This window comes from Xyrauchen texanus, chromosome 2 (genome assembly GCF_025860055.1).
Source record: "Xyrauchen texanus isolate HMW12.3.18 chromosome 2, RBS_HiC_50CHRs, whole genome shotgun sequence".
NCBI classification, from domain to species: domain Eukaryota; kingdom Metazoa; phylum Chordata; class Actinopteri; order Cypriniformes; family Catostomidae; genus Xyrauchen; species Xyrauchen texanus.
The window spans coordinates 64,249,756-64,321,844 of record NC_068277.1 but is presented as its reverse complement, the minus strand read 5'-3'; the positions used below and the strand labels follow the sequence as shown (position 1 = coordinate 64,321,844).

At 41.1% G+C, this 72,089-nt stretch overlaps 1 protein-coding gene across 1 annotated transcript; it reads left to right on the top strand.

The window, feature by feature from the left end:
- The first annotated feature begins 14,358 nt into the window (after window positions 1–14,358).
- On the top strand, window positions 14,359–54,850 carry LOC127661080 (NACHT, LRR and PYD domains-containing protein 3-like). Its single transcript, XM_052151644.1, is given in 9 exon segments — window positions 14,359–14,481; window positions 17,621–19,549; window positions 35,823–35,996; window positions 36,624–36,797; window positions 39,221–39,394; window positions 41,518–41,691; window positions 53,259–53,305; window positions 53,379–53,726; window positions 53,729–54,850. Coding segments are annotated over 9 exon segments (3,324 nt in total). The 5' UTR covers window positions 14,359–14,365; the 3' UTR covers window positions 53,917–54,850.
- Window positions 54,851–72,089: the final 17,239 nt, after the last annotated feature.

The window sequence follows — 72,089 nt, the reverse complement described above, 5'->3', positions numbered from 1 at the left end:
CTGTTCACTGATACAGGCATTGGTGAAAAGTCTAACTTCATCAATTTATTCTGCTAAATTGTTCATACCATGAATTAAATATCTATTTTAAAACCTAATCAGAATCAGAAAGATATTTATTGCCAAGTAAGTTTTACAAAAGGAATTATTTTTGGTTTATTGGTGCATGTCTCAAATGTGCATCAATCAAAGAAATGTAAACAATTTTCACCTAAGTGCATAAAGTAATTCAATATATTTTACATATATTACTGTATAATCGCTTCAGAGTTTCAAAGTAATTTAAATGTCATTTCCTAAACCTTACCTTATCAGTCAGACTCTGTTATAAACCCTAATGGCTTTGGAGCAAAAAATAATAATAGCCAACATGGCTGGGCGATTTTGAGAGTCTAAGCTGTCCTTGTATTTCAAAGCGTCTTGCCACCAGCCGGCCACGGTCGATTAGCCCGAGGCAACTGCCAGAGAAAATGAAGCAGGCGGCCCGCCAGCTTTTCGCGGGCGGCATCTCGCAAGAAATGGGAGTGACGAAATTCGGCGGCAAACGTTTCATCCCCCGCCAGTGGGACACACCTATAGCCGACAGCTTAGGGTCGGCGGCAAAAAGAAGCCGTGCGGACATTTTTTGCTATCTGGGTAGTTAAAAAAATAAAAATGTACCCACATATCTGGACAACGGGACTAAGTTGTGAAATTTTAAATATATAGAAAGTTATATTTTTTAAATCAAATTCTTAATTATGTGTCCAGGAATGTTGGTTATTCATGATTTTGACAGATATTACATAATAAATTATCATAATTAATTCAGATTGAAAGTAATATCCAGCATCATCCAATCACTGTCAACCATGTTAAAATAAAATTATACATTATAAATTGTGAATCTACCAGAGGTGGGTAGAGTAGCCAAAAACTGTACTCAAATAAAAGTACAAAATGTATTAAAAACACTAATTAAACATAATTACTCAAATAGAAGTAAAAGTACTAACATAAAATAATTACTTGAGTAAGAGTAAGAAAGTATCCAATTAAAAGAGTACTCAAGTAGTGAGTAACTCGTTACTTTCATAAATGACATAATAGACGTTTACTCCCCTAAATTCCATTACATGATACACATTGAACATGTATTACAGAATTATTATTATATTATTTTTGGAAATTATGTCATCATTCACCATCTTGTTGTTCCAAACCTGTATGATTTTCTTACTTCCATGCAACACAATGAGGAGATATTAGACAGAATGTTTGCATGAGTCACTATTTAATTTCAGTGAATGTTTAAGTCATAAATAAAAATAAATAAATAAAAGTCATATGGGCCAGGAATCTAACCGCCAACCCTGCAATTAGCGGCTAACCACCTGAGCCAGAGCAGAACACAAATTCTGATTTTTAAAAGAATATTTGAGCTCTGTAGGCCTGTTCTCCAAAAAGCACATAAAGGCAGCATGAAAGTAATCCATAATACTCCAGTGGTTTAATCCATGTCTTTATAAGTGACATGATAGGTGTGTGGGTGAGAAACAGATCAATATTTGTAATTTTTTGCTAGACAGCAGGGTCGATATGCAGAGAAGAATGTGAATCACCAAAAACACAAGAAGAATGTGAAAGTGATCTGTTTCTCATCCACACCTATCACATCACTTCTGAAGATACTGATTTAACCAAGCGAGTCTTGTGGATTATTTTTTATGCTGTTTTATGTTTGTTTAGCTTTAAAATGTTGCCACCCATTCACTTGCATTGTATGGACCTACAGAGATGAGAAATTCTTCTAAAAATCTTCATTTGCGTTCAGCAGATGAAAGATCGTCATAGACATCTGGGGTGGCAAGAGGTTGAGTAAATAATGAGAATTTAAATTTTTGGGTGAACTAACCTTTAAGGGCTCTTGTCAGATCTGGATTCATTTGTCAATAAGAAGAGAGGTTTGGAAACATTTCTAGTAATTATTACAGTGAAAACGTGAAATTGTCCCACTAGGACATTATATATAATGCTGAAATATAATGCCTTCTTTCACTCTTTCATAGCTTTTAAAGTCCTGTGTGGATTCTTATTTCAGTGTAGTTACAGTTTTCAGTGTCGTAAGTATTTAGATCGTTAGTTCTGTACAGCAGTACCACCGCTCTCTAAATGCAGAGAACGCAGCCTACGTAGGGCACTAACTCCTGTCATGGAACACTCACTGTGTCTGAAACTGCCCCCTATCCACTATATAGTGCACTATTTCGAGTTTTCGCTATTTTGTAGGAGTGTCTGAATTCTGAGCCACTCGTTCCCTACTTTTGTTCACTCATTCTTACCCACAATGCACTCTAATTTCAAGTGTACACTCAATGATGGTTACTTTCCCACAATCAATCATGGAGAAGACGTACGAGCTGGGAGTTTACGGTTTCCTTGTTTTATTTCATGCTGAATGTAGTAAATTACTTTTTGACAAATCATTACTGGATTCAAATAACACAACATATAGAGAGACAAAACATACAGATACATTTTTAAATGTACTCTTTATTTGATCAAATGTGTTTCCTCTTTATAGTAACACACAGTATACCATATCAAAATCACAAACAAAATTAAGATTTATTGTATTAATATATATTATTTAATAAGAATAACAAATAAGGCCCAAATATTTTAAAGGGGTCATGACATGGTTTTTTTTATTGTATTATTATGTTCCCTTAGGTGCAATTATAGTATTAATATATTTTTTTTTAAGAAAAACTTTTAAAATCTAGTGATTTATGACCTTTTCCCACCCTGTTTCTCATCCTCTGATTCAAACAGTCTGTTTTGGGGGCGTTTTCCATTTAAGACTTCAGTGTTAACGCTCACTGTTATGATTGGCTAACGCCAGTGCCTATGTATCAATTATTGACGCCCCAGCCAGAACAATATGCAAGTAAACTAAGTAAAAACACTGTGATTATTCATAATGACTGAAATTGCGCTTTTAAAAAGTAGTTTAAAGTTTAAAATAGATTACTTACAGTTTGCGTCGTCGTTGTTCCCAGAATAGTCGGCACGGACTTATCTTTGAGCAACAGTTTTCTGGCAAAGCCAGCATCATATTGAGATTTGTTCTCAAAACAGTCATCCTTAAAATGTACAGAACAAACGCTTAAGTTAACACTGCCGTGACTGGAACGTCCGCAAAAAATAAACTGCATCCATTTTTCCCTGACGCCTGGATCTTTCGGCAGCTTATTCAGAGGTTTTGTTTGACCACAGCCAGGAACAGCACATCTGTGTGGCATCGTAATTTTCCTGTGCACAAGTAGTCTCTGTCAGAGCTCGCTGTCCATCGACTGAACACTTGTGAGGCGACGGCGATACTGAAATGAGCGTAGTTGTCTTGCGCTTAAATCGTAGTTATCTTGTGCTGGAGGCGGTCATATGCAAACGCTGTTACGCCACTTCTAACCGACACGTCACTTCTAACCATGAATCCAGAACGAGCTGTATTTTGAGCTTGATTAAATAAATGATTCGTTTAGAATGGGGAGGACGTCTTAAAATATTAAACTTGCAGGACGTTTTAATGATACAAAGACCTCTTATATACCAAAAGATCAAGGCAAATTTGGTTTCTCATGTCATGACCCCTTTAAAATTTCATATGTGACATTTCTGCATCAGCCCCAGAGCTCTGACACTCACATATGAATTCACTCATTTCAGTCACTTACTGCTGAGATATAGTCAGGGCTTAAAGTATTCCGGCACCGTGCCGGATCTCCGGTGTGCAGCCCTGAGGGAAAAAAAATAAAATAATATTTGGGAACCTGCGCATGTGGTTTAATATTTTCGAGTCAATTTATTTCACCTACCAATCATATGAGAGGAACGCAGCTCTAACTAACGTTACAAGCCTATCAGAAACAGAGAAGGGCGGGTCCTGGCAACACAGTATGATTGACACCCATACGTCAATGTCACGTTAGCGTTGTTGGTGAAAGAATGGAGCGCAAGTTTATGAAGCCTGGGGATGATGTCCTAGCAATAGATAAAGGACTCAAAAATAAATGGTGCTGGGCGTGGATTGAAGAAAGTAGAGATGGCGAGCCTTTTGTCAGTTGGTGCCAGAAACTGAGAGAGCCCGATTTGCTCGAGGAAGCTACTGTATGCCAGCAGCGGTAAGAAAGTGCTTGCTCGTCATGATTTAGACTCCGGTCATAGAGCCGCTGCCCGTGCACTCAAACTTACCACGACGTTGCCGGGAGCAACTGTTACGGCTGACACACCTTTGTCTATGACTGACCGTGTCTGCGATTTAAAAATACGTGTGTGCACATTTATAGCAGAACATGATTTGTCATTAAAAATTTCGCAGAAGACAAAAAAGCGTTAAATAGCCTGTCGGTTTCAAATCAACATGCGAGTTACATGAACACTGCACTGCAGTTCAAAAAAAATTTTGTCTGAGAAGATAAAAAATGCATGTTCTCACTCAATGTTGACGAAGCAACAACCTTGAATATGGATAAAATACTCAATGTGCTTGTTCGCTTTTTTGATCATGAAAGCAACAGAGTAATAACACAACATCTGGCAAGCAGAAAAGTCAACATTGCCAATGCCCCAGCACTTATGCTGGAACTTAAAGATGTCATGCAGACTTATGGTCTTGAGTGGAGACAAGTTACCAGCATCCTCCTTGACAACTGTGCAGTCATGAGAGGAATAAAGTCTGGCCTTGAAACTCAAGCAAGGCAGGTGAACCCATACCTACTTGACGTATCTGGAGACACCGTGCACATGGTTTCCAATGCCGCCAAGGCCCTCATGAGTCCGTTCAGCTCAGAAGTGGAAAATGTCTGCTCCGATGTCTATTATGATATTGAGAAGTCACCAAAACAGAAGGAGATTTTCTCAGAGTTTCAGAGTCTGCTCCATCTTCCTTCCAAGATCTTGATAAGACCAATTAGCAACAGATTTCTTCAGATGCTGGAGTTGTGCACCAGGCTGAATGAACTCATGGATGTACTGGTGGTGCATTACTACTATGTGCTGGATCCAAATGAAGAACACAAATACAGGTAATGCTAATCATTTTGTAGTATAAATTAAGTATTTTTTAATGTGCTGTCTCAGCAGTTAACCATTTTTATTGTATTATATTGCATGTAGAGTGATTTGCTAGTTTAGAGTGTGGTTAGGTTTTATGCAGGAATAAGCAATAAAAATAGCCACAGTGGTGTGTGTGTGTGCAGGTGAATATATGTGTGTGTGTGTGTTTGTGTGATACAGAAGGCTTCTTAACGAAGTGCTGACAAGATATGCACTAACAGTTGAGGAAAAGACCAGAGTAGAAATTCTTCAACAAGAACAAGCCACAGCATCCCGAATGGGAACACAGTCAACCTTAAGCTGAAGGCACAAATCTCTGTGCTCTTTGCAGAGTTTGACCAATTCAAAGTCATGATCGACATGTTCAGAGGTATCTTGTAGTAAATGTAATGAAAGTTAATAACAGTTGTTGTTTTTTACAAAGGGAACAGCCAGGTCTCTACTACAGCAATCATAACCAGCTTTAGAAGTTATACAGAGTTATATAGAAGTGTTCAAATAAATAGCAGTTTATTGTTAAAAAAAGTGAATAAAGTGAAATTATTTTTAATCAGTATGTTATTTCCATATTTCAAATGTAATGGAAAGATTATACATTCAATTCCAAGGCAAAATATTAACATACTTTATTAAGTCTGCATTATTTAACAGGTAATGAAGAAAAGGAATATTTATCTTAAGAAAAAAAAAATAGCAGTGTTGAGAATTTTCTCTTTTCTCTTCAGCCACAAACACTTGACATACACTTAAAACATTTTAAAGATTTAACTCAACTTTAATTCACTGAACTAATATGTAGTTGCATAACCATTGTTTTGAGAACATCTGATTAACATATGACAAAAACAATGATTATGCACCAAAATATTACTTCAGTAATTTAAAGTTAAGTTAAATCTTGAAAAATGTCTTAAGTTTATGTCAAGTGTTTGAGGTTGAAGAGAAAAATCTCAACACTGCGATTTTTTTTTTTTGTATTCTTTCTTTTTTTTTTTGGAACAGATTAATATTCCATTTCCTTTGCTTCCAGTAAAAAAAAAAAATGCAGACCTGGTCAAATTCGTTAATAATTTGATTTGGAGTAATTTTTCCATTACATCTGATATATGGAAATAAAAGCTATTAAAAGTATTTATACTTTATTCACTTTTTTAAAACGCACTGCTATTTATTTGAACTGTATGTAACTGTTGTCTTTAATTCTGTTGTCTTGTTGTGACAAGTTTTTTTTCCGCATGTGAAAATTATGTCAAATCAAAGTAACATTTTGTTTTATGTTTGCAGGGGTACTTTCAACTTTTCAGGGATTTTTGAAAAAAATGCAACATGAAAAACCAATGGCGCACTTGCTGCACGTGGAGATGGTGGCCCTAGTTAGAGAGCTCCTCAGCAAATTTATGAAGCCGGAAGCCATCCCACTGAGTGCAAAGGACATCATCAAGGTTGATGTCCGGAGTAGAGATTTGCAACTATCAGACAAAAGGTTGTCTGTTGGAAGATACTGCTTCTGTGCACTGAACAAGGCCTGTGTGGAGAGGAAGATATGGTTGAGAAACATTTACAACTCTCTCAGAGAAGGATACATGAAGTCATCAGAGTTCCTTCTCAAAAACCTTCCTCTGGACAACAAGATAATCACCAAACTTTCTGCTCTCACTCCCTCTCTGATTCAAGATGACTCCATCTGTGGGGCTTTTATCACATTAGGAGAGGCCTTGCCTAATGTGGTCGCACCAGAAGAGGTTGGTCAACTAGAGGAAGAGATACGGTCGTACCAAATAGAGGTGGACCTGGTAACGTGTGCCCAGAACTACACTGAAGAGGAAGGCCGAGTTGATGTAGACTGGTGGAGCAGAGTTGTATCCATGAAAAATCCAGAGAGGGGTGTGAGATTTCCCATTCTGGGTCAGCTGGTCAAAGCACTACTTAGCATTTTCACAGGCCCCCTGGTTGAGGGATCATTTAATCTCATGGAGGATATTCTTGAAGCAGACAGATGCTCCATGAATGTGGAAACTTATGAGAGCCTTGCAATTGTAAAATCCACGATTAAAGCAAGGGAGTGGACAGCATCGACAATGACAATAGACCAGCCATTAAGGTGGTCTTGCCTGTCATCGTATCAAACATATCAAAAACATCTGCAGAAAAAGAAAGAGGCACAAAAGAACAAAAGGGTGAGTGAGGCAGCAAGGATTCGGCCATCAGAGATGGCAAACAAACTCATACGGCAGGCCAGGAATACCGCTGGATCAGCCTCCTCTAGACGAGCCAAACACTCATCCTCCTCCACTGGACCATCCAGACCCTCTTCAACATCCTCTGTACCATCGAGACCCTCACCAACCTCCTCTGGACCAGCCAGACCCTCACCAACCTCCTCTGGACCAGCCAGACCCTCAGCCTCCTCCTCTGGACCATCCAGACCCTCTTCAACCTCCTCTGGACCAGACAAAGTCACCTCTGGACTAGCCAAACTCTTTCTCCCTCCCTCTGGACCAGCCAAAGCCTCATCTTCAACCTCTGGACCAGCCAAAGCATCATCCTTATCCTCTGGACCAGCCAAAGCCTCATCCTCATCTTCTGGACCAGACAAAACCTCTTCTGGACTAGCCAAACTCTTTCTCCCTCCATCTGGACCAGCCAAAGCCTCATCTTCATCCTCTGGACCAGCCAAAGCATCATCTTCATCCTCTGGACCAGCCAAAGCCTCATCCTTATCTTCTTGACCAGACAAAACCTCTTCTGGACTAGCCAAATTCTTTCTCCCTCCCTCTGGACCAGCCAAAGTCTCATCTTCATCCTCTGGACCAACCAAAGCCTCAACCTCCTCCTCTAGACCAGCCAGACCCTCAGCCTCCTCCACTGGACCAGCTCCATCTTCTGGTCCAAATGTCTGAAAAAGAAAGAGTTTGCAGGACTTTGCTTACAACCCGGAAAAAAAGAAAAAATAAGTGATAATGGCCTTGATTTTCACTTCTAATCTTCAGTTTAGCAGTTCAGTTCTTTAGCACTTTGAGCACTTGTTATTTAAGCACTTTAAGCACTTGTTATTGTTCAGAAGAAAACACTTTATTTGACATAGTACTTTTAAATAAATGGTGCAAAGCATAATCATTGAAGAGAAGTGAATCTGTCCATCTCAGTCTCAGTTTACCAGTTTAAGCACTTTAAGCTCTTGTTACTGTATTTTTGTTATTATCGTCAATATTTGAAGATAAGTCCGTCTGTGCAGTTTCTCTCCAAACACCCCACCAAAAAAAGTTCAGGCTCAGGATTTTTTTTCACTTTAACCACTGGATATAGTGCACTAACTGGCATTCACTATATAGGAAATAGTGAATGAGTGAACGATTGCAGACACAGCCACTCTCGTCGCCACGATCACCTCGCGCCCGCACATCTCACATGCTCACGCCCCGCGCACCTCACTATGCTGGCAAAGAAATGCTGTCTGTTCGAGCTCCAGTTGTCGATCACGCGAATGGCAGTGATTTACACTCTAAATTTGGATGTTTACATGGATTTATACAGTTAATCCGCCTGAAGTAGCTGTGATAGTTTCCAGTAACCCCGCGAGGGCGCAGAGTAAATGCATAAATACTGTTTATGACATGCGGGACAAAGCATACTGATATATTGCTGCACTGATTTAAAAATGTACACTTAAAAACTGATGTCATAAGAGCCCAGTTACAGAATCACCCTGAAAACCATCTCATTACACAGAAAAGCCCACATTAGAATTAGAGCCAAAATTACCTCAGCGTGCTGCCTGAAGTTGGAGCTGTGATTTTAATCTTGAAATAACAGCTTGTCTTGGTGTTTAAATGAAGGCATTGCATGACTAAACTATTATTTTTTCCCTGTGCTGAGCAAAGAAAGTATTTGACTTTGAAGAGTTTGATGCTGCTGCACTGATGACTTGAGTGACAGTCTGTGACAGCGGCTCATCGTGCGCAGCTGTGAACTTCCGCTCTCGTAAAAGTCCCATTCAATAATCTCTCAATAAATTACACATTAATTCAAATTAAACCCAGTAATGTAACGACAGTAATGCCACATATTGTAAATAAGTAAAAAAATCATTAGAAATATACTTGAGTGAGAGTAAAAAGTACCCACGTTTAAACCTACTCTAAAAGAAAATTTTTCCACAAAATGTTACTCAAGTAAATGTAACTGAGTAAATGTAACACGTTACTACCCACCTCTGGAATCTATGTACTAATGATCATTGTCCCATGTGTGTCAAACATGTTGAGTGATCCAAACATCATCTGCAGCCTGAAACTGAACTATTGATCAGATTTTAGGAGTGAAAGCGCTTAACTGCATAGAGAGCTATAGGATGCTCCCTTGCTCCCTATTTAGTGCATGACTTAACCTCCAGTGTGCTGTCTGTCTGCACTGGTCTCAGAACAGTTTGAAATGCAATATATTGACTTGAAACAGGTTTCAATGAAAAAACATAGAGACTTTTTATCAGAGTCACTTTTATTGGCACTGCGGATGGAGTGCTTCAAGGAAATCAACGTCATGTTGTTGTGTAACGTGACTCGGTTTGGCAGAAGTTTAACCTTTAAATGACAGTCTAGATTCTTGTGAACAGTATGCAGTCGGTTTTTATTCATTTAAATAATGTGTTGCGTATAGCAAAATCAAAATACAACATCCATGCATGTGGACGCGGGGTCACACAAGGTTAAAGTAGGTCCTCATAATCCTGTTGAACAGATTTGAGCGCGGGCCCTCCCAGGTATGCGTAGACTGGTGGCGTATGGGCATCGCATCATTTCAGCCCTCATTATATCAGATATTACATTTATTCTGCTGTGTCTCCTGGCAGCATTTAATAAAACTACGTACAATTGCTTCAATCCTGCAAATAAAACTCTACCCGAAGCAAGGAGGTAATTCTGCTGCTCCATTAAGACAAGGCGGCTCCCTTAAAGGTGCAGTATGTAGGATTCAGAAACCCTTTTTATTAATGAGACCTGTGGGCGTTAAGTGAACAGCAGGAGCTACCTGTTGCTCATGCTCATGCACACCCTCCATAGGGACACGAGTGAGCATCAGCCAAAACAATGACATAACGAACAAAGAGACTGAACGTGATTCACCGACATCATGCAGACAGATGAGATAGCATAATTAAAATGACACAGTTATGATTGTTTTACTACAATCTTTGAGACTGTGTGTTATATTTGACTCTCCAGTGCTGGAACAGGGCTAAAACAAAGTGTGGATATAGATATGACTGTACAAGACTGTAGTTTGAAGTAATCACTATTCTTTCCATGAGACATTGACTGCATTTATACGATAGCCTATGTCGGCATTAGCTAGCTAACTTAATTAATAGCTGTTAGCTAAATTTGGTGGATGATGACAGTAGCGGTTTATAAAATAGACTATACATTATAAATATGTTGACACAATTCAGTATTGATGTGATTCCATCACAACTGACATATTGATATATCTATGCGCTTTTGTTTTATAATAATAGATTTGATATATTTTCTGTATAACCAAGTTACGTTACACTAATGAATGGAGCTTTTTGCATTATTTTGAACACTGTCTAGCATTCATTTCATGTGTTATTGTAGTTTAGCTAAAATGTCACAGATCAATCCTTATGGCACTATATTTCACATGCTTTGCAGTCATGTAAGCTTACCTGTCCATGAATCAAATGCCCTGCCGATGTTCACTCTAGTTTTCGCTCAACCATGTTCCCGCCAGACGGTATTCAGTAGATAAATGTTTTTTTGGCTTACTCAGAGTTGGTGTAGGAGTTTGCTGGACTCCATCTCTAAGACAACATTACTTAGTGTTGCAGTTTGTTGTCGCTATTGAATAGCGGAAGCACTGAGGCAAGGCTCTCAGTAGTGCGCATAAACGTCACATCCTTTGGATTTCTGGGCAAAAACGACATGCTATCTACGCGAATGTTCTACATGTCTAAAGCATATAAAGTAAATAAACTAGTCTTCATCAACTCACTTTTTACAGAAACCATGATCCGGCTCATAACAACTTCGAATATAATCTGCATGCACAATACTCAATAATAAAAATCATTTACATCTCTCGAATTAAACATTTCACTCCCTCATTCAAGTCCTCTGTTCACACACGCTCATCAGCAGCTCTCTTATCAGTTCTCAGTATTTCTCATTATTCATGTCTGAAAGTGGTGATTCTCTTGTACTGGTGACTCGAGAACTGCTGCTAGCGACTCACTGTTGACTCATAAATTGTTGTGACTGGAGTGGTAGTGGTCAGTTGGAGTGGTTCTTTGCAAAGAAGTTAGGAAAAGCAGATATCGCCAATTCTAGGATCATATTACTCTCAGTTATCAGCTCATTTTGAGTTGGAGTGTCAGGCACATCTAAGAGACAGGTTAAGATGGAGTAACTTGTGGATTATTGTTGACTCAAAATGCAAACTGTTTCAAACAGTTCAGTCCGATTTGGTGAACCATTTCAACTCGTTCAATAAAAAGAAACGGTTCAAAAGAATGATTTGTTCATGAACTGGACATCACTACTGTTGCCGTATTTGCTAATATGCAGATAAACTACTGGTCTGTAACGATGCTGGCAAGGAAAATAATGAAGACGATGACGAAGAAGTGAAGATGAACCCAAGTGCAGTTTATATCGAAATGTGATCAATCCAAGTGTGAAACCAAAAACAAAACATAAATATTAACTAAACTTGACTTAACATTTAAACAGAACATAAACATTAGCTTGGCTTGGTTTGGCAAAACAACGAAGTTACATTAAAAATACTTGACAAGAGACCATGACAAACATGAGGGCTTAAATACACAGACATTTGGTAAAATATAACAAGAAAACCAATCACAAGACAATGAAACATGACCCAATAACATGACATAACAGAACTGATAACAAGTTAACAAGACAATAAACCAATGAAAACAAGACACATGAACATGGAGGGAAACAAGACATCACATGACAAGGGAAAAAGACTTTTCAAAATAAAAGACATGGAAACAAAACACATCTAAAAATGAAATACATGAACACCCATATTAAACTTTACATGGTCTGTGCTTGACAACTTTTTAAACAATCTTTAGATGCATTTATAGACTATTTTAAAATCTATACAGTTTACGTACGATGCAGGGTGAGATTGGGAGACAACATTTTACCTGGAATATTAGGATTCTTGTGGCCCATTATTAGTACTAGTAATATTTATTATTATTGATTTATATATGGGTGTTGCACATAAATAGAATTCTTCGATCCATACTATGAGCCACTGACTAATGTAAAGTAATTTGATGTATCATTGAAATTGTTATACCACACGTCACATAACTTTCTTTAGGATGTGCTCCATTCAGAGGTGATCATCCCTATGCTCTATTCCCAAAGACTTTTCCATTCATTGAGAGCTTAGGATCATTTGGAACTTATTTATTAGGTATGGGGAAAGTACCTAATTTTCCCTAATTCCCTCATTTTAATCAGAAAGTATGTTTGAAGCGATCTTACTACATGACTTTCATGATTGTTCTCCCTTCAAAGTGCCCTTTGGAGGGTGATTTATTAAATTTGAAATGCCATGCTTACATTTACATTTATGCCTTTGGCAGACGCTTTTATCCAAAGCGACTTACAGTGCACTTATTACAAGGACAATCCCCCCGGAGGAACCTGGATTAAGTGTCTTGCTCAAGGACACAATGGTGGTGGCTGTGGGGATCAAACCAGCAACCTTCTGATTAACAGTTATGTGTTGGCCCACTACGCCACCACCACTCCATATGAACATGCTTATGCAACTGGATGGTAAATCGGCTAATAGCAATAATGAAAATGTGTTTCATTATTTAGGAAACCAAACAGTTTGAATGGCAATATTCTAAAAAAAAAATTTTTTTCACACATTTAAATAGAGAAGATAAAATGTATTAATTTCAGTAAAGACTGTAAAGTTAGAAAAGGATTTCCCACAACTGCTGATATTGATTCCAAAATGGATTACATGTGAATTACATGTACATGTGAATTATTCATTTTTTATTTTTAATAAATTTGCAAAGATTTCAAACAAACTTCTTTCACGTTTGTCATTATGGGGTATTGTTTGTATAATTGAGGAAAATAATGAATTTAATCCATTTTGGAATAAGGCTGTAACATCACAAAATGTGGAAAAAGTGAAGCGCTGTGAATACTTTCCGGATGCTCTGTATATTGTGTGAATTTTCTTTTCCACATCATTACTCTTATCACTAAATCCAGTGTTGTTGTTGTTTTTTCAAATCCTGCTTTGTGCAAACCCGTCTTTTGATTTCCATTATTGAAGATAATTATTTTATTTTGTAAAATAATTTTTTTTATATAATTATTTTTAAATGTTTAATTCAGCTAGCTGCAGTAAAGAAAAATAAAATAAAATATTGCAACAGTGAATAGTTGCTTTATTCAAGCACCAAATATGTTATCATAACCTCTCCTGAGACCCATCAAATTGATCATTTTGACTTATAGATGTCTTAACATAATTGTTTGGTACATGACATATGTGACATGATCCATCATTTTGAGTCACTTTGACCAAGAGTTATAACACTAAAGTGAAAAGTGATGTCCCAGCTTTCTAATGACATAGGACCTTTAATTTGTATACATTATTTGATTGAAAATGTATTCAAACATGCATACAATAATTAAGACACCTCTAACAGGTTAATAATATATATATATATATATATATATATATATATATATATATATATGACAATTGTGCTGGCTTCTTTCAACATACCTTCTAATGTTCATTCAGCAACATTGTGCAAAATCCTGCACTATTTCTATGTTGGTAAATTATATCCTAAAGTATGCTTTGACTAAATCACAATTTCTTAAACTAAAACTGTCATTATTAACTACCTCATCTGCCTATTTGTGTCCTCAAAATAGGAATAGTACACCTTTAATTTCCTCATTTATTACTTTTCCCCCATAATATTATGACTTACGTCTAGTAATTTTGAATTTATTCTCAAATGTTTGTTTTTATTTCAAGGTAACACTAAAACATCATCGTAAATTCATAATTAAAATGACTGTAATGTGTTATCCTACTCTTTCTGCTAAACTTTATATTAGTATTATATTTTAAATAACTGGATTGGATTAGAGCAAGGTGATTCATATGTTTTGTTTTTGTATCATTTAACATTTGTGACAGCTCTGCCACTAAAATGAGTGAGACTCTGAGAGCAGCATCTCCAGGACCCAGCTGTGTATCTGTGAAGAGTGATCAGTCAATGGAAAATGCCCCTGGGTTCAGTAAAAGAGATGTGACCTCTGATCGAAGGTGAGACAAGACGCTTACTTGTTCATTCATTCACTATTCTCTGTGTAGTGAAAAGCAGTGAGTGCACTATATCAGCAAGATGTGATCAATTAATCATTAACAATAAACTTTTACTGGTGAACAGTTTGAAACAAAAAAATAAAAGTACATTTTATTTCTTTTTTTCCTAACCCACACACTACCTTTCATTTTTAAGCAAGCACTCAATGCTGTTTTGTACAGCCATAAAACAATAACTAAAGCGATTGGGGTGTTCATTGCCAACGATGCGTTTCCCTACTCCACTGATGAAGATTTGTAATTTCCATGTATGATTAAAACACTCAAACCATGTCACAACATCCCTTGTGTCCATTTTAATAGCAAAGTTCCTTCTATAGTGATGTACAACTTCTGAATGTTGAATATATGTGCAGTAGAGTTTAAAATGCATTTTATGTAAATGCTCAATCACATGCTTGGAGAGCAAATGTCTCCTGTGACATTTTTGTCAAACTCAAAAAAAAAAATCCACTCCTTTTCTCCCAAATTTGGAAGGCCCAATTCCAAATGTGCTGTAGGCGCTCGTGGTGGCGTAGTGACTCACCTCAATCTGGGTTGGCGGAGGATGAATCTCAGTTACCTCCGCGTCTGAGAGCATCAATTTGCGCATCTTATCTTGTTGAGCGTGTTACCACGGAGACATAGCGCACGTGGAGGCTTCATGCTATTCTCTTGCGGCATCCATGCACAACTCACCACGTGCCCCACCGAGACCAAGAACCACATTATAGTGACCATGAGGAGGTTACCCCATGTGTCTTTACCCTTTAACTGATACCCAGTTGCCTCTCAGCTGTCCACAGGATCCCCAGTGGTCTCCTGGCAACTAACCATATCCCCAGTGGTCTCCTGTTAACTTGTCTGGTACGATCTTGTCTTCCGGTTGTCTGCCGGATTCCTCAATGGTTTCCAGCTGCTCCGCCCTGAACTCACGGTTGTCCGCTGGATTTTTCATGGCCTCGGTTACTGTCACCTGCTCCCCCGTAGTCTCCAGTACCGCTGTTGGCTCCGTCGTCAGCTTTTAAGTCTCCTACCCAGAACTTTGTCACACACCCCCCATCTTGATTGTTTGGTCATCAGGAAATGTCCCTAGGGATTGGGCTCTGTCATCAATATAGGATGTTCTCTAGTGACCATTAAAGGCTATTAGTCTTATGTGTCTTTTATTTTGAAGTGTATCAATTAGTCCTTGCTCATGCTCCCTTCCTGGTTCCCTCCCTCATTGATTCCTCCCAGCTTTGTCTCATTCCCTTATTAGTGAGTTTGTGTATATTCCCCAATATTTGCCATGCTCCTTTGTCAAGCTTTGTTTAATATAATGAGTTCTTTCTTGGTGAGTTCATTGTTTCTTGGATTTGGTGTTCCTTTGCTTTAGATTACTTTGCTAATAAATTCTGCAATTGTATTCTACATCTCCAACTCACCAATGTAAGAAAGAATAAACGTTCACCAACACTTCAAGCTTCGGCCACTAGGGGTGCAGTGATTTGAATTTTTAAATCAGACTGATTTCAGCAGCAGAACATTCAACATACTTTCTCCGAATTCACAGTAAGATCAGTCTGCCTAGTCAGCTGGAATGATCTGTCCTTGACTAGCCTCTCTAAGTACTTCAAAACCACAGAGGTTGAGCCATGCAGGATGATAGTCATTAAAACAGCCTGGATAAGATGTTGGTTGCATTGGGACAATTGAGCCAGCTGACCTGTTGAGACTTTTAGAGTGTCCTCAGAGTCTGTCTGCTCTCCTGCTGTTAACTCTTCTGAGAGACCTCCTCATTTCTTGCTCGTAAAACCTAACTCTACTAATGTATTATGCTGCTTCATAACTTAATAATGAATTCAGATCTTTTAGGTATTTCATTGGTGCTGACAATGATTGGTGGTTTTCCTTTATAGTCCAACATAGCTTTGAAAGTGCTACTTGATCTCTGTACCACCTCCTTCTGCTTCACTGCTCTTCACAGATATCAGATTCAAGCCCTGCATAGCAGTGTGGGTTTTCAGTGCAGACAAGTTACATTCTTTGGCCTATACAACAAATGTTTTAACGCAATGTCTCCTTTTAACAACACTGTATAAAGAAAAACATTAAAAAAAACTTGAAGGCATGCATGTAAAGGAATGTCTCCTAATGTTCAGTTGCTTTTATTTTAGCAGAAAATGGTCCTCCAATGCCTGCAGTTAGTCTGCAATAGTGTGTTCACACTTGTAGTTTGGTTTTCATGGTCTGGACCAAAAAAGAAAAGGATACATTTATTCATTTATTCCTGGTTCACTTAGCATTCACACTGGCATTGTTAACACCAAACTTAACGCTACAAAACAAAAGGCATCAGTAAAATGTCACATCATAATTGGACAGCTTTTAAGATGTATATTTTTTTGACAGAACTTGCCGATCATCCAAAACAATGCTGGCTGCTGGGCTAAATGCGCTCGTTGGATTTATATATGTAAATAGGGTGGCATTTGTACCTGCTGAAAACAAACAAAGAGCTAATAAAATGTGTAAAGGAGTCAAAACAGTGCCAGGAATTCCTCTGTTGCACACACAAACACAGATATGCTGCATGGACAGCTGACGGCGGTTCCGACACCTGTACCGAAATGTAATGGGTAACATAGCGCCTATGATGAGAAGAACTAGGTATGCTTGAGGTCAGTATTAGGCAAATTTCATCCTGTTTTTGGTCCGTTTAGATGTCTTTGGTCCATGTTGCGTTCATATATCAATCAAACCACACCAGAGTTAATTTGGAAGTGGACCGAGACCCACTATTCAGGTGGTCTCGGTCCGCTTGTTTGGTGCGCACCAAGGTTCGGGTGACAGCATTCACACTTGTTCAATTGAACTGCACTAACAGAGCAATCACACCAGAGTTTTAATTGAACCAAACCTGCCAAGTTTGAACACACCTTAAGAAGCAATATCAGTTCTAGACTTGAACCTTTATGAACTCTATTTGTTATGTCAGGACATAAACTATCCAAATCTGTATCTGTAGACAGAAACTGATCTGTAATATAATCAGCTACAGACATGTATATATAATGAGTTGATTATACCATTTTCTTTTTTCTTCTTGTTTGTGCAGTGCGGATAGAGATGTTCTTATTGACCTGCATCAGTATCCTCACCAGCCAGTGAATAATGTTTTGCATAGAGTCAAAGAAACTCACAAAACCAGCATGAAAAACAGATATGAGATTTTATTTGAGGGAATCAGAATGCAAAACAATCAATCTCTCCTGAAACGGATATTCACACAGCTATACATCATAGAGGGAGAGAGTGAAGGGGTGAATGAAGAACATGAGGTTTTACACATGGAGAAAACAGCGAGAACTCAACACTTGCAAGACACCCCAATCTACTGCAATGACATCTTTAAACACTTACCCGAACCAGGATATATAATGGAGAAAAGAAAGAGAAAAAAACGAATAAAGACTGTTCTTACTAAAGGCATCGCTGGGATTGGAAAAACAGTCTCTGTGCAGAAGTTCATTCTGGACTGGGCCGAGGGAAAAGCAAATCAGGATGTTGATTTCATGTTTGTGCTTACATTTCGAGAGCTGAACTTAATAAAAGATGAGCAGTACAGTCTTCACAAACTTCTGCTCGACTTTCATCCTGAACTTCTTGATCTGGACTCAACGATCAATGATGAGTGTAAAGTTGTTTTCATCTTTGATGGTCTGGATGAAAGCAGAATTAAACTGATGTTTTCAGACAGTGAGAAAGTTTCTGATGTGACTGAGACTTCAACAGTGGGTGTGTTGATGTCAAACCTCATCAAAGGAGATCTTCTTCCCTCTGCTCTCATCTGGATCACCTCCCGACCAGCAGCAGCCAATCAGATCCCCTCCAAATACATCAATCGTGTGACAGAAATTCAGGGATTCAATGACCCTCAGAAGGAGGAATATTTCAGGAAGAGAATCAGTGATGAGCATCAAGCCAGCAGAATCATCTCACACATTAGAAGAGCAAGAAGCCTCCACATTATGTGCCACATACCAGTCTTCTGTTGGATCTCATCCACTGTGCTTCAAAACATCCTGAAACAAGATGAGAGTGCAGAAATCCCTCAAACTCTGACTGAGATGTACATCCACTTCCTGCTCATTCAGATCAATGTGAGGAATCAGAAGTATGAAGAGAGAGATCCAGAGACACTCCTGCAGTCCAACAGAGAAGTGATTGTGAAACTTGCTGAACTGGCTTTCAAACAGCTGATGAAGGGCAATGTCATGTTCTATGAGGAGGACCTGAAAGAGAGCGGCATAGACGTCACCGACGCCTCAGTGTATTCTGGCATCTGCACTGAGATCTTTAAGGAACAATCTGTGATTCATCAGAGGAAAGTCTACAGCTTCATTCATTTGAGTTGTCAGGAATTTCTGGCTGCTTTTTTTGTGTTTTACTCACATGCTGTAAAGAATTTGCATTTGTTTCTTTATAAAGAATGTGAACACGACCAGGTACATGAGTATAGATATGAGTGGGATAGTCCTGAGGTAATCTCTCTGTATGATTCACTAAAAGTAACATTAGAAAAAGCCCTACAGAGTGAAAATGGACGCCTGGATCTTTTCCTGCGATTCCTGTTAGGAATCATTCTGGAGTCCAATCAGAGATTGTTACAGGATCTACTGACACACACAGAGAACTGCTCTGAGACCATCATGAAAATCACACAGTGCATTAAAGACAGAATAAAGGATAGCAATATTGATAGTGATGAGGATGATGATGAATATCTCTCCACTGAAAGATCCATCAATCTGTTCTTGTGTCTGCTTGAAATGAAAGATCAGACTCTTTCCAGAGAGATTCAGGAGTTTGTGAAATCAGAAGGACACTCAGAGTATGAACTCACTGCTGCACACTGTTCAGCAATTGCCTACATGCTTCAGATGTCAGAGGAGGTGCTGGATGAACTGGACCTGAAGAAATACAACACATCTGAGGAGGGTAGAAGACGACTGATACCCGGTGTGATCAACAGCAGAAAAGCACTGTAAGTGTTGATTTATTTATATGAATTTGTGAAGTGATATGCAATTCCCATAATTATACTTTCATAACTAGGGCTGTCAAACAATATTAGTCAGGTGGTTTGAATGTTGTGGCTGAACGATGTGTATATGTGTGAAAATGAAATGTGAAAAATAATAATAATAAAGAATGAGTGTTTCAAAACTTTTGACTGGTAGTGTGAGTGTATATATATATATATATATATATATATATATATATATATATATATATATATATATATATATATGGCTGTCAATCGATTACAATTGATTATAATTTTTAATCAAATTAATTACATGCTGTCCCGATTAATTAATCTCAATTAATCACATATACAAATATTTGCTGAGAAATCCCCTCAAATAACCATGATTCAATATATAATGATTACATAATTATACATAGTTATCTTTAAATATTAAAAAAAATATATATAGATATATCATTTTTGAAACACTTAATCATTCTTTATTATTATTATTTTTCACATTTTAAAATAACAGTAAATTAATCAAAACTATGTTATAACATAAATGGAACTATGGGAATTATGTTCAAATTCAAAATAAATCAAAATTTTTGATAGACATTTTCTCCTCAGGATGCTTTTTAAACAGTATTGCAGGAGTTTCCATCTATGTTGGGCACATATTGGCTTCTTTTCTTTATTATTCAGTCCAAGTCATCAATTTCAAAAAGTTTTGTAATTAAATAAATATGTTGGCACAATTATATTTTTGTCTACAAAACTAATTTCAAAAACTTTTTTTTAAATGACATTTTAGTTTTATAATGAAATCAAATGGTGGCACAATTATATTTTTGTCTACAAAAATAATTTTTAACATTTATGCATACACCTTCAAATCAAAAGATTTTATAGATCATGAGAAACTTTTCAGTCAAGTGTTTCAAAACGTTTGACTGATAGTGTGCATATATATATATATATATATATATTAGGGATGCACCGAAATTAAACATAAACCGAAACCGAAAATCCAGGATGCACTTGGCCGAAAACCGAAACCGAAATTTTCTTTTTTTTTTTTTTGTACCTATTTAAAAAAATATATATATAATTTTTTGTATAATTGTATTAATATTATACTTTTTCATTAATTTCATGAATTTAATGAATCTGAATTGAAAAACTACAAACCAATAAAATAAATCACACTTTTATTGAAAGTAACACCAAAATTGGACAAAAAATATATTAAAACTATATTAAATATTATTCTTCTTTCAGTTCTGTAAAAATCTAATTTTACAGATTTTATTAACAATTATCCAAATAATTTAAAGTTTTAGAAAACTATTATATGCAAAACAACAGTCAAGTAATGAACTTAGCTAGCATCTTTCTAAAAGTTTATATATGCAACATTAATTTTAATTAAAACAACAGGCAGCACACAGAATGGCAGAGGGCCTCTATTCCACTGATCTATATATAACTATAATATATAATTATATATATAGATCAGTGCTCTATTCGGTTTATGTACACTTAATTGAAAATTATTGTGCAAAACAGCAGTAATTGAACTAAATCCAACCTCAACTGTAAACGACAGATGTATCCTCAAGTGAAGAACAAGTGTAATGTAATTGCTATTCACATCATATTGGACCGCTTTCTATTTAAGTAAGTGACAGGTTTCTCTTCAAGAACAAAAGTTGCTAAACATTCTGACAGTCTCTCCTGTCTGAAAGCTCATAAAGAACATGAGATGCTGCACTGAACAGTCTCTCACTCTCTGTGCTGGTGCTTGGGCAGATAAATACCTGTGCGCAATCCGCGCAAGCAAAGGAAAGCGGTCATTGTTTATGCGACCGTAGTCAAGGGGATTGTCGCTTCTGGCAATGGGTAGTTCAGCTAGATAAATTGTGGTATAGCTGCGCTAGTTGTGGCACTGCTGTGGATCAGGGCACTTTCCTGTAGAATCTCTTGCGGTACTCTGTGTGTATATATATATATATATATCTTGAAATTTCTGCTGAACAAACACTGCAGATCGCAAATTTGATGTCCTTATCAGAAACTTTGAAGAATTTCCACACCGCTGACATGATCGGCCTTTGTTTGGTAGCGCCGTGATAAGGGCTAGATCGATCCAGAGTGAAATCTGAGCACCGAGGGGCGGGGCGAGGAGGTATATATTTTCGGTAATATTTTCGGCCTTTTTTCTCTTTCGGCCGAAAACCGAAAGTGCCATTTTCGGCCGAAAATTTTCAGCGGCCGAAATTTCGGTGCATCACTAATATATATATAATAAAAAATATTCAGATAATTAAAATACATTACATTGTAGAGTTAATCATTAATAAGACAATACAAAAAGCAGCTTTAGAATACAATGTATTGTTTACTACCATATTGTTTATCATAAGTCGATCATTGTCATACAGTTCACAGCAATCCATTTCACAAGTGAATTTGTCAATCAGTTGGAGATTTATTATGAGGGCTTGTTTAACTCTCTGGGGTCTGAGGGTGTTTTGGGCCCTGGAGAAGTTTTGACATGCCTTGACATTTGTGCTTTTTTCATTTGCTTAAAAACATATTAATGGCTAAAGTCTGATAACACTGTATTCAGCACAAACTGGGCTACAATAATATGTGAGCAACATGTATGTACAAGTTTGTATTTTTGAGAAAATAACGTTTATGCGTGATTTTTGAAAAAACTAAAAGTTTAAGTCACTAAAATAAGGCCATATAACACATACTAAACATTTGTCCACAAGACTTTTGAGAACTGGATCTTGTAGCCTAGAGTTTTATCTACAAAATGATGTGAAAAGCATCCTGATCACTCATTCATACAAAATAATATAGTAATTTAACTTTTGTAAGACACTTTTAGTGTTGAAAGGTCATATGCGAGGAGGTGTGAACTATCATGAATATTAATTGTAATTCACACCTGAGGAGACAAAAGACCCCTCCCCTGGGCCTATCAATGAGGAATGTGACAGAAAGAGAATGAATGTGAGGAGACTTAATGATCAAAATCAAGTTTTAAGTTAAAAGAAGAAATCTGACTATATATTTTCTTTACATAGAGACTTTACTTAATTTTATACCTACACTACCGTTTAAAAGATGTCTCTTCTGCTCATCAAGAATGCATTTATTTGATCCAAAATACAGTAAAAACAGTGATATTTTGAACTATATTTACAATTTATAGGAACAGTTTTCTATTTGAATATATTGTAAAATGCTATTTGTGCTCAAAGCTGAATTTTTAGCATCATTACTGCAGTCTTCAGTGTCACATGATCCTTCAGAAATCATTATAATATGCTGAATTTCTAATATGGTCATATTTAAAGTGCATTTTACTCATTTAACCTGAACACATATTTGCAAGCACCAGCTTTGTTGATGATAATGAGGCAGCATAAACACTAGTTAAAATATAATCTAAACATTCATATTATTTTTATATCATATTACATATCATATTTATATCATACAGCATACAATTTAAATACCTGCTTTAGCCGAAACAGCATTTAAATGTAACTAAAACTTGCCTATTAGGATATATTTCAAATGCCAATACTCTGAATCCTGGCTGGCAAGTCTGGAAACAGTCCCACTAGTAAAATATGTACATGTTCATATAAAATAACATGTCAACTAATGAAAACTAATTGACTTACTCGTCTGAAATTGTATCCTCGGCTGGATCAAGTCTCTCTTCAAAATACAAATGTTCATAGGAGTCCCGCTCTTCTTCTGAGGAAAATGTGGACTCTTCATCACTATCCAGGAGTTTTCTCACTTGTGTATCATTACAAACACGCAGTAAAGTGAATGAATTGTGTTTAAATCATACCTCACTGTCGGGGGCGTGTACCACTTGCATTGATCATCTCAGCACATTAGCATATGAATGGTACCCTCTGCTGGTGTGATCACATTAGCTATAATGAGCTGAGCCAGTAAAAACTGAACATTGCTTTGTTTCATACAGATTACATTGCAGGAGAATATTTTTAAATTTTAATTGTTTTATTTAAAAGTAGACATTGTGCATTGTTCAAATTCACTACCCTTTCGTTATGTTCGTGGCTGAAAACATCCACTACTTTAAACTGCTGTAAAAATGTATCAGATAAATATTTTTTTCAAATTTTTTTACATAAATCTATTAATCAACCTCAGTCCTGTTCAAAAATACTAAATGTTTAAAAAAAAAAAAAAAATCAGGATTTTTAACTCTTTAATTGCCAAATTCATAAATGATGTCACTGATTTGGGGAAAAAAACATACAAAATGACGTATTTTCAATATAAAATGTGATTGTGGACTGGATTTTTTTTACCTTTTATCACAGTCTTGGACATGTCAAAGATTAGAAACAACATTGGTTTCGATGCATTGTTAGTTTTTGTGCAGCATCAGATTTGAACTTTTTGTCCCTCATTTACTGTTCATGGCTGTTTTTGCCCCATTGACTTCCATTATAACCACGTTTTTTGATTGCAAAGCCATGACACCATATAATCATGCATTTTTGATTGTTTGTGGTTTTCCCTGTTGGGAAGAGGTAAAATTTGTAATATTTACTGTTGATAACCACGTGGCACCATTAACCCTTTAGATAGGCCTGTGCAAAAAAAAAGCTTAGTTTCTGGCTTTTACATGGAGTTATATGGAGTATAATAGCATATTAAAGTGTGTGTGTGTGTGTGTGTGTGTGTGTGTGTGTGTGTGTGTGAGAGAGAGAGAGAGAGAGAGTGTGAGAACTCACCTTGTTGCGTCTGAGAAAATCAAAACATGCACCTCAGCTCTCAGAACTACATGGAGTAATCAAAAACAAAGCAAGTGGATTTAAACACTAGCATGCTGGTCATTTGATGGTGAGAAGAGCAGCAAGCAACATGAGAAAGGGCTTGACTTGTAGTGAAGTATTAGAGATGATAATGCAGCCTGACCCCTCCAGTGAGCTGCAGGATGTATTGTCTTCTCCCTCTGACACCACAGACTCAGCAGAGTCAGATCCTGATTTGGATGTGGCACCCTCATCATCCTCTCTAGCTTCCACTGAAGGCGAGGAGGATTCGGAGGATCCTGGATCTGGGTGGATTGGAAGAAACGCGAGTGTGGTTTTCCACCAACGCGGAGACAACTCCCTTTCTTCAGCCTGCCAGAGGCGTGACTCCAGGGCCGACGCGCTATGCCATCGCAAGGGTCCAGAACATGGATTCTGTGTTTAATCTGTTTTTCACAGAGGAGATGATTGACCTCATTGTCAGCAAAGCAGTGGTGACAGAGGGACCAAAAAAGAAGCCAGAGATAATCGCAGATTACAACCGCTGCAAGGGAGGTGTCGACAATCTAGACAAGGTATGTGCCATTACACATTTGTTACTACATGCATCCTATTCCTGTTAATTTTACTTGAATTCATGTGCTTGTTAGAGATAAATTTAGGAGATACTGTTTGTGTTTTGACAATGTTTGCATGATTATTCTCATTGTCATGTGCAGCTTCAAAAATACTTATTATGAAATCTGTACTTATTCTTTTCTTGTTCTTTTATTTTTGTAGGTTGTCGGCACCTACAGCTGCAGAAGGAGGACCAATTGGTGGCCACAGACGTTATTTTTTAATATGATGGACGTCTCGGCATATAATGCATATGTCATCTTCACAGCTGTGGATCCCTCCTGGAACCAGGCAAAGCGGTTTCAGAGAAGGCTTTTCCTAGATTTCCTAGAAATTGTTCATAAATCTGATGCAGATGCTGAGTAGATTTTTCCCTTTCTCATGTTGCTTGCTGCACTTCTCACCATCAAATGACCAGCAGGCTTGCATGCAAGTGTTTAAATCCACTTGCTTTGTTTAGTCTGCATTTCTCACCATCAAAAGGCACTTTGTTTTTGTTTACTCCATGTAGTTGTGAGAGCTGAGGTGCATGTTTTGATTTTCTCAGACGCAACAAGGTGAGTTCTCACACTCTCTCTCTCTCTCTCTCTCTCTCTCTCTCTCTCTCTCTCTCTCACACACACACACACACACACACACCCACACACACTTTAATATGCTATTATACTCCATATAACTCCATGTAAAAGCCAGAAACTAAGTTTTTTTTTGCACAGGCCTATCTAAAGGGTTAATGGTGCCACGTGGTTATCAACAGTAAAAATTACAAATTTTACCTCTTCCCAACAGGGAAAACCACAAACAATCAAAAACGCATGATTATATGGTGTCATGGCTTTGCATGTTACTAACAATGCATCGAAACCAATGTTGTTTCTAATCTTTGACATGTCCAAGACTGTGATAAAAGGTAAAAAAAAATCCAGTCCACAATCACATTTATATTGAAAATACGTCATTTTGTGTGTTTTTTCCCCCAAATCAGTGACATCATTTATGAATTTGGCAATTAAAGAGTTAAAATCCTGAATTTTTTTAAACATTTAGTATTTTTGAACAGGACTGAGGTTGATTAATAGATTTATGCAAAAAAATTTGAAAAAAATATTTATCTGATACATTTTTACAGCAGTTTAAAGTAGTGGCTGTTTTCAGCCACGAACATAATGAAAGGGTAGTGAATTTGCCCACAGTGTACTGTTGAGTTTTTGAAAATTTTCAAAGCATTTTCCTAAAATATGTGTGAAAATTAGATTTGTCACCAAAAATCATTCCATTTGCTGAAACATGGAGAAAGTTATGGCCAAATTACGACTCAAAAATACCCCCTAGTGGCTGAAAACATCCCGAACAGCACACAAGGGTTAAGCTTTCTTTAGACGTTTCATATTTGTGTGATAAATATTTGCGGAGTTTCAGTTCATTTTTGTGACGTGTTTCAGATATATGCTCGTGAACACAGAGACTGCTGAAAGCTCACCCTTTTTAATTTCTTTATTTTACAAAAGCACAAGGTTTTGTTGTTATTGTGAGTGTACACAAATAAAAGTAGACCCTTTATAGTCTCTAATGATGTCTTACACTTATCTGTATACCCAAAATGAAGGAGTATTTTAAGTTGTTTCCGCTGTAATGACGAAAATATCCATCAGGACACGCCAGCGTGTCCGTTAACCCCAGAGGGTTAAGGACCCGTCAATGTACACCTGCGTCAAATGTGCTTTTGTACCATCTCGGGTGCATTGTATCATAAACATAAATTTTTAGGTCGCTGTGTGAAGTTAAATATAGTTTAATACTTAGAACACATCTTGAGATCTCTTAGTTCGAATTTGCGCTCCATCAAGTGTTTTGAACGCAAGAATGTAACGCATGTTTGTGTTGTTCTGCTACTGAAGTGTTTTCTTCACTGTATAAACTGTGTGTTGCTCATACAGCTGAAGTTTCTTACTGCCCTCTGGAGTAGACAGGTGGTACTACAAGCTTGCATTTCTCAGGAATCTTCCTTATTACGGTCATGGGACATTGCTATTAATTACATTACTTTTTTTTAAACGCATTATTTTTAATCAAATGAATCACACTGAATTAATGCATTAAATCCACAGCCCTAATGTGTGTATATATATATATATATATATATATATATATATATATATATATATATATATATATATATATATAGAGTGGAGGAGGGCGGGGCCGGGCTGGAACAATGCACCCCCTGTCCCCAATCAGCCTGACGGGGGCACGCACTGTGTATATATATCTAAAAATTGTACAGAGGGGTTGTCACGATTCACTGTTGTCTGCCCTGTGTTTTGCCTCTGTCATCTGTTCCCCATGGACAATACTTCTCATAATTCCCTGCTCTCATCACTGCCAGCTGTCTTTCATTGTCTTCACCTGTGTTTCATTAAGTCATTACCCACTGTGTATATAATGCTCTTTTGTTTGCTTGTTCTTGGTCAGTTGTTGTATGAATTTAAATGTGTATGTATCCAGATCTACCGTGTTTTGCCTGTGCCCTTCGTGGATATTTTTCCTGTTTATGTTCTTGTTTCAAATCGTGGATGTTTTCTTTGTTCCTGTGTCTCCCAGTTATTTGTATCTGTTTATTTTTCATTAAACTACGTTGCCACACCTAGATCCAGCTCCTGAACTTTCTTCCCAGCATTACAAAACAACTGACCACAAAATGGATCTAGCGGCGTACTTCATGGAACTAAGCCAGGCGGATTTAACAGTTCGAGAGTTCTCCCACTTCTTCTCCATCGTGGCCATCCACACCGGTTTAGATGACAAAGCCCTGAAGGACATCTATCGAATCCATGTACCAACACGCCGATGGGGGGAATTTCCGGAGACCGGTGCTTACACATGGAAGGAGTATGTGGAGCTCGTTTTGGAGACATTCGCTGCAGAGGAACCACCTCTCTCAATCCCGGTTTCAGCTTCTGAACATTCCACGGCCAACGAGCCAACGCCCACGCCTGCCACGGCCAACGAACCAATGCCCACGCCTGCCACGCCCAACGAGCTGGAAGTCTCGTCCGTCCCAGAGACAGCGTTACCAGCCTCGTCTGTGCCAGAGCCAGCATTGCCAGCCTCGTCCATCTGGAGGAGGAGGAGAAGAAAGGCTTCTGTTCCCTAGTCTCAGCCTTCCACGGCTCCGTCTCCGTCTCCAGAGCCTTCAACTGCTCTGTCTCCAGAGCCTTCCACTGCTCTGTCTCCTGAGCCTTCCATGGCTCCGCCTCCTGAGCCTTCCATGGCTCCGCCTACCACTGCTCCGCCCCCGGAGTTCTCCATGGCTCCGCCTACATGGCTCCACCACCTGAGTCTTGCACCTCCGCCCTCCACGGCCACAGACAGTCCCTGTCCTGTGGCCGCCTCCCAGGCCTCCTGAACCAGTCCCTGTCCTGTGGCCGCCTCTCAGGCCTCCTGACCCAGTCCCCATCCTGCCGCAGTTGCCCAGGCCTCCTGACCCAGTCCCCGTCCTGTGGCCGCCTCCCCGGCCTCCTGACCCAGTCCCCGTCCTGCAGCAGTCGCCCAGGCCTCCAGACCCGGTCCCCACCTTGAGGTCATCCCCTTGGTCTCCAGACCATCCCCCAGATCTGCTCTGGTCACCTTGGTCCCCGGCTCCATCTTGGCCCTGCCTCCCTGTCTTTGCCCTATTAAAGAAGACAGTTAAAGAATGGAAAAGCATATCCTGGTCTGATGAATCTGGATTTCTGCTGAGGTAAACAGATGGTAGGCTTGCTGAAGCTTCAGGTTTCTGTTCTTGACTGACTGAAGTGGAACCTGATGTGGCCTTCTGCTGTTGCAGCCCATCCACATCAAGGTTGTATGTGTTGCGCATTCTGAGATGATATTCTGCTCAATACAATTGAACAGAGGGGTTATCTGAGTTAGACCGTAGACTTTCTGTCAGCTAAAACCAGTCTGGCCGTTTTCCATTGACCTCTGTTATCAATAAAGTGTTTCAGTATGGAGAACTTCCCCTCACTGGATGTTTTTTGTTTTGTTTTTGGCACCATTCTGAGTAGACTGTAAAGCAGGGGTGCACACACTTTTTTACGTGATGATCTACTTTTAAATGACCAACTCAATACGATCTACAAACTAAAAAAAAACGTTTTGTTTAAAGAAAAAAAATGCTTGTTGGGACTACTGCATTTATGCCTACATGGAATTCATCTTCTAATTAATTAAAAAGATAAATAATAATGTTCAATGTTGATATCATTCAATTTTAACTCTAAACCCAAAACACCTACAGCACAATATAAAAAAATAGCCAGGGCATTTACCTTATTCTGATGACTTGCACTGAAATGAATCAGACAGTTTTGTATAATCCGGGCATTAGCTGCTGGTAGCTAGCCTCAAAAACTGCTAGCATCGCAATTTCGCGCTCTGTTCTCAGAAGCCCTTGGAAGGCACAAACCTAGTTGTCATGGCAACTGAATAAACAAATCTTGCCTGGTCAAAATGTACTCTTCAAGTGCAAGTCAGACAGAAACTAAAATATGGAAAAACATTATATTTGTTTGTATTAAAATTTAACGAAATACATAAAAATGTTGTGCCATCTACCAGCATTGCCTTTGCGATCCACTGGTAGATCGCGATCGACGTATTGGGAACCCCTGCTCTAAAGGATGTTGTGTGTGAAAGGAGATCAGCAGTTACAGAAATGCTCAAATCAGCCCGTCTGGCACCAACAATCATGCCACGGTCCAAATCACTGAGATCACATTTTTTCCCCATTCTGCTGGTTGATGTGAAAATTACTCCTGACCGATATCTGCATGATTTTATGCCTTTCACTGCTGCTACACGATTGGCTGATTTGATAATAGCGTGAATAAATAGGTGTACAGGTGTTACTAATAAAGTGCTATGTAGTGGATTACCGATATTTCGCAGATTCTGATTTGTTTTTTTTTTTATCGCATCAGCTGATATATTTTCCCCTTTGGCCGATTTTTTTCTTGAGGGTGCCAAAAATAGCCTGCTTGCATGTGAAGCGAATGAGATAGGTAAACAACCAGTCATAGTTTGTTTTGTTGTTACATGCATCGTGTTACTACAATAATAGGCTGGTGTGCAACACAGTGTCAATTAAACGGTCTGCATATCAGACGCATTTGAGCTCATATTGTTAAAGTGTTCACCTGTTTCATTCTCCCTCTCTCAGTCTTGTCTGATGAAAAAAAGGCAAATATCAATCAAACTAATATTCAGCAGATCCAGCATCCTGTGGAATACTCATAAATCTTCCTCTGAAGCATGTATTCTAACAGTCTCTCCTATGATAAAAGGCAAATATGAATAAAGCTTCTATTATATACCTTCTGCAAATATGCTGATATATCGTTTAAACAGATGTAATTCATGAACCTTGCGAAATTCTAGTGTTTTCCTCCCATCGAGCGCTCATCTAATATCTTCCTCTAAAGCATGCATCCCCCCCCTTTTCTCCAATTCCCAATGCACTCTAAGTCCTCGTGGTGGGGTAGTGACTCGCCTCAATCCGGGTGGTGCAGGGCGAAATCCAGTTACCTCCATGTCTGAGACCGTCAATCTGCACATCTTATCACGTGGCTTGTTGAGTGCATTACCATGGAGACATAGTGCATGTGGAGGCTTCATGCCATCCAACGCTGCATCCACGCACGATTCACAATGCACCCCACCGAAAATTAACCACATTATGGCGACCACGAGGAGGTTACCCCATGTGAATACCCCATCCCACCCTAGCAACCAGGCCAATTTGGTTGCTTAGGAGACCTGGCTGGAATCACTCCGCATGCCCTGGGATTCTAACTTGTGAACTCCAGTGGTGGTAGTCAGTGTTTTTACTCACTGAGCTACCCATGCCTCCTAAAGCACGTATTCTAACAATCCCTCCTCTATAGTTCCCTGTCACCTTTAACTTTCTTTTCAAATAATAAAAGGCAAATATCAATTAAACTTGTATTATATACCGTTTGCAAATATGCATATCATTTAAACAGATGTAATTCACAAATCTCGTGAAAATTCAGCATATTTGTTACGAATGAGGCAGCGAGGAGTGAGGATCTAAATGCAGGCTTCTTTATTATTAACAAAATACAAAACAAACACAAAGGAAAAACCCTCGATGGGGAAACAAACATAAACTAAGAACTCAGGCAGGGAAACACAGATCAGGCTTGACAACATTCAACGAACGACAAGGAGTGAACAAAAAGCAGGGCTTAAATAACCAGGGAGTGATGACTGAATTAGACACAGGTGAGAACTATGAACAAAATGGCAGTGGTGATGGCAGGTGGATTCTGGGAAGTGTAGTATATTTAACAATGACAAGTGAAACCCAGGGCAGACAACAAGGGAATCGTGACATAGCCCCCCCTCAAAGGAGCGGCTTCCAGACGCTCCTCAGAGAAAAAAAATAAATGAAAAAAAAAAAATCGTCCAAGGAGTGAGAGGAGTGAGGGGAGGGGGGGGGAGCAAACAGACAGACCAGAGGAGCACAAGGAGCAAACAGACAGACCAAGGGAGTACAAGGGGAAAACAGGCAGTCCAAGGGGCACAAAGGGCAGACAGGCAGTCCAAGGAGGCACAGGGAGCAGACAGGCAGTCCAAGGAGGCACAGGGGGCAGACAGGAAGTCCAAGGGGGCACAAAGGGTGGGCAGGAAGTCCAAGGGGGCACAAAGGGCAAGGACAGGTTCAGGAGGCCGAACCGTGGGAGGTGGAGCCGTTGCAGGCTGAGGCGTGGAAGTAGGCGCCATAGGAGGCTCTAGAGGCGGAGACCAGGAAGGCTCTGGAAGCGGAGCCGACGGAGGTGGCACCGTAGGACGCTCCAGAAGCGGAGCCCTGGAAGGCTCGAGAGGCTCGAGAGGCGGAGCCCTGGGAGGCTCGAGAGGCGGAGCCCTGGGAGGCTCGAGAGGCAGAGCCAAGGGAGGCTCGAGAGGCAGAGCCAAGGGAGGCTCAGGGGGAGGAGCCGAAGGAGGCTCGAGAGGCGGAGCCGCAGGAGGCTCTGGGGGCGGAGCCGCAGGAGGGTCAGGAGTCTCTGGGAGAGGAGCCGTAGAAAGCTCGGGAGGCGAAGCTCTGGAAAGCTCGGGAGGCTCGGAAGGCGGAGCTCTGGAAAGCTCGGGAGGCAGAGCTCTGGAAAGCTCGGGAAACTCGGGAGGCGGAGCTCTGGAAAGCTCTGAAGGCGGAGCTCTGGAAATCTCCGAAGGCGGAGCTCTGGAAAGCTCGGGGGGTACTGGCTCTTGGACGGTCAAGGCTACAGGCGCTGGCTCAGGGACGGTCGAGGCTACAGGCGCTGGCTCACTGACATCGGAGGCTACAGGCGCTGGCTCACTGACATCGGGGGCTACAGGCGCTGGCTCACTGACATCGGGGGCTACAGGCGCTGGTTCACTGACCTTCGGGGCTGCAGGCATTGGCTGGTTGGCCGTGGTTAGCGGAGGATGAAGAGCAGAGGCCTTTCTTCTCCTCCTCCGTGCGGATGAAGTTAACAGCGCTGGTTCGTTGACCACGGCAGGCGTGGGGGTTGGCTCACTCACCGTGGCTGGAGAGGAAAGCCCAGAGGCGGGAGCTGGGATCTGGAGAGGTGGTTCCCCGGCAGCGAACTCCTCCAAGATGAGTCCCACGTACTCCCGCCAGGTGCAGTCTCCGGGAGTTCCCACCACCGGTGTTTGGGAACACCGAACCGGTACGCCACCTTCAGAGTGTGGTCATCCCAGCCGGTGCAACTGGCCACATTGGTGAAAATGTAGGAGAACTCCCGGACAGTCAAGTCCGCCTGTGTCAGCTCCATGAGGAACCCTGCTAGATCCATAGTTGGTCATTCGTTCTGTTACGAATGAGGCAGCGAGGAGAGAGGATCTAAATGCAGGCTTCTTTATTATTAACAAAATACAAAACAAACACAAAGGAAAAACCCTCGATGAGGAAACAAACATAAACTAAGAACTCAGGCAGGGAAACACAGATCAGGCTTGATAACATTCAACGAACGACAAGGAGTGAACAAAAAGCAGGGCTTAAATAACCAGGGAGTGATGACTGAATTAGACACAGGTGAGAACAATGAACAAAATGGCAGTGGTGATGGCAGGTGGATTCTGGGAAGTGTAGTATATTTAACAATGACAAGTGAAACCCAGGGCAGACAACAAGGGAATCGTGACAATATTCTTCCTGTTGAGTAAATATTAACAATTTCTTCATGTGCAAATAAATGATGAAAATTTGATGACTAAACAAAAATCAGAAGAAACTGCAATCTACCATTTAAAACACATTATTTTAAAATGTTGATTTCTTTTTTACAAAGTTAAAGTTTTGTGTGAAATTGACTATTTATAGTGCAAAATAAGAGTTTATAAATTTTTTTAATGGCAATTTTACGTTTATGTAATTTACTATATTAAATTGTATTGTAGGCATTGTATCTACCTATCAGCCACCCTGCGCTCTGGAGGTGGTCGACCACTAGTGCCAAATATGAGTATATTTATATATATATATGTTTTTATATAAGTACAAATGTAAAGCGTTTATCATATATTTCCATTTGTCAGATTGGTACTCTATTAACCCTCTGGGGTCGACGGACGCGCCGGCGCATCCTGCTGGATATTTTCATCATTACAGCGGAAACAATTTAAAATACATTTATGGGTATACAGATAAGTGTAAGACATCATTAGAGACTATAAAGGGTCTACTTTTATTTGTGTACACTTACAATAACAACAAAATCTTGTGCTTTTGTAAAATAAAGAAAATAAAAAGGGTGAGCTTTCAGACGTCTCTGTGTTCACGAGCATATTTCAGAAACATGTCACAAAAATTAACTGAAACTCCGCAAATATTTATCACAAAAACATGAAACGAATGTCTAAAGAAAGCTTAAAATGTCTACTTTTAAATAAAACAATTCAAATTTAAAACAAATATTCTCCTGCAATGTAATCTGTATGAAACAAAGCGATGTACAGTTTTACTGGCTCAGCTTAATTATCTCTAATGTGATCACACCCACCAGCAGAGCGCGCCATTCATACGTTAATGTGCTGAGACGATCAACGCAAATGTACACACCCCCGACTGTGAGGTTTAATGTAAACACAACACAACTCAACTTTTCTGCATGTTTGTAACGATACACATTCAAGGAATCTCCTGGATATTAAGGAAGAGTCACATTTTCCTCAGAATAAGAGCGGGACTCCGAAAAACATTTGTATTTTGAAGAGAGACTTGATCCAGGCGAGGATACAATTTCTGACGAGTAAGTCAATTAGTTTTCATTAGCTGACATGATATTTTATATAAACATGTACATATTTTACTAGTGGGACTGTTTCCAGACTTGCCAGCCAGGATTCAGAGTATTTACATTTGAAATATGTCCTAATAAGCAAGTTTTAGTTACATTTAAATGCTGTTTCGGCTAAAGCAGGCATTTAAATTGTATGCTGTATAATATAAATATGATATGTCATATGATATAAAATTATATGAATGTTTAGATTATATTTTATCTAGTGTTTATAATGCCTCATTATCATCAACAAAATGTGTTCAGGTTTAATTAGTAAAATGCACTTTAAATATGCCCATATTAGAAAATCAGCATATTATAATGATTTCTGAAGGATCATGTGACACTGAAGACTGCAGTAATGATGTTGAAAATTCAGCTTTGATCACAAATTGCCTTTTACAATATATTCAAATAGAAAACGGTTCTTTTAAATTGTAAAAAGAGTTCAGAATTTCAATGTTGTTTCTGTATTTTGGATCAAATAAATCCAGTCTTGGTGAGAGACTTCTTTTAAATGGTAGTGTAGGTCTAAAATTAAGTAAAGTCTTCATGTAAATAAAACGTATAGTCTGATTTCTTCTTTTAACTTAAAACTTGATTTTGATCATTAAGTCTCCTCACATTCATCCTCTATCCCTCATTGATAGGCCCAGGGGAGGGGTCTTTGTCTTCTCAGATGTAAATCACCTCCATATTCATGATCATTCACGCCTCCTCGCATATTACCTTTCAACACTAAAATTGTCTTACAAAAGTTAAATTACTATATTGTTTTATGAATGAGTGATCAGGATGGTTTTCACATCATTTTGTAGCAAAAATTCTAGGCTACAAGATCCAGTGCTCAAAAGTCTTGTGGACAAATGTTTAGTATGTGTTATATGGCCTTATTTCAGTGACTTAAAATTTTCGTTTTTTCAAAAACCATGCATAAATGTTATTTTCAAAAGAATACAAAAATGTACACACATGTTGCTCACTACTTATTGTAGCCCAGTTTGTGCTGAATACAGTGTTATCAGACTTTAGCCATTAATATGTTTTTAAGCAACTGAAAAAAGCACAAATGTCAAGGCATGTCAAAACTTCTCCAGGGCCCAAAATACCCTCAGACCCCAGAGGGTTAAGCTCTTCAAATTCCAATCACATTTTATTATCCAACTAAGGAAAGTGATGGGAATACCTCACACAGTTTATACAGAAAATTTGCGGAAATTATATTAAACTGAAAGCTACCGCAAATATATGATTGACAAATCCTTTCCTGTCATGCTTTTAGTTTGCTTGAAGTTGGTGAAGAGCCACCTCACTGTTGCGAGTGTATTTTTACACATATCTACACATCTTACATGAACTGACATACACCTGCCGGTAATCACAGTGATTGCTTCTGCGCAGAATTCTCAAAATAACCTAATATTATTCAGGATAGCTATATGAGACAGGATATTAGTAAATCACCACCATCTACACCATCTATTGTGCTGTATTTTTATTTCTGCTTAGATTGGCAGGCTGTAATCTCACTGAAGAGTGCTGTGAAAATTTGGCTTTAACGCTACAATCATCAAACTCCCTCCTGAGAGAGCTGGATTTAAGTAACAATGAGCTACAGGATTCAGGAGTGAAGCAGCTCTCTGATGCACTGAAGAGTCCACACTGTACACTGGAAATACTGAGGTTTGAGTTTCACATTGTGTCATTGATCAGATGACCCTTTCCTGTATCAGTGTGCAGATCTTGGCCAGGATACACTGATTGTAAAATTAAGACTGAAGTTAGTAAAAAAAAACTCTCCCCCTCATGCTGTTCCAAACACAAAATGGTGATGTTAAGCAGAATGTTAACCCCATTCACCATTCACTCTCAGTGTATGAAAAAAAGATGCAATGAAAGTAAGTGCTGACTGAAGCTATCAGTCCTTATAACATTCTGCATACAGCATCTGTTTTGTTTTACATGAAAGAAAAATAAAAAGTCACATGGATTAGGAACAACACGTGGGTGAGGAAAAAATGACTAATGAATTTTCGTTTTTGGGTGAACTAAGCCTTTAATGCAAGATCATTTAAACCAGACCATCTTGCAATCATTAGAAATATAAAAACGAAAGTATTTTCGTCTGTAATTATATTTCGTTTTTATTGTTTTTGTAGTGCACATTATAGGTGCCTGTGAGTTTTTCATTCTTTTTCAAACAATATGAACTTAAGTTGTCCAAACAGCTAAACATGTATTTACATTTATTTAGAAAATAATCACAAAACACCCACCTGTAATTACTTAATCTTGTATTGTTCTGTTTAGATTGGCAGGCTGTAATATGACTGATGAGTGCTGTGGATGTTTGGCTTCAGCTTTACTATCATCAAACTCCCTCCTGAGAGAGCTGGACTTAAGTAACAATAACCTGCAGGATTCAGGAGTAAAGCTGCTCTCTGATGGACTGAAGAGTATAAATTGTAAACTGAATGTACTGAGGTTTGAGTTTCACATTGTAACATTAATATGTAGTAACCTTTTACTTACGTTGCTGGATTTTACGGCTCATATCTGTGGTCACCCTCATACGGTCGAGTGTTTTGCTTCAACTAGTCTACGGTTGCAAAAAGAGTATATTCAAAAGAGTATATTTCATTCTAAAAGAGCTAACGCAAACACCTGGTGTCTTTTTAAAGATGTCCTTCAGCGTTTGCGCTACTGGATGTGGCTGTTATCTCTACCCTCCGGATAGCCATGAAATCTGTCTCGAGTGCTTGGGGCACCAGCATGCTGAGGCAGCTTTTGTGGAATGATCATGTTCTCATTGCGAGAACGTTGAGTGAACGTTACGGTCACAGCTCACTTCCTTCTGAAGCAAGGAGACACCACGGCTGCTCCCCAACCTGGTCCGTCCTGGGTTGATGCTCGGCAGGCACCACGGGCGATCCAGATGTGGACATGGGAGCGTTTCCAACAGCTAAGCCCCTGCGGACCTCCCAGCATGCTCTTTCTATCTGGAAGAGCTGTCGAGCGATGTAGGCGGCCCGCCTCAGGGTGGGTTTAATGTGTCGTTCGTGACTCGCGATGAGAATGAGCTTTCGGTCACAGCATCGTAGGGTGGGCTTCTGCTGTCCTGCCCACGTACAGTAGAGCACAGGATGAGGCCGATGCTGAGATGGCAGCCGTGCTTGCCCAGGCGGCTGCGAACATTGGGCTAAAGTGGAATCCTCCACCCTGCCCTGAGCATTCGCGGTTTGATGATTGGTTTTTGGGCTCTGAGCGCGAAGTGTATGCTCAGTTCTTCCAGGAAGTGGACGAGCAGCAAGTCCTGTTCGTTGAGCTGTACTGACCCAACTAGACTTGGTTCTTGGATCTGATGCTCCTGGCAGTAGCACTTCCCTGGCACATTCCCCTGAGGAAAACCTTCTCACTCAGGGATAGGGCATGCTCCAGTACCTGCGGCCAGACCTCTGGAATCTCCACGTCTGGCTCCTGGACAGGACACGGAAGACCTAGCCTGTCTCCCTCTACCCTGAAAAAGTATGTGGCTGCCATAGTAGCATACCACGATATACTGGACGGGAGACACTCGTGACAGCGCAACCTGATCAACAGGTTTCTCAAGGGTGCGAGGAGGTTGAATCCTCCTAGACCACACCTGATTCCCTCTTGGGCTCTCTCTGTGGTCCTACCTGCCCTATAGAGAGCCCCCTTTGAGCCCCTGGAGCAGGTTGAGCTTGGCACTATGTCTCTAAAAACGCCCTCCTGGTGATGCAAACATCCATCAAGAGGGTGAGGAACCCACCAGTGAATATCTGGAGTTTGGTTCGGCACACTCTCATGTGATTTTGACACCCCGGTTCCATGCCCAAAGTTCCCACCACTCCCTTTTGGGTGGTGAACTTGCAAGCGCTCCCTTCAGAGGATGAATGCCTTGTTGTTGCTGTATACACCAATGGCGGTAGAGCTGCCATGCAAGGTACTAGCCTGCCATTGGGAGCAACTTGCTGTGTTCAGTTCCTGCCCTGCACATCTATCTGGACCGCACACAGAAATTTAGATGCTCAGTGCTGCTCTTTGTCTGTTTTAGAGGGCAGCAGATGTGGAAAGCTGTCTCCAAGCAGAAGCTGGCCCTTTGGATTGTGGAACAATGTTTTCACCCAATTTGGAATGGCCAAATCCCAATGCACTTTTAAGTCCTCATGATTGTGTAGTGACTCGCCTCAGTCCGGGTGGCGGAGGACGAATCCCAGCTGCCTCTGTGCCTGAGAACGTCAACCCACACATCTTATCTCATGGCTTGGTATGGTAAATGGTCTGCACTTATATAGCGCCTTTTTAACCTTAACAGTATTCAAAGCGCTTTACACTGTGACTCATTCACCCATTCACACACACATTCATACACCAATGGCAGTAGAGCTGCCATGCAAGGTACTAGCCTGCCATTGGGAGCAACTTGGGGTTCAGTGTCTTGCCCAAGGACACTTCGGCATGTGGAGTCATGTGGGCCGGGATTCGAACCACCAACCCTGCAATTCGTGGCCGACCTGCTCTACCAACTGAGCCACAGCTGCCCCGTTTTTGAGCTCGTTGCCACGGAGACATAGTGCGTGTGGAGGCTTCACGCCATCCATCACGGCATCCATGCTCAACTAACCACGCACCACACCGAGAACGAACCACATTATAGAGACCATGAGGAGGTTACCCCATGTGACTCTACCCTCCCTAGCAACTGCGTTCCACTCTGCATAGCCCTGCAATGGTGCATAGACACGATCTGTGAATAAATACAATCAAAGCAATTATGTACTTCACCTTAAAGACAGAAGTGATAATTGTCAGCTAAATTGTGTCATACTTATTAATTGGGTTGTTTGACAGGTGTTAATTACTTATTTTTGTATTGTTCTGTTTAGATTGAGTGTCTGTAATATTACTTGTAAGTGCTGTGAAAGCTTGGCTTCAGTTTTACAATCATCACACTCCCTCCTGAGAGAGCTGGACTTGAGTAACAATGACCTGCAGGATTCAGGAGTGAAGCTGCTCTCTGATGCATTGCAGAGCCCACACTGTACACTGAGCATACTGAGGTATTTAAAACTATGCGAAAATTCACAAAATTGACATTTTTAGTTTTTTTTATTTAGTTTATAAATTATTTATTCCAAAAAAACAGCAACAACAAAAAACCTTAGCTTTTATGGAGGTAAACACTTCTGTGTTTAAAGTAGGAATACTGAGGGGTTTATATATACAGTATACACACATGACCTAAGACAGGGAATGTTTACTACAATTAAATGAGTTTAAGTATATTTGGCAACAGTGTATGTAAACTTCTGACTTCAACTGTATATATATATATTTATTTACTGCATTGAATATTCTGTGGTGAGCATTTTGAGTCATCTTGGCTGAATGGTCACTTCTAGGGAGAGTAGCCACAGTACTAAATTGTCTCCCATTTATATACAATTTGTTTAAATGTGGACCAATCAATATTGAAACTCTTTGGAAAATAACATTGTGACCTTTTCCAGTTTAATGCAAAGCAACAATTCTTGATTGCAGGTTATGGAGAGAGGGGCGGGCAGAGCTAAGATTGTGCGGAGCGAGGCCGGGATGTACACCTGGAGCGAATTATACCGCCCAGCTGTTGGTAATTGCTGTGATGGCGGGCGGGGTATAAAGCCACAATGAGAGCTGCAGTCGGGGACAGACAAAGGGAGAGAGAGAGCTACAATGAAGCTGTGCATTTCTGGGGAGCTGAAAAGCACCCTGTTGTTGTGTGTTCGTGCTGCTGAAAAGCAGCAGTGTTGATTGTTTTGTTACACTGAAAAGTGCTGACAATAAATAGTCGGATTTTTGATGTTTGCACGGCTCCCGCTTCCTTCAGCGAGTCAAATAACTTTCTTACACTGGTTCTTTAGTAAGCTACCGAAAGGGTTGGCGGAGCGAGACCAGTGCCATCGCCTGGCATCACGGGCGGAGGTGGACCAACTGGCTTAAGACCAAGTAGGCTGCGAGCCAAAAAGTTTTTTTTTTCCTTTCTTTCTTTCTTTATTTCTCTCTCTCTTGCTCTCTCCCTCTCTCTCCCTGTGTTTCTCCCAGACTGCAGCTCTCGTCGTGGCTTTATCTCTCGTCCGTTAACACTGTAATCACTCACAGCTGGGTAAGATAATCTGCTGCAGGTGTCCATCCCGGCCTAGCTCCGCATGGTCACAGCTCGGCCCGCCCCGCTCTCTACATAGGTCTTCTGAGATTAGTTTTTGGTCCACGTCAGCAGATGCTTCTTGTGCATAGCAAACTCAAAATGTTTGAGTGCATTTTATAAGTCAAAGGAGCTCTAACCCACACCTCCAATCTCGTTTAATTAATTGGATGCTAGGTTTGCCAAGTCCTGGCTCTAATTAGTTTTTGTTGACATCATTAGGGGTCCAACCTACACTGCAAATGTTTGAATGATGTATTCAATATTTACAAGAACAATACAATAATCTGTTTAATTAGTTAAAACAGATTGTGTTTGTTCATTATTGTAACTTAGATGAAGATCAAACCAGATTTTAAGACAGATTTATACATAAATGCAGGTAATTCCAAGTTTATATTTGATTCAGTGATGGCTTGTGCAACACTCACGTGAAACCAATATTCAAAAGTGCAGTGCAAATGCACATTTCAGATCAGAAGCATATTTAGTGTTAATTAATCACAGAATGTGAGATGAATGTCATTAAATTTGCTTCAGAGGCTGCAAAGGCAAAATTCGGAAACAAATCAATGATATTCATTTACGTTCTGCACTGTTTTGGTGCAGTTTTTTGCTGTAAAAACCCTCCATTCTCCATTCCATATATTCAAACTAGCATGCCAAGTTCGGTCAAGACATACATGGAAACGATGACATGGACATCTGACTGTAAACGTGAAAGAGATTTAAGAGCTTTGGCTCGTTTAAACATAAAACATTTGACAAAGGACTGGGCAAACATGAGGGCTTTATATAAATGTAAATTTATTTACAATCAATGCAAACCTGGACACAGTTTGGGCAGAGTCAATAGAGGTCAAAAGAACAAGACAATAAAGTGCTTTCAAAGTAAAAAACAAAACATGACCCTTAAATTGAACAACTAAAGTGAAATTTGATGAAGATGAACAGAAACCTATAGATTTAAAAATTGAAAGGATAATGTGATCTTCTTTGTAGATTGTCTGGCTGCATGGTGAAAGAGGAAGGCTTTTGTCATCTGGCTTTAGCTCTGAGTTCAAACCCTTCACACCTGAGAGAATTGGATCTAAGCTACAATCACCCAGGACACTCGGGAGTCAAGCTGATCTCTGAATGGGCAAACAATCTAAATTGCACACTGGACAAACTCAAGTATGTTTAGCAGATTTCTAAAAAACACAATTTACATTTTACACGTTCCAGTTTGTTTACTATTTTCTATACCAGATTGCTCTCATTTTGCACAGGTTTAAACCACCAAAATGTCCTCATTCAGAAATCACAAGCACACAAAATAATACACACAAGGCATCAAAGCCTGAACTCAGTGTTTACACATGGAGGAATGTGTGTTAACTAAGTAGAAAAATTGTAGTAGGATAAGTAGGGCCACAGGTAATATGATACAGGGCCACAGGTGATTATGTACTTTGTATATATTTTCAAACATTGTTAGAATCCATTTTCCATTTACATATTACATTCAGTAATTTAGCAAATGCTTTTATCCAAAGCGACTTACAAACGAGGAACAAAACAAGCAATTTTTCATAAAGTCAACAATATCTTAAGTGTCGCACTGCCAAATTATCACAGTGTCTGGATAAATAAAGATGCTAGCTCACAAGAAAGAGACAGACACATTAAAAAAAAAAATAATTAACAGCATTTAGTGTTGATTGCTTAAAGGTGGAATAAGTCATTTTAATCCAATACACTTTTTGTCAAATTCCATAAATATGTTTTTACGGTCCACTAGCTGTCCGTTCTGTGTGTGCGCTGAAAATAATCTGGAGTTTGTACACTGCACTGGCTCTGTAAATGAGCTTCTGAAGGAGCACTGATGTGAGAGGTCTGTTGTTTGGCTGTTAAGTTCAATATCAACAGTCACAGTCAATAATTTACAACACCTTTAAGTGCATGTAGGACAGATGTATTTTCAGCTTTTTCTTGAATGCTGAAATGGTATCAGCAGACCGTGTGGAGGTTGGATGCTTATTCTACCAAAGAGGACCAAAGAAAGTGAATGATCATGAAATGGACTTTGTGCCTCTTTTCGAAGGGACCAGCAGCTGCAGCTCATTCACTGACCGCAGAGAGCTAGTTAGGCATAGACCTGGAGTAGTGAATTGAAGAAAGAGTGAAAGCCTTGAATTTGATGTGGGCAGCCAGTGGAACATAATCATGAGTGGGGTGATATGAGCCCTCTTTGGCTAATTGAAGACCAGATATACTGCAGTGTTCTGGACCATCTGCTATAGCTTAATCGTGCTAGCTGTAAGACTGGCCAACAGGGTAATACAGTATTCCAGCCTTGAAATGACCAAAGGTTTAATCAGAAGCTGTGTGGCATATTGTAACGGTGGCAGCCCATTAACTTTCAGAAATAAAACAATTTCCTCTGTTTATTTTATTTATTCGTTTAGGTGCCAGACAGGCCTTTAATCCTGTCAATAAATAAACTCCAGTTAGCTTATTAAAAACCACCAGTTACGTATGAAGTATTTGAAAGGAGAGAGAATCAAATTACCGGCAAACGAGTTTGTGTTTTTGCTTCACAGCTGCACTCTCGATCACACCGACATGGCATCCAAACCCAGGAAAGCATAAGCCATACAATCTGATCACTGTGCGCTTCCATTCACATGTCTCTTCCAAGCAGACTCATTTTTCACACCGCAGCACGCAACTTCTCCCACCTTTCACTCACAGACAGCACACATCTCCGTAGCAACGTCTTTTCTTACGTCACAAGTTCACTTCCGATTCCTTCGACTTCACGATATCCCTCCTTAAATAGATAGTCAAAAATGATCTCTAATTGGTCAACAGCGTAACAAATTAGAGTGACTACCGGATTCCGTTCCGCCACAATATTCAGACAGGAAGACCAGCAAGATTGAGCAGTTGATTGATTGATAGATTGATTGATTGATTGATTAATTTATTGTCATTGCTTTTACAATGAAATCTTGAGTAGCATCATCTCCAAATAGCTCACACAAAGTGCCTACACCTATAGACAAGTGCACAAAATAATAACATTAAACATATATTTGCATACTGGGACATTACACAATGTGGCAGGACTTACAACAAAATGAGTATCTCATCCTAGATCAGTCCTATTATGTATGTTATGGTTGGGGTCTATCTATAGCAGCACAGGTGGAGGTGCTCCCCCCAATAACAGATCTACTGGAGTTTAGGGAATTTACAGCCTGTGGAAAAAAGCAGTTTTTCAGTCTATTTGTCCTCGTTGCCACTTCCTGATGGCAATAGCTCAAACAGTTGGTGTCCCAGATGAGCTGGATCTTTGATAATGCTCCTAGCCTTCTTAAGGAGTCTGTTTGAATGTAACTCATCCAGGCTTGTGAGTTCAGATACAATGACCCGCTGTGCCGCCTTCAATATGCGTGTTACGTCCCATCGGTCAGCAGCAGGGCAGCTGGTATACCACACTGTTATGCAGTAGGAAAGAATACTCTCCAGGGTACTGCTACAAAAAAAGAGTAACTTGGTCAGCAAGTGGGCCATTCTTAACTTCCATAGGAAAAACAGTCTTTGTTGGGCTCTCTTCCAACAAAGAGTTGGAAAAGAAACTATGTGATATATTCAGGGACCATGTCATATCTTTTGTGATGTAGATTCCCAAGAATTTTATACTCTCCACCCTTCCCACCTCCTCTTCATTTATGTAGAGGGCAGAATGAGTGGATTTCCTGGTCTTTCTGAAATCTACTATGAGTTCTTTTGTTTTTAAGTGTTTAGGACAAGATTGTTACCAGAGCACCACTCCACCATATGTTTCACTTCCTGTCTGTGGGCGGTCTCGTCGTTGTCAGTTAACCCGCCCTACCAGAGTTATGTCATCTGCAAACTTGACAATGGTGTTAGTAGAGCAAGTTGCAGAACAATCATATGTAAAAAAAATTATAGAAAGCAGGGCTTAGAACACAGCCTTGTGGTGCTCCAGTGTTGAGAATCAAGGTGGAGGAAGTTTGGTTTCCAAGTTTAAATTGCTGGTGTATGTTTGTAAGAGTTCGTAATCCAACTACAAAGTGAAGTTTCCAAACCTATGGTGCTGAGTTTCCTGAACAGTTTGTGAGGAACGATGGTATTGAAAGCTGAGCTAAAATCAGTGAAGAACATCCGGACATATGTGTTCTGCTGGTCCAAATGGGTTAGGGCAGCGTGCAATTCTATTGAAATTGCATCTTCCGTGGACCTGTTTGCTCGATAGGCAAATTGATATTGATCAAGATTGATTGGAATAACCGACTTAATGTGCACCAGAATTAATCTTTCTTAGCATTTCATAGCTACAGATGTTAATCCTCTGGGGTCGACGGATGCACCGGTGCGTCCTGCTGGATATTTTTGTCATTACAGCGGAAACTTAAAATACTCCATTATTTTTGGGTATACAGATAAGTGTAAGACATCATTAGAGACTATAAAGGGTCTACTTTTATTTGTGTACACTCACAATAACAACAAAACCTTGTGCTTTTATAAAATAAAGAAAATAAAAAGGGTGAGCTTTCAGATGTCTGTCTCCACAAGCATATTTCTGAAATACATCACAAAAATGAATTGAAACTCTGCGAATACGTATCACACAAACATGAAACATATGTCTAAAGAAAGCTTAAAATGTCTACTTTTAAATAAAACAATTCAAATTTAAAACACATATTCTCCTGCAATGTAATCTGTATGAAACAAAGCGATGTACAATTCTTACTGGCTCAGCTCATTATAGCTAATGTGATCACACCCACCTGCAGAGCGCACCATTCATACGCTAATGTGCTGAGACGATCAATGCAAATGGTAAACACCCCCGACAGTGAGGTTTGATGTAAACACAATTCATTCACTTTACTGCGTGTTTGTAACGATACACAGGCGAGGAAACTCCTGAATAGTGACGAAGAGTTAACAATTTCCTCAGAAGAAGAGCGAGACTCCGATGAACGTTTGTATTTTGAAGAGAGGATACAATTTCGGAAGAGTAAGTCATAAAAATTAAGTAAAGTGTTTATGTAAAGAAAATGTATAGTCAGATTACTTATTTTAACTTAAAACTTGATTTTGATCATTAAGTCTCCTCACATTCATTCTCTTTCTGTCACATTCCTCATTGATAGGCCCAGGGGAGGGGAGGTCTTTTGTCTCCTCAGGTGTGAATCAAATCAATATTCATGATAGTTCACACCTCCTCGATTATGACCTTTCTAACACTAAAATTGTCTTACAAAAGTTAAATTAGTGTATTGTTTTGTATGAATGAGTGATCAGGATGGTTTTCACATCCTTTTGTAGCACAAACTCTAGGCTACAAGATCCAGTTCTCAAAAGTCTTGTGGACAAATGTTTAGTATGTGTTATATGGCCTTATTTCAATTACTTAACATTTTACACATAAACCACGCATAAACATTATTTTCTCAAAAATACAAACCTGTACATACATGTTGCTCACATATTATTATAGCCCAGTTTGTGCTGAAGACAGTGTTATCAGACTTTAGCCATTAATATGTTTTTAAGCAACTGAAAAAAGCACAAATGTCAAGGCATGTCAAAAGTTCTCCAGGGCACAAAACACCCTCAGACCCCAGAGGGTTAAAGCAACTGGCCGATAGTCATTCAGACATTTTGGTGGTGATTTCTTGGGTATAGGGATGATAATTGATGATTTGAAGCACCTACTTGTCACAGGAGAGTGCCCAGCCGCTGCGTGTGCACACGCCGCCATTACAGATGAGAAGTTTGCAGTGAAGTTATGTTGGTCATCTATCACCACTCCCAAGTTCCGGGCTGTCCTGGTTGGTTTTAGCGTAGTTGAACGCAGATGATTAGAGAGGTTGTGGTCAGCAGATGGGTTTGCTGGGATCATGAGGAGTTATGTCTTGGCAAGGTTGAGCTGAAGGTGACTTTCTTTCATCCAGTCCGAGATCTCAGAGTGGCTGGCAGAGTTGCAAGCTGAAATGGTGGGGTCGTCAGGCTGGAATGACAGGTAGAGCTGCGTATCATCTGCTTAGCTGTGGTAGGAGAAACTATGTGCCCTAATGATATGACTGAGTGATGTATGGAAGGCAGAGAGACAGAGACAGAGGGGAACAGGACAATGAAGGTGCAGAAGAACAGTTGTCCCTAATGATATTTGTTGTGTAGTATTCTGGTTGACTGTTCTTTTGCATGATACAACAGCGCTGGGCAACAAGTCCAGCTAAATCTGAGTCGTTATGTGGTTATGTCTATCATACAAACCGTCATACCAGATAACAGGTAGCTACAATAACTGCAGTAACGGAAACTTACTTTAGGTAAGTAGGTTGCCTAGAGTGCTTCTATACTAAATTACTGCAGTTTTCATATTTGCCCTCTCTGTTGGATATCTCTCATTAATCAAGTAGCTGTCAGAATATTCTTGGACAATAAGTCAAATTGCTGCGCTACCTCATTTGGTCCTGCTCACAACCCCATCCTTGCTTATCAACATTTAGTTGGATTAACTGCTTCTCTGGAATAATTTGTTACATGAAGTCCCTGCTGATCAACACACAGTTGGACTAACTGCTTTCCTGGAATACATTTTTACCTGGCCTCTTTATACTAAATATCCTGTTGACTGACCTGGCTCTTTTTTGCGATTGCATCACACTGATCCATTGCAAGCTCTCTACCTGTGAGTATCCATCACTTTTTTTACATTTTGGTACAGTGAGTCCCTGCTCTCTTTATCATTTGTGATGGCATTCATTTGTATGGTTGGGTAGCCTTCCTTCCAGTGGAGTGTTTGGTGTAGATCCGACATGGATCTTGCTAACATAGTTGTTCAGTTGTTTGCTTCAGTCGTGAGCCATAAATGGTCATGTCTGTGCTTAGCTTTTTTAAAATGCTGTCTTTGATTTTGGTATTGTATTTGTCACTCTTAACGATACTCTTTCGTCTGAGATGACTGTTCAGTACTCAGTTGCTCAACTTAGAACTTTGATAGGATTTTTTCATTTACCTCATGTGACCTAGTATTCAGCGATACTGACGAACAGTGCAACCTTGGCCTAGCCTGACTTTGCTCAAGGTGTTCTGAATGGACACGATTCGAACGGGAGACAATTGTGCCCGCATCGTGATCGAATTCCATATAACGCCCAGATAAGTAATTCCCTGAGTGGGAGAGAGAACGCTCTTTTTGATGTTGAGTCTCAGACCCAGAGAAACCAGATGAGCTAAGACAATATCTCTGTGCTGAAATGCCAGTTCTTGAGACTGTGCTAGTATCAGCCACTCGTCTGTGTTAGTATCAGCCACTCGTCTGTGTAATTCAGAATGCGGATGCCCCGGAGTCGCAAAAGAGCCAGTGCTGCATCCCTGGATTACGTGAATATGCGGGGTGATAGGGCTAGGCCCGATATTGGAAGCGAACCTCAGGAACTTCCTGTGCTGTGGCAGAATTTCTATATGAAAGTATGCGTCCATGAGATTGATCGTGACCAACCAATCGTGATGTTGTATTTGGGACACGACCATCTTGATAGTTAGAATCTTGAACTTGAACGCCCTGACTGAACGATTCAAGCCTCGAAGATCTAAGATTGGACGCAACCCCCACCCTTCTTGGGAACCAGGAAGTATCTGCTGTAATAACCTGACTCTTTCTCGGGAAGGGGAACATGTTCTATGGCCCCTTTGACCAAGAGATTTTGCAGTTCTTTCCACAGTAGACATGCTTACTCTAGTTTCATGGTAGTGGAAACCACGCCGTTGAAACTCGGTGGACGGCGAACAAACTGGATTCTGTAGCCTTTTTCTACTGTTCTTAGGACCCATATAGAAATACCTGGCAGAAGTTTACATGCTGCCAGGTTCTCTGAGATGGATATTAATTTTGACACTTCCTGTTGAGGGGATGACGAGTATTCCATGTCCTGGACTAAAGCAGGAAGCAACGGAACTCCCTACATGTTGCTGGAAATCTCTAACTCCCGAAACACCAGAGGCAGCGGAAATGGAGAGCTTTTGTGGGGGTATCAGGAAGGTACAGGTGAATGCTTCACACGCCCGACCCGAGGGGGGCTACCCTCACAAGGGCGCAAGACCATCAGGGTTTTTTCCTCTTAAAAATGACTGCCCTGAGGTCTTGCTTTGGGGGCTGCTGAGGGCGACGAGCCGGTCCCCAGTCTCTACGAGGGGGAGCACGACTCGCCACGCTTTGTTTCTGAGCCTCCCTTCTAGAAGGACCGGGGCTGGGCTGGGTAGCCAATGGCCCTCCCTCTGAGTGCGGCGAAGAAGGAATTGCCCGAAGGCTTCCTAGTGATTTTTTGCCTCCTGGAACCTGGTGATGACTACATTCATAGCGTCACCAAATAAGCCAGAAGGTGAAACCGAAAATGTTGTCCTTGTCTCTGATGCCCAACAGGTTGAGCCATAAGTGTCTCTGTGCTGACTAAAGCAGACATAGATCTGCCAATGGTGCAGGCTTGGTTGCGCAGAGAGAAAGATCCATGGCTCGACGAAGCTCAGAGAAAGCCTCCTCGTCGACCATGGTGCCCACCCTCAGGTCCTTCAGCACATCAGCCTGGTACGCCTGTAACATTGCCATAGTGTGCAGGGCAGCACCAGCTTGACCTGCTGCCTGATAAGCCTTCCCCACAAGCGTGTAGGTGGTCCTGAACAGCTTTTTGGGGAGAGTGTTTTTTTTTTTAATAATGATGCCGAGCCAGGCGAGAGATAACCCGCAAGTGTCTCTTCAACCGGCAGCATCACCGAATACCCCCCTGCCTCAGCACCCACAATAGTTAAGATATAAGGTTTCCTTTATGAATGAGAGAGCTCGTCATGGAGGTAATCAAAGAAAGGACTGATGAGGCGTTCCCTTCCCTTGGCCACCAGACAGAAATCTGTCCTCCAACTTGGAGCATTTGGGGGTCTCTTGTTTGCGCGGCCAGTCTAATTGAGCCTGGCCACCGCACGAGTAATCACCTAGAGTAATTCCTCCGATGATTTATTATCATGCCCGGAATGCTCGGAGGTGGGTAACTCTAAGTCTGCAGACTCAAGAGATTCATGGTTCCCCTCATGAACCGAAGAGACGCCGGAGCGCACTTCAGGATCACGGGAAGGACCAGCTGGATCTGGGGAGAGAGCGAACGATAGGGACGGACCCGTCTCTCGCTCCTAAGCCAGATCCATACGAGAGCCCCATGATGGAAGTGTGGGCGCTGACTCTCGGAAGCAAGACGAGTGTGAAGCATTTTGACTGAGAACAGATCGCAATGCTCGCACCCACCCGCGCACCCGCCCCAATGCAAGAGCAGCATGCTCTTCCCCCAAACATACAAAACAAAACTGATGTGTGTCCCTCTCAGCCATAGAGCGTAAACAAGGGAACACACACCGCTTGTTCTGTCTTTCAGTCATTTTCTTTTTTTTTTCTTTTTTAAAAGAGAAAGGTTTCTGCGCACTGCCTATCAAAATCTAACTCCTAACAGAGGAACAGTAGAAAGTTTCTGACAGGCTCATGAAGCACACACACACAGAGTGATCTGAAGACAAAATACCTATTTATAGGCCTACTACAGGTGCATCCAATGATGTCACCAGCAGAGGCTATAAATTCTGGTCAATTTCATTGACGTGTTGCACACATATTCACAGCTGGTCACACCTAAAGTTGTTCCCAAAGCGCTAAGTCAGCGCAGCATCAAAGTGTAGCTTTTTGACAGGGAACAGACAGTGTTGCGGACTGAACGTGAACTTTTAATTCACATGAAACTAGGGCTACACACAAACTACAAAATATAACAGAAGAATTTGATCTACCAGACTGAGAAAGTGACTTAAATTGGCTGTTTGGAAGCATTTGAATAACTGAGGGGTACTTAAGAGCACAGATTTAAAATGCAGATAGAAGTCATATAAGCACACCTGGACTCAGCCTTGAATATATACTGTATATTATGTGTTATCTACACTACACACTGCTCTCTCCCACCTGGAAAAAGGAACACATATGTGAGAATGCTGTTTGTAGACTACAGCTCAGCATTCAACACCATAGTGCCCTCCAATCTTGAAGTGAAACTCCAGGCTCTGGGCTTAAACAGCTCGCTGTGTAGCTGGATCCATGACTTCCTGTCAAGCAGACACCAGGTGGTTAGAAAGGGCAGTAACATGTCCTCATCACTGACCCTCAACACTGGAGCCCCGCAGGGCTGTGTTCTCAGCCCACTCCTTTATTCCCTATACACACATGACTGTGTGGCAACACACCACTCCAGTACCATCATTAAATTAGCTGATGATACGACGGTGGTAAGTCTGATTACTGACATGCTGGTGCAGTGTATTTGTATTGTATACAGTCTTCTTATTTTGTGTATACTGTATATTATTAGGTGTATATTGTAAATTGTGTTGTGTAACAAGATGTGTAAACTGTGTTATGTGTAAATCGGATGATTATTGTCATTGTTATACTGCTATGTTGCATGGAACCGCACCCAAGACTTTCACAAACTGTTGCACTTGTGTAAATGGTTGAGACAATAAAAGGATTTTATTTTATTTTATTATTATACCCTCACCGACCACTTTATTAGGTACAACAGTACACCTACATATTCATGTTATTTACAGTGGGTACGGAAAGTATTCAGACCCCCTTAAATTTTTCACTCTTTGTTATATTGCAGCCATTTGCTAAAATCATTTAAGTTCATTTTTTTTCCTCATTATTGTACACACAGCACCCCATATTGACAGAAAAACACAGACTTGTTGACATTTTTGCACATTTATTAAAAAAGAAAAACTGAAATATCACATGGTCCTAAGTATTCAGACCCTTTGCTGTGACACTCATATATTTAACTCAGGTGCTGTCCATTTCTTCTGATCATCTTTGAGATGGTTCTACACCTTCAATTGAGTCCAGCTGTGTTTGATTATACTGATTGGACTTGATTAGGAAAGCCACACACCTGTCTATATAAGACCTTACAGCTCACAGTGCATGTCAGAGCAAATGAGAATCATGAGGTCAAAGGAACTGCCTGAAGAGCTCAGAGACAGAATTGTGGCAAGGCACAGATCTGGCCAAGGTTACAAAAAAATTCTGCTGCCCATAAGGTTCATAAGAGCACAGTGGCCTCCATAATCCTTAAATGGAAGACGTTTGGGACTGACCAGAACCCTTCCTAGAGCTGGCCGTCCGCCAAACTGAGCTATCGGGGAGAAGAGCCTTGGTGAGAGAGGTAAAGAAGAACCCAAAGATCACTGTGGCTGAGCTCCAGAGATGCAGTTGGGAGATGGGAGAAAGTTGTAGTAAGTCAACCATCACTGCAGCCATCCACCAGTCGGGGCTTTATGGCAGAGTGGCCCGACGGAAGCCTCTCCTCAGTGCAAGACACATGAAAGCCTGCATGGAGTTTGCTAAAAACACCTGAAGGACTCCAAGATGGTGATAAATAAGATTCTCTGGTCTGATAAGACCAAGATAGAACTTTTGGCCTTAATTCTAAGCGGTATGTGTGGAGAAAACCAGGCACTGCTCATCACCTGTCCAATACAGTCTCAACAGTGAAGCATGGTGGTGGCAGCATCATGCTGTGGGGGTGTTTTTCAGCTGCAGGGACAGAACGACTGGTTGCAATCGAGGGAAAGATGAATGCGCCAAGTACAGGGATATCCTGGATCTAAAACCTTCTCTAGAGTGCTCTGGACCTCAGACTGGGCCAAGGTTCACCTTCCAACAAGACAATGACCCTAAGCACACCGCTAAAATAACGAAGGAGTGGCTTCACAACAACTCCGTGACTGTTCTTGAATGGCCCAGCCAGAGCCCTGACTTAAACCCAATTGAGCATCTCTGGAGAGACCTGAAAATGGCTGTCCACCAACGCTTACCATCCAACCTGACAGAACTGGAGAGGATCTGCAAGGAGGAATGGCAGAGGATACCCAAATCCTGATGTGAAAAACTTGTTGCATCTTTCCCAAAAAGACTCATGGCTGTATTAGATCAAAAGGGTGCTTCTACTAAATACTGAACAAAGGGTCTGAATACTTAGGACCATGTGATATTTCAGTTTTTCTTTTTTAATAAATGTGCAAAAATGTCAACAATTCTGTGTATTTCTGTCAATATGGGGTGCTGTGTGTACAATAATGAGGAAAAAAAATGAACTTAAATGATTTTAGCAAATGGCTGCAATATAACAGAGTGAAAAATTTAAGGGGGTCTGAATACTTTCCGTACCCACTGTATATAATCAGCCAATCATGTAGCAGCATTGCAATGCATAAAATCATGAAGATATGGTCAGGAGCTTCAGTTAATGTTCACATCTAGAGTCCATGTCTTGACGGGTTGGTGCTGTTTTGGCATATTAGGTCATAATCTTTTGGCTCGTCGATGTGTGCATGTGTATGTATGTATGTATATATATATATATATATATTGATATATGCAATTAAATGTGATTCATTTTATTAATACTAATTTTATGTCATTGATTGCTAGCTATCAATCGATTAAAATGTTTAATCCATTTTTATTTATTGATTGCAACGTTACATTTGAATCAAGTAATGGTTAATTTAAGTGCTCATTTAATTGTCTCTGTTATGTTTCTCCATATACAGTATGAGTAGAATGTTATGACATGTTTATGTGTTTGTTTGTTTGTTTGTTTGATTTACCATAGTGTGGATCATGGTGGAGAGTTCATGATTAGAGCTGGTCTACAAAAATGTAGGTGTACATACACACATACTTGTATAGTGATTGTTTTTTGTGTATAAATGTTTTCCCTTCTTGTTTTTAGATTTCTGTTATCTCACATTGGATCCAAACACAGCAAATGCTCAACTTGTTCTGTCTGAAGAGAACAGAAAGGTGACATATATGATAGAGGAGCAGTCATATTCTGATCATCCAGAGAGATTTGATAAGTATCCTCAGGTTCTGTGTGCAGAGAGTCTGACTGGGCGCTGTTACTGGGAGGCCGAATGGAGTTGGAAGACTCATATATCAATGACTTATAAAGGAATCAACAGGAAAGGAAGGAGTGAGGAATGTGAGCTTGGATCCAATGAAAAGTCGTGGAGTCTCTACTGCTCTGATGAAAGAATGTTAGTTTGTCACAGAAATGGCACAGACATACCTGTCCCTTCACCCCCTCCAACAGAGTAGGAGTATATCTGGACTGGCCGGCTGGCATTCTATCATTCTACAGCGTCTCTGACACACACACGCTCACACACTTATACACACTCCACACCACATTCACTGAACCCCTCTTTGCTGGTTTTAGAGTTTATGACTCGGTGTCTTTGTGTTCGACCTCCATTCATTCACAGTAGACAAGCTTCCATTGTAAGTGATATGTTGTAAAAGTGATTTCCGTTCATTTTTACAAACTGCAAGATGAGTCAACATTCTTTATTATGGGTTAGGGTTAGACCACAGAACTTAAGTTGTATTTAACTCTTTTTTTACACATGTGGACATAGTTTGTAAAGGCCAGTTACTATCAATGTCAGTGTACCAGTCGCAATCAATGTTATGTAATTTCAAAGACCACAATGGAAATAGGTTTTTAACATTATATTTGTACTCACAATATATAATGCACTACCTTTATTTAATTTCCATTTTGACTTCCTGAAATTCCTGGTGAATGGAACTCAAATGCCTACTGTTATTTAGGTTAGCTCCTTTTATATTCTGCTTCACTCATGTGCCATCTTTGGCCGAATGCCAATCACACATCTGCCCAAAGTGAGATATGCCTTTCTTTTCATTCTTCTTTTGTCTGCATTCTGCCTTTAACATTCTTTTATGCACCCATCTTTGAAGTAGTATTTGTGTCATAATAAATGACAACAAAAGAGGGTTACTGGTGAATATTATGGCCATGTATATTGTGCTGGTGCCGTAGCACCCCAAAATAAGAATGTAAACATGACAAATTACACATATCTACTGCATATTACTTTAAATGATTGTTGAGTTGTAAAAACAGCAACTTTTACTGATCTTGTGTGAATTCTTCTCATAGAATAAGGCATGTAGTCATTGATAACTAATTTTGATGTTATTTTAGTTTATATTTTACATGTAGTCTTGTGTCCTCATTTTTAAATGCTCCTCTAAACGCCTACCATAGTGGAGTGGCCGGTGTCTGACTGTTTGCCAAAAGCACACCGTTGCTCGACTGTTTCAAATCTTTTAGCTCTGAGTGAATGACAAAGAACTTTGCCAAGAGTATATCAGGGCCATTAAAGTCTTCATTTGCATGCACCGTATCAAGCTGTATTATTGTTCTAAATTAAATTCTCACATCTTGTGAGAATCAGAGTTGTTGTATACTTTTCCCTTTTTTACAGTTTATACTCAAAACAATCAAAAACTGTATGAAAACAGCACAGCTCATTGAAGAGACTATAAGTCTATCCCTTACCGCATCTTTATTAGTGGTCGGCCAATTAACTGGCTGATATTTGGTATTTTTAGGATATCGGCAAGGGACGATACCTTTTCCCATTTGAACAATTTGTTTCTCAAGGCCTGACAATGCCAGGAATCGCCTGCTTGCACGTGAAGACATCTGAGACATGTAAACGACCAATCACTTTTTGTTTTGTTGTTTCTAGCCATTGTGTTACCACAATAACAGACAGCAGTGCAACAACGTATCAATTAAAGGGGTCATGACATGAGAAACCAAATTTGCCTTGATCTTTTGGTATATAAGAGGTCTTTGTATCATTAAAACGTCCTGCAAGTTTAATATTTTAAGACGTCCTCCCCATTCTAAACGAATCATTCATTTATTTAATCAAGCTCAAAATACAGCTCGTTCTGGATTCATGGTTAGAAGTGACGTGATGGTTAGAAGTGACGTACCAGCGTTTGCATATGACCGCCTCCAGCACAAGATAACTACGCTTTAAGCGCAAGACAACTACGCTCATTTCGTATCGCCGTGCGCCTCACAAGTGTTCAGCTTTGCCAGAAAACTGTTGCTCAAAGATAAGTCCGTGCCGACTATTCTGGGAACAACGACGACGCAAACTGTAAGTAATCTATTTTAAACTTTAAACTACTTTTTAAAGCGCAATTTCATTCATTATGAATAATCACAGTGTTTTTACTTAGTTTACTTGCATATTGTTCTGGCTGGGGGCGTCAATAATTGATACATAGGCACTGACGTTAGCCAATCATAACAGTGGGCGTTAACACTGAAGTCTTAAATGGAAAACGCCCCCAAAACAGACTGTTTGAATCAGAGGATGAGAAACAGGGTGGGAAAAGGTCATAAATCACTAGATTTTAAAAGTTTTTCTTAAAAAAAAATATATTAATACTATAATTGCACCTAAGGGAACATAATAATACAATAAAAAAACCATGTCATGACCCCTTTAAACTTTTGTGTATCAAACAGATGAACACAAGCTCATTCTCCCTCTTTCTACTTAACAGTTCCAGGCAATTTTAACTGTATTTTCTAATAAAAAAAAAGCCAATATCAATAAAATATCTATAAAAGTTCTAGGTGTGACGAGGCAGGCGAGGAATGAGGATCTATACGCAGCTTTATTAAAGTAAACAAGAAAGCACGCAATGCAATAAAACAAAACACAGGGAACCTCGCACAGAGCATAACAAAACATGCAAGAACTAACAATTTAACTGGGGGAAACAAGGGCTTAAATACACAAGGGAAAACAAGCAACACCTGGGGAAACAATCAGGGAATGAGAGACAATCAGGGGAAACCAATCATAAAATGAAATTACAAAAGACTACAAAAACCAAACAGGAAACAGGAACTAAACAAGAACTTCAACATAAAAGCACAAAAACAAAAGACAACAAGGAATATGTGTGTAATGACTGTGTGGAAATCAGGAGAAGGCAGACAGGGAATTCGGATCTAAATGCGGTTTATTAACAACTAAAACACAAACACTGGAACAAATGAAAAGTCCACAATGGGAAAAGTAAACTCAAACACAAAATAACGCATGGGTGAACACAGGTTGACAAACATCCACGAAGGGCAGGGTTAACTAGAACAAACATGAGTGAAGATGGCAAAACAAACACGAATGAAGCACACACGGGCAAAAGCACGAACATGAAACGATAACGATTGACAAAGGGAAGGGGAGAGAGCGGGGTTTAAATAAACAGACAAGGCAATGACAAAATAACAGACAGGTGCGGACAATAACACAGTGATCAGGGCTGGGAGTGTGAACCGGGAATTGTGGGAAGTGCAGTTTCACACACGGACAGTGAGACTCAGGGCGGACAACAGGGAAAACGTGACATGGAACAGGATCGGTGACGGGTGAAACGGAAAACACGGAGCAGACAACAAGGAAACGTGACATAAACGTGACTAGTGAGACAGAGAACACAGGGCAGACAACACGGGAACGTAACAATTTGACACTAGGGATGAACAGATGTATCGGCTAACAATATATATCGGCCAATTATTGACCAAATTAAAACCTCTGGCATATCTATTATAAGCATGAAAACGCTGAAATGAAAAACCAATGGATGATTTAAAATGAATTAATAACACACTTTGTAAACACTCTAAATGTAAATGCACATTCCAGAAATAATAATCGCCACACTATATAGAAGGACTGGAAGCACTTCTAAGAGCTTCATATATTTTCTCTCTCATTCTTATGTTAGTGCAGAAAAACCACCATAAACCGATGTGACAGTTGTGAAAACGGCACTTACCTATAGGCTACATGATGAGGGAAACTATCTAAAATACTTTGAAACCAGACAAACTTCTGAGACATCGGTATAAATTCCATTAATGCTGCATGATTGATTGAATTAACATTGAAATCGCAATACAGCCTTTATTATTAAACCTTATAAGGTTCTGTTTTTACATTTAACGTTTCAGTCAGTTCATAAACAAAAATGTTTTACAGGTACAAAATAACCTTTAAACTTATTTATTTTTTTCTTTCTTTTTGACATATCTTCTATTAATCTTTCATTGTGGCTCTCTTTAAATGTTTCGTAAGGGCATTATGAGAGAGATCTTTGTGGTTTTTAAAACCCAAATGCTCTGCATGACCATATGATTGCTTAATTTATTAAACAGGAAAGAAGGGCTAATTTTCACACCAAGTAAATTGGTCAAAGCAATATCTGTAATTTTCTAATTGTAAATTAGGCTGGCTTGAGCATTCAGTGTCAGTTCAAGTTAACTGTGTACCATGATGAAACAAAACGTAATCCTCCCCAATACCCCCAAAAGGAGATGTCATATAGAGACCTTAGGTTCCCGGCACCCCTGAGGGGGGAACAGGTGCTACATGACTAGCATGGGAGCAAGCCCGGCAGCCGCTGCCTTTTCTCTCTCTATGTCTTTCGCATAGGGTGTCTGGGCTGGGGCTATCTTAGCGCTATGAAATCCATCGGAGAAGGCGGTCTTTCCAGATTTTATTCTTTCAGGGGGAAAAGACCCTGCGGAGGCCACATCCTGTCCAAGCTAGGGGGAGGTAACATGTGCCAAATACACCACGAGGGTTGTGAAGCCGTACGGTGTGGTGGTAGGTCCTGCCTAATGAGGGGGGAGCTCTACAAGCACGGCAACCGGGGCAGTTGGACTGCCCAAGGGAGACGTGGGTCCGATGACAAGGGGAGCGTATCGCGGAAAATACATCATGGGGAGTTGCCTGAGGAGGGAACTAAGCCCGTGGAGCCCTGCCCCAGTACAGAGCACCTGTGGCTCGTAGTGGGTCTGGACACGAATTGCTCCACTGAATTTGCAGGCCAGAAGGCTAGGGAGGAAAGCATCCAGGAATCGATGCTTAGTGGCTAACCTGGGACAGAAGGCGCACTGGATCAACTTGGTGAAAGGCGCTGTGTGCAAGCGGAACACCTGGTCGGTTGTGCCACATTACCAAGTTCTACCGGCTCGGACCTGACAAAACACGGGATGAGACCGACTCAACCCTGAGACTGTCAAATCTGCCGAAGGTATTGGTGTTGCCCAGCCTTGGCTGGGGGTACCAGTCATCAAGCTGCGAAGGCTGTGGGGAGGACGGAGGGTTCCAGTCCAAGCCCACACTCACGGCAGCCCGGGCAAGCATGTTGGCCATCTGTGCATCAGCCTCAGACTGGGAGGGTTGGACCGTGTTGTGGTTAGTGCCATCTCTGTGAAAAATCACTCTAAAAGACTTGGAGTTTTTGATTTCAGAAGAATAGATTTTATTATCAGACAATAAAGCCGAGTTTCCTGCAGAACTGAACCATCTCTGGGTTTTCGTTCATTTAAATACACATCCTCTAACAAGGTGGGGCTAATACATTCCAAATGTGTCACCACTATCCATAATCCTATTCTTTGACTCTGGTCTGATTATTTTAGGAAGTGGACAGGAGACACCTGTGGAAGAGCCTCACCATATATTTTCTAAGCAGTCATGAGAGCACCTGCACAGGCCTCTAAATAGACACACACATACACTCACCTAAAGGATTATTAGGAACACCTGTTCAATTTCTCATTAATGCAATTATCTAATCAACCAATCACATGGCAGTTGCTTCAATGCATTTAGGGGTGTGGTCCTGGTCAAGACAATCTCCTGAACTCCAAACTGAATGTCAGAATGGGAAAGAAAGGTGATTTAAGCAATTTTGAGCGTGGCATGGTTGTTGGTGCCAGACGGGCCGGTCTGAGTATTTCACAATCTGCTCAGTTACTGGGATTTTCACGCACAACCATTTCTAGGGTGTACAAAGAATGGTGTGAAAAAGGAAAAACATCCAGTATGTGGCAGTCCTGTGGGCGAAAATGCCTTGTTGATGCTAGAGGTCAGAGGAGAATGGGCCGACTGATTCAAGCTGATAGAAGAGCAACTTTTCCTGAAATAACCACTCGTTACAACCGAGGTATGCAGCAAAGCATTTGTGAAGCCACAACACGCACAACCTTGAGGCGGATGGGCTACAACAGCAGAAGACCCCACCGGGTACCACTCATCTCCACTACAAATAGGAAAAAGAGGCTACAATTTGCAAGAGCTCACCAAAATTGGACAGTTGAAGACTGGAAAAATGTTGCCTGGTCTGATGAGTCTCGATTTCTGTTGAGACATTCAGATGGGAGAGTCAGAATTTGGCGTAAACAGAATGAGAACATGGATCCATCATGCCTTGTTACCACTGTGCAGGCTGGTGGTGGTGGTGTAAAGGTGTGGGGGATGTTTTCTTGGCACACTTTAGGCCCCTTAGTGCCAATTGGGCATCGCTTAAATGCCACGGCCTACCTGAGCATTGTTTCTGACCATGTCCATCCCTTTATGGCCACCATGTACCCATCCTCTGATGGCTACTTCCAGCAGGATAATGCACCATGTCACAAAGCTAGAATCATTTCAAATTGGTTTCTTGAACATGACAATGAGTTCACTGTACTAAAATGGCCCCCACAGTCACCAGATCTCAACCCAATAGAGCATCTCTGGGATGTGGTGGAATGGGAGCTTCGTGCCCTGGATGTGCATCCCACAAATCTCCATCAACTGCAAGATGCTATCCTATCAATATGGGCCAACATTTCTAAAGAATGCTTTCAGCACCTTGTTGAATCAATGCCACGTAGAATTAAGGCAGTTCTGAAGGCGAAAGGGGGTCAAACACAGTATTAGTATGGTGTTCCTAATAATCCTTTAGGTGAGTGTATGTTGAGCACACATTCCATCCCGACCCCAAGCCTCTACACACACACACACACACACACACACACAGTAAACTGCATAATAAACTGACCGTCAGAAATTGCGCTGCTTCCACCCTGCATGCCATGGCTCTCCTGCAGGTCCACCAAGCCAAGGTACTCAGAAATATGCACAGGGGTGGCCCTGATCCTGACACACTGTAGGAACTGCGCTCAGCGACCGACCTCGCCCTGAGAGCAACGTAGGTCACAGTGCAGGCGCTCGGGCAGGCGATGGCCACGCTCGTGGTCCAGGAGCGTCAACTATGGCTGAACCTGGTCGAGATGCGTGAAGCCGACAAGACTCGCTTCCTCAATGCCCCTGTCTCACAGTTTGGCCTCTTCGGCGACACCGTCGAGGACTTCGCTCAGCAGTTCTCCACGGTGAAGAAGCAGAAGGAGGCCATCTCACACATCATGCCCCGCTGCAAACCTGCAGCCATGGGCCATGCCCCGTCTGCTTGCCGAGGGCATCCTCCCACGGTCAAGAAACCTTCTGCTCCGCCTCAACCCGGGCCCAGCTCTCAGCCCTAGCGTCGAGCAACCCGCGGGAAGCGCACGCCCCCTGTCGCACGGACACCCTCGAGGACCCGGAAGGCTCCCAGGCGCTCCTGAGACAGTCCACCCAGAGTCCAAGACGTTAGCTCCGGAGGTGGTAAGACCGCTCCGTCCCCCGGTGGAGGGCCGGGAGGAGAATCTTGTGTTTTTTCATTTGCCGCACCCCCTAACAAGGGCTGCGGCATCCAAATTCTCAATAAAAGAGCTATTTCCTTTGTCTCTGGGTCATCTGGCCCACAAATGTCGTTCTCACTGCACTTTGCTTCCAGATCTCAACAGTCCCGGCTTCCTGAACGCGGTGTCCCCGCCCTCAGCCCCACGACTGTTCCCCGGCCGGCTGGTTCAGACGAGTCCAGAGGACGCCAACACCAGACCTCCTCCTCAGTCATGAACCCGCCCCCTGCCGGGTGCGTGGAGCAAGGTAAGTGCTTTGAGTCTATTCTCAGCACCAGAGCCTCGGGCCGCTTCACTGCCTCCCGACGCCGCATTACCTGTTCCGCACCGCTGCGAAGCCCCGCCGGGTACATCCAAAATATTCGTCCCCTTGGTGCCCCTAGCATGGAGTTTAGAGGCGGGGCTCTCTCTGCCCAACCCGTCACGCTGGCTGCACCGGACAATTCGACTCAGTTCCACAATTCAGTTTGCCAGGCCTCCGCCCCCCTTCGTGGGCGTCCATTTTTCTGCAGTACACGGCGAACATGCCCAGTCCCTGTGTGAAGAAATCGCCTCTCTTCTAATCAAGGACGCGATAGAGACTGTCCCTCCAACTGAAACGAAGAAGGGTTTCTACAGCCCTTACTTCATTTTACCCAAGAAAGGTGGTGGCTTACGACCGATCTTGGACCTGCGAGTTTTCAACCAGGCTCTGTCTAAACTCCCATTCAAAATGCTCACCCAGAAACAAATTCTATCTGGCATCCTGCATCTAGATTGGTTCGTAGGGGTAGACCTGAAGGACGCATACTTTCATGTCTCGATCCGCCCACGACATCGACCCTTTCTACGGTTCGCGTTCGACGGCCAGGTGTATCAGTACAAAGTCCTTGCTTGCCCAGTGGAGCTTGCCCAGCGGAGAGTGGAGGCTCCAACCCCAGTCGGTCCAGCTGATCTGAGACCTGTTCGGCAAGGCCCAGGTAGACCTGTTTGCCTCCCAAGAAACCTCCCACTGCTGCGCAAGTACGCATTTCCCCCAGTGAGCCTTCTTGCACAGGTGCTGTGCAAGGTCAGGGAGCACGAAGAGCATGTCATTCTGGTGGCCCCCTACTGGCCCACTGGGACTTGGTTCTTGGACCTCACGCTTCTCGCGACAGCCCCTCCCTGGAGAATTCCCCTGAGGAAGGACCTCCTTTCTCAGGGACGGGGCACGCTCTGGCACCCGCACCCGCACCTAGACCTCTGGAACCTCCACGTCTGGCCCCTGGACGGGATGCGCAAGATCTAGCCGGTCTACCATCGACCGTCAGAGATACTTCCAACCAAGCCAGAGCCCGCTCTACCAGGCACCTTTACGCCCTAAAGTGGCGCTTGTTCACAAATTGGTGTTCTTCCCGGGCTGAAGACCCACAGAGGTGCACAGTTAGGTCAGTGCTCGTGTTTCTACAGGAGAGGCTGGAGAGGAGGCTGTCCCCCACCACCCTCAAGGTGTATGTCGCTGCCATCGTGGCTCACCGTGACACAATAGACGGCAAGTCTCTAGGTAAGCACGACTTAATTATCAGGTTCCTAAAAGGTGCCCGGAGGCTAACTCCCTCCCGGCCTAACCTGTTTCCCTCCTGGGATCTCTCGATCGTCCTCACGGGCCTCCAGAGACCCCCCTTCGAGCCGCTAGATTCAGCTGGACTCAGGGCCCTCTCTCTCAAGACTGCCCTGCTGATCGCGTTCGCCTCCATCAAGAGGGTCGGGGACCTGCAAGCGGTCTCTGTTAGCGACACTTGCCTGGAGTTCGGTCCGGCAGACACATACGTGATCCTAAGACTGCTACCGGGCTACGTGCCCAAGGATCCTACCACACACTTCAGAGACCAGGTAGTGAACCTGCAAGCGCTGCCCCGGGAGGAGGCAGACCCAGCCCTTTCGTTGCTGTGTCCGGTACGTGCTTTGCATATCTATTTGGACCGCACGCAGAGCTCTAGACGTTCTGAGCAGCTCTTCGTCTGCTTTGGGGGACAGCAGAAAGGGAACGCTGTCTCCAAACAGAGGCTCGCCCACTGGGTTGTCGACGCCATCTCACTGGCTTATCACACCCAGGCCGTGCCCCCTCCTTGCGGGTCCGAATTCACTCAACCAGGAGTGTTGCGTCCTCATGGGCACTGGCCAGGGGCACCTCCCTAGCAGACATCTGCAGAGCAGCAGGGTGGGCAACACCTAACACTTTCGCGAGATTCTGTCAGTATCGAATTGAGTCAGTATCGTCCATACCACCGCGCCAACTTTCCTACATAGATCCTAAGCGGCCATGTGATGTATTCACCACTCTTTGTCTCCCCTGCAGGGTAGGTGTGGTCTCTGCAGGGTCTTCTCCCCATGAAAGAATAGGAAACGGGGTAAGACCCCCTTCCCTAAATGCATGTAAGGGCCCCGGCCGTTGTTGCTCTGTGTGAGAAACATAGAGAGAAAAGAGGCTCAGCCAGGCTTGGCCCATTCCAAGGTTGGCAAGCATCACCTTGTTCCCCCCTCCAGGGTAACCAGAAGGATTCTGATGGCTTTAATGGGGCATTGGGGAAGGGTACGTGCAGCCTGATACAGCTGGTCGCCTTTGCACATAAGAAATACCTGCCCGCTCCTGTATCAGCAGTTCACGTACACGGCTCAGTGCATGGCACGTTTAAAAGTGGACCCCTAGTGTCGCTTCTCTGACACAATGTGGAGAGAGCGACAGAAGGGGAACGTCTAGGTTACATATGTAACCTCCGTTCCCCGATGGAGGGAACGAGACATGGTGTCTTCCCCGCCACGTTGCTGAGCCGAGCCACTGTTGTGGCCGGACCATTTCCGGCTCCTCAGAAAAATCCTGAATGAACTCCCGTATTCGCCCCGCTTAAATACCTGTATGTCCGGGGGCAGGATATGCAAATACCATCTGCCAAATTTTCATTGGCCTTTTTTCATAGAACAGAGGTATATATCGGCGCTCAAGAGAGACCCCTAGTGTCGCTTCTCTGATACAATGTCTCGTTCCCTCCATCGGGGAACGGAGGTTACATACATAACCTAGACGTTCTTGCTTGTAGTGTATATGTCTTCAACCCAGATACTTTGTGCATCGTAGAGGGTCACCCTTTGGGGTGAGGTTAGCTAGCACTTACACCCAGGGTGTGGTTCTTCATATCTTCATATATATTCATTGGAGGAATCAATTTCCTCCCAATTTGGTCTTTCTGTCCATCCAGAGTAGTTGCCATTGCATTGGGCCATTCACATTGATCAATGTCATCTGCTTCACTGTGGCTCGAGTCAAGAATGATTTTACCAATGGTAACACACAACAGAATATTATTCCTTCCACAATGTTGTTATTCCAAAAATTATATTAATTTTAGCTAATTGTGCACCCCATTTCTAAAGCAATCTATTTAAATTGCTATAAAAAAGCCAAGCCATGTAAATTTTTAGTCACCACCATGTTTTCTTTTTTCCATTCTTCATTATTATTAAAATGTACATGAGTTCAATAAAAGCATAAGCAAAAATAATTTTTCAATCTTAATTCTTCATCATACAAACAATCCCAGGTTTGTTTAATACTTTTTTAAATAATTTAGGCACTTTCAATCTATAATTTATCTTCTAAACAGGGTATCACTAATGACACAGTGAGAGAATGCTTGGTATTCATTGCTGTGATAAAATATTTTAATAAAGCAGTTATTAAAACACAGTCGGGTTGAGTGGAACTCACAACTTCGGGCAGGCTTCTAACATAAAAGCATCCATCCACTTTCTTAAACCCATTTCACCCTTCTTGGACACGTTTCCAGGGTCGATGAAGCCCTGTCTTAGGTTGCTCTCATTTTGCAATTGGACAGTCTCACCCATCATTGGGTCATCACCTCTTGCCACTGGAGAGTCTTACCCGTCATTGGGTCATCATCTCTTGTCTCTGGTCTCGATACTGCTCAGTCCTATTATCCAATCTTTAATAATCTGGTATCACCTGAGAACTATCACAGCCAATGGAACCATCTACAACTGCTTAAATATGGAGACCGTTCATAACATGTTTAAATTTACAAATTTACAAACTGGCCTCAATAAGAGAAGTACACAGCAAAACTGGCTGCTCCTCTTCATAATAATCTAAAGACAGGTTTCTCTAATTTCTCCTATCCTGTCTCTTCACCCTTGTTTGTCTTTCTTTTTATAGGTCCACCATCCACATTCTCCTAAACCTTCTACAGTTCCCTTGAGTATTGGGAGCTGACCTTTGGGGTCACATATGGAGGTATTTTAAAAAGGACCTTGCCATTTAACTCTCCTCTGCATCCCTCAGTATTTTTCTGGCCTGCCTCATATTTTTCAGTGAATTTTATCCTTCTTTTTGAACAATGTTAGCACTTATCTCTCTCTCGCTCTCTCTCTCTGTTTGTGCGAGTGTGCATGTGCGAGAACAGTGAAGTTGGTGTGAGTGAGAGCTGAGTGAGTTTCTACTTTATTATATATATTTTTTCTTTAGTATTATTAAGTTAGATAAAAGTTGTAGTTTTGGAGTGGGGTTACTGTGGGTTTTTGGATGACTTTTGTCAGCGTGCTCTGAACAAAGGAGACAAACACGGGAGATTTCCAGGGGATGACTATCAGGCATGGTTGTATAGTTATGACTGATGCCTCTGTCTCGGTGGAAGATTGTTTATTAGCGGTGAGCTCTGTAGTCGGTGGAGTAAATATTACATCTGCATCACGCATGAACAAGGCCATCGTGTTTTTTCTGAATGAAATTCAGATGGTAGATACTTTGATTGAGAATGGGTTAACAATCAAAGACACATTTGTGCCTGTTTTGCCATTGTCAAGTCCAATGAAGAAAATTGTTCTTTCAAACGTTCCACAATTTGAAAGAAGTGAAAAATTTGAGGAAATACTTCGAAGGTATGGTAAGCTAATAAGCCCTATTAAGATGATTCCGCTTGGTTGTAAGAATTCTGAACTGAAACATGTAATGTCGTTCAGATGCCAAGCGATTATGATTATGAATTCTCAGAGTGAAGCTCTGAATTTGTCTGTAAAGCTGAAACTTGATGGTAAAGATTATACAATTTTCATCAGTTCGGAGAAGATGAAATGCTTTGTGTGTGGAGGATTTGGTCATGTTAGGCAGTGTAGAAGATGAAAATTCTCAAGATTTGAGTATATACGCACAAAGTGAAGATTCTGACAATGACTATGAAGATATGGGGAGCAATTTGGATGAGAATAATTTGACTGTTTCAAGTGCACAGACACTTTACTGTTGAGGGTAGGCACAAACTTTATTCAGTTAAGCAAATTAATGACTTTCTTGATTGTACTAAAGGACTTCGTAAGCCTAAGATTGAGACTTTCTTTCCTGATTTGAGTTTGTTTTTGGCATCTGGTACAGCAGCAATGAGAAAAGCTTCTTTTGATGAGCTTTATAAGCCTAAAAGATATCGTTTCAAGAAGATTCTGAGCAATGTGAGAAGTTCTTTGAATGGTAAAACATTAATAGTATAGTCATGAAAGACTTAATTTTTTTTTCTTTTTTCTTTCTTTTTTTTGGCTGGAGATTTTAACTGTACTTTAGATCACACATTAGATAGGAATCATGAAGAACCCAACAGTCACTCAGCAGAGGCTTTTAGAAAATTAATAATTGTGGCAGGGTGGAGGGCGGGGCCGGGTCGTGATCCTACACACCTGGGCCCATATTAGGATAATTATGCCTCCGTGAGGGTTAAAGGCTGACTGCAGGGGATCGTGTGGGAGAGAGAAATCATTTACGGACATGTCTGTCATGTGTGTGTTTGTGTCTTAAGTTGATCATTAAACTATTATTTATATTGAAAAGCCGGTTCTCGCCTCTTCCTTTCCATTGATCACTTTACACTGGTGTCGAAGCCCAGGAAGGAGGAGGGATACACCGTAGTAGAGTTCTCGCCACTACCGTCCACCCCAACAGAGCAGCCGCGGCCATCTGCCGGGGGACGAGGAGCCCAGCCGCCTGAACGAGGACGATGGCCGCCGACCGCGAGGGGAGAAGGGGCTCCTAGCCAACCGCCTGGAACGGTCAGGGCCGCTGCCAGGGGCGCAGGAGTCACCTACCGGCCGCTGAAACGCAGCAGGGTTTAAGACCGCCAACCGCGAGCAGGGAGGGGCTCACTGCCGACCGCCTGGAGTGAGAGAACCGCTGCCAGGGGCGGGGGAGACCCCTTCTGTTCCCCGAGAACGCGGCGGGGTGTTCCGTCTGCCAGGGACTGGAGGATTGCCTCTGATCCGCCCAGAGAGGCACGGCTGTCGTCCGATAGAGGGTGGAGGAGTGGCCGAGGAACAAGCTGCGGCGTATCGGAGAACTGGCGAGTAAGAGTTTATTTTTTTTTAATCTCTCTCTCCTCTCTCTCTCTCTCACTGTCGCTCTGCGTTGGCCTTTTCCCTCTTTTAAATTTTACAGTTTTTTGGGGGGTACTACACTGTTACAGTATTATTTCTGTTTCCCTCTCCTTGTCCAGGTAGATGGGGATGACCTGCCGGCAAACAGCGCAGAAGGCGCGCCCTCCCCCAGGGAAAGGGTGTACATCAGGCTGGGGGCTCCCCAGCCTGAGAGAACGAGGGAGGAATGTGGCAGGGCGGAGGGCGGGGCCGGGTCGTGATCCTACACACCCGGTCCCGTATTAGGCTAATTATGCCTCCGTGAGGGTTAAAGGCTGACTGCAGGGGATCGTGCGGGAGAGAGAGATTGTTTACGGACATGTCCGTCATGTGTGTGTTTATGTTGTCTTTTAAGTTTATCATTAAACCATTATTTATATCGTCAAGCCGGTTCTCGCCTCCTCCTTTCCATTGATCACTTTACAATAATCTATTATGATTTTTATGATGTTTGGAGAGAAGCATTTCCTAATATAAAACAATATACATGGTTAAAAGTACATTCTAATATGGTTTCTGCAGCAAGGCTTGACAGATTTTATGTACAAAGAAATGCTAGTGGAATTTTTTTTAATAGTTGCATTACTCCCACTTATTTATCAGACCATCACTATATGTCTGTCACTGTCAGAGGTGGGCACAAATACATCAAAAACTATTTTGTTACAAAATACAAATACTGGCTCATGAAATGTAACAAAATAAAATACAAAATACTGATGTGAAAAATGTATTTAAATAAAATACATGTAATTAGTATTTTGAAAATACCAAAATACTCCCACAATAATCTTAAGTCTTTTTTTTATTACTGAAAGATCAATAACACAAATAGTAGCAATAACACAAATATGAGAAATGTGTAAATTAAAAATGGCGAAGTAGCAAAATAAAAAAGTATGGGCATTTCACTAAATCTCTACAGGGCCTGACAGGTCAATAACAGAAATAGTAGCAATAACACAACTATGCTACAAAAGAGAAACCTAAACCATTGTCATTTAGGCTAGTTGTTTTTAAGTACAACCAACTTCTCCAATAATTCAGGAGTTAATCCCCTTCTATGAGGGCGGTAGACCATGCCTGCAAAAGAAAAGAGACGCTCAACTGGGGCTGATGATGGCAGAGTGGTGTTGAATCTCACGAAGAGCAGCTTGATTAGTGGATATGAGTCCAGTGAAGCCAGGTCCTTTCTGGGGTCCTCCAGGAAGTGAAGGGTCTCTAACTCTGCTTTGCTGTGGCTTGGTAAGACCTCTCTGTCCATCTGGTTGTCGATTCCTGTTGAGAGTGAAGACAATAGAATCAGAAAAAACAAACATTGTTATTCATATACTTTCATACACAAGGTAACAATATGACATATGAATAACTTCTCATTTAATGATTAACACCTGAAATTGCTGTTTGCTACAAGCCTTCTGAAGTGGATACATTTTCTCCTTACCTTGAACAGAAAAGACAAAGAATTCATCTTCATTCTCCTCAGTGGTGCTTGAGCTTGTTGCTGCAGCATCACACTCTGACAGAAGACCAAGCTCTTCAGCTGCGTGCAGAATGAGTTGATGTATACTCTTCTTCTCACATGTTAGTCTCAAAGGCAACCACCTCATCTTGAAAAATGGATGTGTTACTGTAGCAAGGATGGCTTCGTTTACATCCGTCTTCAGCTGCAGGAAGTTGCTGAACCTCCTCTCAAAGCCAGCTAAGGTAGCTTGCAAAATGTGTGAGCAGTACCGCAGGTTTGAAGCTTGCAGGTCTTGCAATTTAGCTTGGACAGCAAAGAGAGTCGGTAAAAGCTCACCATAGAAACATGCATTTTGCCCTTGAAGGCGATCTATCGAAATGGCAATAGGCTTCAACACTCTGCAATATTCCTCAATGAAGTCAAGTTCCACTTCTCTGAATAATGGAAGTTGCAAGGCAGTCATGATCTCAGGAAGCTTCTCACGAAGACATGCCAACTGACTCAAGCAGTCATACAGAGAATTCCACCTGCAAATGCAGGGTGTCTTGAGTTGCTGGTCAATCAGTTGGCTTAGCATCTCAGCACTCTTTGGTCTGCCAGATGCAGTCCATAGGGCTGAGCACTTTGCCATGGTTGAGTGATTAAGTCTAGAGAGAGTTGGATTCTCTTTGATTGATTTCTTAGCATCAGTTGTTGAGACCAAACTCAGTGTGTGTGTGGCACACCTGATGTGAGGTGGTAAAATGATAGAACACCCTGACGTTTCTTCTTCTTCGGGATCTATGATGACGTAGGACAGATCACGTTCCTGCTCTTCAATTTCATCTTGTCCATCCGATACTACACAGATATTGAACTCTTCAAACGCCTTTACGAAGTTGGAGGCATTATCAGTAACTGTAGCCACAATCATTTCTGTAGTCAGTCCATACTCTGTGTGAATTTCCTCCAAAAGCTCTGCTATACGGCTGTATGTATGAGGGCTGGGAAAGTGTCTGCACGCAAGAGCAGCTGATTCTCTTTTAAGTGTATCTCTATGTATCCAGTGTACAGTTACACCCATATAACTGGTCTTTTTGTTGACCAGATATCAGCAGTTGTACAAACATGCTTTAAGTTTTTAAGTGTCTCCTTCAGGTTTGTTGTCTTTGCAGTAAATTCATCATCAATTCATCTTCGGAGAGTTCTTCTGGACATGACACCAGCACCTTGGGCAAAGTCCCTGCACTAAGTCTGTAAATTCTTTCTGTTCAACTGTGGCTAATGGGTACATTCCTTTGACAATAAAGGATGTCACAAGGGAGTCAATTTTACTTTGTGGTACTGATAGGCCAACGTGACCAAACAGAGTAGTCTGTGTCAACGATGTTTTGGCTCTCTTTTGTTGTCCACTGGTACATTCCTTTTTGTAATCGTCAAATTCCCTTAATTTCTCAGGATGCTTTCGTCTCAAATGTGTCTTAAAGTTTGATGTTGCTTGATGCAAGCCACATATGATTGCTTTTTTGGTTGTGCACAGCTGACACTCAGCTTCTATCTTTCCACTTGGAATTTGAGATACTATTTTGAAGAATGTCCCATCCAATATGGCACACTTTATCCCTGTGGTACCTTCATCTGTTGCTGTATCATCCTGGCACAGTTCTGATGGGTTGTGATCTTCACTCATCTCGGATGTCTTGCATTTCAAACTAAATGGTAAAAAATATTATTGTTAGATTATCAGTTGCAATTTACAGCCATAACTCAAATTACTACACACCAAAGAATAAGCTCTATTAATAAAACATTTAGCCAGAATGAAATCTATTCACTTTAAATCAATTACTTCTTCATAATTAATACAGGAAAATGCACACCATATTGCTTTACTGAATGTACATTAAATTAATGCCTTTATGCCTACTACAGTAGGCCTATAGCCTGACCTTTAAAATAGATTTTGAGAGTGGTATATATATTATTCTCCCGAGACCCCTACCTCACTAGGTATTCAGCTCATTAGCTCAGATCAGTGGAGAACTAACGTTACTGCAGAAAATGTTGGGGATAGGCTAGTACCCCAGGGGAAAAAAAATAACAGACCGAGAATTTTCGTAACAAAATCAAAATTAAATTTTAATCATAATATATATGATTAATCAGATTAATCATAATATGTGTGGGTTTGTTTTACACACGAGACTCTAACTGCCCTGACCGCGTATGCCTTTTCCATAGTAGAATCGCGCTGCGTGCGCAATTACTGAAAAACAATAAGATTGATGGTTATTTTATATTTATATTTAATATTTATACAATATTTCTCATATGTAATAAGTTTAAAAACGTGTAAAAACTGCAGATGGATATTATATTGTGAACGCTTGCTTAGCATGGAGATTTCAGTGGAGTTACGACAGACGCGCTGTTTCATATAGGTAGGGCCTATGATGTCCTTTTATGAATGACAACAGTGCATTGATCTCATAAGGCACAATTATTTTCTCTATAATGCCGTTCAGTGTGCAATATGTGTGTGTGTGTAGACTGTATATTTTTCACAAAACACTTTACCTTAATGCCGCTTTTAAGAGGAGCAGCGCCACTTCTTCTCCAGTGTTCAAAACTCATTCACTTCTTGGAGGGAGCCCGGTCTACACAGTGTCACGTGATTTTCGTGCATCTAACCTGGACATTGCCTTTGCCAACAACATCAGACCGAAAATATGGCAAAATCTTTTACTATGGTGATTTTTCTTAAGTATTTAAGTATTTGAAATACTCTAAATACACTCCCTCAAAATATTTTGTTACAAACTACATTTTATTTTTTCCACACCTGCAAAATACACTAAAGTAATTAAATACGTATTTAAAATACATTTAATTGAAATACTGCCCATGTCTGGTCACTGTCACTTCAGCACAGAACACTTTTAAATGTCCTTACTGCCATTTCAGTAATAGGCTGGTACCGGATCACAATTTTGTGCATGCAATTACACTTTTCTGGGAGGAATGTGGAGAGAGGTGGGACATTGGTAAAGTTCAAGTAAAACTTTTCTGTCAGAAGTATTCTGCACATAACAGGATTATTCTTGAAAACAAAATGAGACAACTTGAACAAGATATTTTGCAGTTGAACATTG